This window comes from Elgaria multicarinata, chromosome 4 (genome assembly GCF_023053635.1).
Source record: "Elgaria multicarinata webbii isolate HBS135686 ecotype San Diego chromosome 4, rElgMul1.1.pri, whole genome shotgun sequence".
Lineage (NCBI taxonomy): Eukaryota > Metazoa > Chordata > Lepidosauria > Squamata > Anguidae > Elgaria > Elgaria multicarinata.
The window spans coordinates 18,584,944-18,654,078 of NC_086174.1; the positions used below are offsets into that span (position 1 = coordinate 18,584,944).

The following is a 69,135-nucleotide window of genomic DNA, read 5'->3' on the forward strand; positions in this document are numbered from 1 at the left end:
ATGGCCTAGAAGAAGCTGTTGCTCTGGGTTAATGGAGGTTTGTCATGTCATGTGGAGTGACAAACTAATTAAAATTAACTATGGTTAGTTTCAAACAAGCCAACTTCAAAACATGGTTTATGAAGCTGATCTGTTAAAACTAACCATAGATAGTTACCATAGTTTAGGGTGACCATATGAAAAGGAGGACAGGGCTTCCTTATCTTTAACCATTGTATTGAAAAGGAAATTTCAGCAGGTGCCCTTTGTATATATGGGGAACCTGGTGAAATTTCCTCTGCATCACACCAGTTAAAGCTGCAGGTGCCCTGCCCTCTTTTAAATCTGGTCACTCTAGTATAGCTCCTGCACTTTAACTGTTGTGATGAAGAGGGAAATTCACAGGTTCCCCATATATACAAATGACACCTGCTGAAATTCCCTTTTCTATGCAACTATTAAAGATACAGGAGCCCTGTCCTCCTTTTCATATGGTCACCCTACCATAGTTAATGCTAACCACAATTCTGGATATGAGTAATGCACGGCAAACTATGGTGAGTGGAAGTGAAAGTGGTTAACAAAAAGCACGCACGTGCGAGGAGGACCAGAAAGAGGGAACGCTTGTCTTGAACACTCACTGTGCATTGTGCCTCCTCACACACATCATGCTAATCAATGGTTTAGTGTGATGGGGTAGCACAGCCATTTTATGTATCTTATTGTATTGTATCATTGTTGCTAGTCATTCTGCAATTTACAGCTCAGATAGTATATTTTTATTGTGATTATTAAATAAGTAAATCAATTTACTGAGTAGTAAAAGTCGCACTAATTTGTGTGGGATTTACTTGGAAGTAAGTGATGGAAGGGCTGGATCGGTTCCAGGCATGGCTACCATGTTAGAGAGAAGAGATCTATCTGATCAGCTCCTCATTAAGTACATTTTCTTAATGAGCCCAATATGTTTTCAGTTATCAGCCTTTGTGTGTTCAGCGTCTTAAGCAAACTCTGCAAATGCATAATAAATGGAACGCATCCCGATAAGGGCTCTGTCTGACGGGTGTTTCCCCCACTGCCTTTGTTTGAATTATGAATAAAATGAAAGCACGCGACAAGCAGGAACAGCAATGACAAGGGGAAACGAATTTAGAAAAATAATGCACATCTTCTAGCGGCACCAGACACTGTGTTTCAAGGGGCCCGTCCTAGTTCTTGAGTGGCTGGAGTCATTCATCATTCACCACCAATGGGATTAATCCCAAACACTTGGAAATAAGCGCCATTGACTTCTGGCAAATTGGCTTCTGAACAAAGTGTGCCAAGGAGTGCAGATGAAACTAGCTGAAATCTTAATTGGCCAGTGGCTAAGGAATTTCCCATCAGAACCCCAGGACAGAGAATGTCAATTATCCTAGTGCCTTGTTGCTCATTGGCCAAACATTGGCAACTGGAAGCCAGTTTACTTCTCACTGGGCAATTGGGTGTTTGTTTGTTTGTTTGTTTCATTTACATTCTGCCTTTTTCCCCAAGGAGCCCAAGGTCATGTAGATGGTCTTCTTTTTCTCTATTTCATCCTCATAACAACCCTGTGAGTTGATTAGGCTGAAAGTCACCCACTGAGCATCATGGCTGAGAAGGAACTAGAAGCCGGGTTTCATAAGTCCCAGTCCAACACTCTAGCCACTACGCCAGGGCTGGACAGAAAGAAGATCTCCAGATGTTTTGGACTTCATCTCCCAGCATTCCTGACCATTGGTTAATGCTGACCAAGGCTTCTGGGATTTGAAGTCCAAAACAAGGTCAACCATCTGCCTAACCCTGCACTGCACTGCAGAGGTAGGATAATGCCTTCATATTTCCCTTTTGGAAAACTTGCCTGGGATTTGAGGTTAGAGGAATTGCTCATCTCTTACAATTTGTATGCTTCTCTGTTTAACCTCATAATTGAAAGCTTGTATTTTTTCTTTAGTCAATCCATCTTGGAGGACAATCAAACATGACTTGGGGGCAGTGGAGCAATTTAAGAATTGCCTCACCGGTTCTCCCACGGCACAAGCATAGTAGTGGTGGTGAGTTTCAGACATTTAGCTGGAATTCATATTACCCTTATCTTATCTTTGAATTATGTTTTGTAGTAATTATAGTGAGGTTCTGAGGAAGCTGCAGTGAAACAGGTGTAAAATCCGGAGTCCAGTTAAGTCTTATCTCGCTTGGCAATTCATTGCCAAATATATGAACCTGTTTTTTTGTAACTGTACTCTGTTATATATATTTTTATATGATGTTATGTGTTTCTTCAATTCTTGTTATAATTTCTTTCGTACTCACATTACATCAGTTCTTTTATCCTACTGTCTTGGCTGTTAATCAAATTTAATGTGTGCTGTTTAGCATTTGTCCTTGCCGCATATTTCCCTTAACATCTCTATTAGTAACTGTCCTAGAGACCTTATGTCCATTACAGATTCTAGTCATTATTTCTAAAGTTGCATTTATGCACATAAATTATCCCATGCTTATTTGATGCAAGCCCGTGTCCTCGCTTTTCAACAAAGTGTAAACGGCCACCCTTTCGACATGCCAGCCAGGAAGTGAAGTAAGAGCTTTTATATATATATATCTCCAACAAGAACAGTGCCAGTCACCCCTGACGTGGTTTTTGTTTACTTCCTCTTTCTTCTCTGGGAGGAAAGAGAGAGTATTGCAGGACAAGAGCAGGGGCAGAGAGGCAACGGTAGGGAACCACAATTTTTCCCCCATCTGATGATGCTCAAAGTAGTAACTCTGCTGTAAAATAAGAGAACCACATCAAAGCCTTGCTGCTCTTCCCATGGAGAGAAGAGGGTTAGAGAGCCTTTCACCTGTGTCTTGACAAAAGAAGCTGAACTGCATGATGAAGATGGTGCTCTCATGGCAGGACTTTAGATAACAACAGAGCCCTGTTGTATGTATGTATGCATGTATGTATTATTGCATTTATATCCCGCCTTTTTTCCTCCAAGGCGGCGTACATAATCCTCCTCTCCATTTTATCATCACAAAAACAACCCTGTGAGATGGGTTGGGCTGCCTGAGCACTGAGAGTCTGTGACTGGCCCAAAATCACCCAGGCCATAGCTAGACCTAAGGTTTATCCCAGGATCATCCCGGGTTCGTCCCTGCCTGAGCGCTGGATGCCCTATGTGGCACTTAGATGAACAGGTTTGACCCCAGGACAATCCTGGGATAAACCTTAGGTCTAGCTACGGTCCCAGTGAGCTTCCATGGCTGAGTGGGGACTAGAACCCAGATCTCCCAACTCCCAGTCTGACACTTTAGCCACTACACCACACTGGCTCAGTGTTAGAAGGAGCACAAGGGACACATATAAGCCAGGATGCGTATCAAGGGTAGGCATGATTGGGCACATGCTGAGATCCCACACTCTAGCAGGGGCCCACTGACAATACCAAGTAACAGTTCTGAGCTCTTCACCTGGGGGCTGTCTTCACGGCACTGGGTGGGTTTCCCTCTCCCAGGGTGGCATCAAGTAATCCTGATACCAAGGAGGGAGTGTGGAGTTTCCTATGGCCATCTGAGTACCTCTCACCCTCTTCCTGGTGAAAGGCGATCAATTGCCGGTCACCTTCCATCAGGGATTGGCTCCGGATTGAGCCTGGAGCGACGTCACACAGCGGAACAGACACTGACATTGTTCCAATTGAAAAAGTCAGGATAAGTCCCCAACTTCTTCAATCTGCAGCTTCGTGGGAAAGTCCCGTGATAGCTGGAAAGCTGTACCTGCATCGTATAATTGACGCAGCACAGATCCGCAGCCATCGCAGAGCTTTCCCCGCATATAGACACACACACCCCGAATGGCGATGAAATCAACATTTCTTCATGTATGGGGGAGTTCTTGGAATTAAAACATACTGTCTCCAAAGCTCAATGTTAAGGGAACCCCCATTCATAGTACTTCAGTTTGGGGGCTTGCCAGTTTTTCCACTCGGAGGAGCACATGACACTGAGGACCACATCAACAGTTGGCATGGTGGGGCATTTGCTGAGAGCCCAGAGTCCAGCAGGGGGTCCACTGATAAAGAGCCCCCTGGAGATGCTCCTCTTCAGCATTGCAACCTGCTTCTTCACCTGGCTTGCACATTTTCCCAGATAACGGTGGTGGTGAGAAGGAGAAATAGATACCACTGTCTACTTGCTCCCTGGCTGTCTACCTGCCAAAAAAGCATGCACGTGGTCATAACGATGGCATGAACCTACCTGTAGACTATGTTGATCGTCTAAGGACCTCCTCCAGATGTCTCCTCCAAGGGAGGCTCAGATGGTTGCAGCAATAAAGGGGAGGGACTTCTCAGTGGCAGCCCCCCAATTATGGAATGAACTCTCAGGCAAGACCAGCCTGGCACCGACATTGTTATCTTTTCAGCTACAGGTTAAACTCTTCCTCCACTCCCAGGCATTTAGCAGCATATGATAGAAATGTAACGAATGAATGAATGATGGGATAATGGAGGAGGACCAACAGCAGCTGGTGACAATGGTGATGAGAAGACAGACTCAGTGAAGGAAAGGGCTCATTGGAGATGTCTTGCCCAAGGGCCCCTCCAAAATCTGCGAAAAGTGATGGGAATTATTTGGCATAGCTGCCTCCTGTTAAAAAAAAGTAGTTAGCAGAGAGAGACACACACACACCCAAAAAAGGATAAGTATTTACCAGTCCCACAAGGCTAAAAAGGAGACCACACCTTTCTTTAGGGAAGGAAAGAAAACAGTTTTACTCACAAATATTCTTGCATATAAATACAGGTACAGCATAAGGTTTCATTTAGTTTGTTTAATCCACTCCTGCCATTACACAGGCAGGAGAGAGAGAGAGAGAGAGAGAGAGTGCTTGTGCTTGTGCTTGTGCTTCCAGCCATGGAGGAAGGGTGGGTGGTGGATGGGTAAGGAACAGTAGGAGCAGGAAACTCCTCAAGTTTGCTATGCTCAAAAATCCCATGCATTAATCAACTCACCGCAACAGTGCCACTTTCCTGTAACTTGCAGATGAGGGTGCAATATTCCTTCCCAAAAAAGCTCCCACCCAATAAGACCATTAAGTCCAGAGTCTAAAATCACCTAACTGCACCGCTAGCCATGTACAAAGCCATCCATGTCTGGGAGGAAGCTTCATGCCGCCAGGAGCGGAGCTTAGAGCGGGCATCACTTTGCCCTACATATAGCAGCACTTTCATATTCACTAAAATGTCGAGGATTTCAAAAGGAAAAGAGAATTGAGACCGAAAGGACATGCTAACTGGAATTATGCAGGACATCCATCAGATTAGCAAAGCGGTAACGGAGGCGGGGGGGACGGACGGACATGCCAAGCAGAACAGAACAAAGTGAAAGCATTGCAGATCACAACCATTGCAAGGTCAGAATAAAGTTAATTTCACTACTTATTAAAACAGAGTGGTCGATTCAAGAAAAAAAGAATAGGGGGCAGGAGATGATAGCGTGCGAACTACGGAAGAGTGTAAAGGTTTGCTAATGTGGGCTTTCTGAGCTGCTGCTTCTGTTATGACAGCCCTGCATAGTTTGTGAATAGAAGTGCAAACGCTGCCCTTAGGAGGTTTATGGAGCCCCCCTATTGGGCTGCTGTATGACTAGGGGGGCTGTCTATACACAGGAAAAACCTGTGGATCTGTGCTGCATTGGATAGACTATGCAGGAGCAGCTTTGCAGCCTCCGCAGGGCTTTCCCACAATGCTGCGGTTTGAAAAAGTCGGGGATTTACCCTTTTTCAATTGGAGCGACGTCAATATGACACCCCGCCATCACTTTGGGGCAGTGCCTGGTGAAAGGCGACCAGCGATTGGTCGCCTTCCACCAGGAAGAGGGCAGAGTTGGCTCCGGTATCCACACGGCCGCCTAGAATCCCTGTGCTCCCTCCTTCGCGGCTCTGGGAAATCCCCCAGCAGAGGGAAAGCACAGGGTTTGAAAGGGAGGTGGCCCCAAACCAGTGCCATGAAGACAGCCCCTAGGTTGGCCAGTTACATATTGCAGGGGGGTGGGGGAGAACTCAAAGCTGCACAAAAAAATGCATGTGCTCTTCTACACCATACTGCCCTTATACAAGTCTATGGGGTGACAACACATAAAATACTGTTTACAGTTCTGCTCCCCCCACCTAAAAAACGATATTGTAGAGCTGGAAAACGTGCACAAAAGGGCAACTAAACTGATCAAGGGGTTGGAGCAACTCTCCTAAGACGGAAGGTTACAAGAGCTGGAATGGTTTAGCTTGGGAAAACAGGTGAGTAAGGGACGACATGGTAGAGGCGTACAAAATTATGTGTGGTGTGGAATCAGTGAAACGGATTGGTAGGAAATTCAGGTCGGATAAAAGGAGTACTTCTTCACACAGTACATAATTAAACTTTGCAATTCACTACCACAAGACACAGTGCTGACTACTGAATGAGATGGCTTTCAAAGGGGATTGGACAAATTCGTGGAGGAGAAGTGTTCACACAGTCTGAATGTAACATGTATTGTCGATAAGCATCCACTGTGTTTCATAGGCGCGCTATTCCTAATTATTTGTATATGCAGGCTGTAAGTGACCAGTAACAGATGTGATGAGTTCTGTGTGTGTCGTTAGATAACTATGAGTAATGGAATGTATTCTTAGAAATGAAGGCTGCCGAGAATGGTGTTGGAAGCAGCATGTAGCTTAGTTTAGCAGGGATACCGTCATTTGAGTGTTACTGGTGTCAGTGGCACATCTGGCTACATTGAGAAAAATAGGAATAGTGGTATGACTACCTTAAAACTTAAGATGAGGTCATCCACAAAAGAGTTAGATCTGATTGCCCAGAGAGATCCTGGGAATATGAGAATCCAGGGGCTCTTCCACATGTCGTCCCCAGAGCGCATGTATTCGACCCCAGTGCACCCCGAGAACGAGCGTGCAACTTGCCTGTTAAAGAAACGAGGAAGAGGCGCGAAAGAACCTCTTCCTCCCTCTCCACGCAGCTCGAGGCGAGAGGGGGGAGGGCAGCGGCGGCGGCGGCGGCAGCAGCGCCTGCCTGAGCCTGTTTGCAAAGGCGATTAACACACACACACACACACGGGCCCCATGTGTCCTCTCTCCCTTGACGCTTGGGGAAGCGGGGAGGGGGTGGAGAGAGAGAGGGGAGGGAGGCAGGGAGAGAGATTGCTACCGGCAGCCGCGGGACGCGAGCAGCGCTCGCCTCGCAAAGAGCCTTTCGCCTGGGCTCACCTCGCCGTGCCCCCCACCACACGGTTATCCCGCGTGGTCAACCCTACTGCGCTGTCCCGGGGCTGCGCTGCCCCGGGGCGCCGCTGCCAACTCCCCCCCCTCATCCAATGCTCCCCTTCTCGCCCCGCCTTCTTCAAAAACAGCCCTCCGTCCGGGGCGGAGGAGCAGGAAGCTGGGCGGCGGCGGCGTCTCTTCGTCGTTTTTTTTAAAGGCAAGTTACACGCTCATTCTTGGGGTGCACTGGGGTCAAATACATGTGCTCTGGGGATGACGTGTGGAAGAGCCCCTACACAACCTATTTATCTATGCACTGCAAACTATGTTTGCCAGATTGGTGACTATAAGATCTTAATGAAGACTGCTTTGTTGGTTGAGAGGAATAGAATTTTAATTTTACTATGAATACTCTAGCCACAATTGCTATTATAATTCTAATCATCCTAATTGCATCGTGTGTAATAATGTGTGTTGCTTGTTTCATCATGGCATAGATTTGTTACTCTCTAATGCTGTTTGGGCAATAAATGTATATTTTGTGGTACTACTTTGTGACACCAGGCTTAAGGGAAGTTTCAGGGACCACTACCCATATACTTTAATTCTTGAAGCCCAAAACACTTGGTAAAGATTTGCAAATCTACCACTGAGTGGGGTCTGTCCTTTAAAGCTGTCATTATTTATTTACTTATTATACCTATATAGCTGTGAACAAATAGATTAAAATAATAAAAACACATTAAAATACATTTTCAAAAGAAACAAAGTGCAAATAAAACCTCGGCTGGTCATTCAGGGAACACCTGTACAAGTTTGGGAAACAAGCTAGTCAGATGGAGTGAGAACCAATTACTCATCTCAGAAGGTTATCAATGTCCTGGGGCGGATCCGCACGTCGGCCCCAGAGCGCATTTATGCGACCCCAGGGCACCCCGAAAACGATAGTCTGTACTTGCCTGTAAAAAGAAACGAGGAAGAGACGACGACGACGACGCAGCCAACGCCACCCAGCTTCCTGCTCCCCGGCCAGCTCGGAGAGCTCTTTTTGAAGAAAGCGGGGTAGAGAACTTTTTCCGGTCTCCACCCAGCTCTCCGTCCCAGCTGGGGAGCAGGAAGCTGGGTGCCGTCAGCGTCGGCGGTGTCATCGTCGTCATCTCTTCCTCGTTTCTTATTACAGGCAAGTACAGACTATTGTTTTCGGGGTGCCCTGGGGTCGCATAAATGCGCTCTGGGGCCGACGTGCGGATCCGCCCCTGATGGCTCTATACTACCTCCAGTACTCCCTGATCATAAATACATAAACAACAGTTTACAGGTATTCCAGCATATCAAGGGTGACTAGTCCTCATGCCTATATCTTCCTCCAGTATCAGAGGCAGTATGCCTATGTTATCCCAACTGCTGGGGAACATGGGCAGCAGGATGCTGTTGCACTCATGTCCTGCTTGTGGGTTTCCCATGGGCAGCTGGTTGGACAGAATGCTGGACTAGATGGACCCTTGGTCTGATCTAGAAGGGCTCTTCTGAAGTTCTTAGAGAGAGAGATGAAAATTCAGAAATCATTACTATAAATATCAATACAACACGGCTCAGCAAAGTAAGGAAGACTGGTACCAGGTGAACTGAATACCTTCTACTCCATCTGCTAACCAGGTGCTAGCCCTTGCTGGTCAACTTCAAGGCCCCTCCCTCTCCCTTCTGATGACTCTTTGACTTTAAACCAGACTTGACCTGGGCAGCCCCTCAGAGAGGACATCTTAAAACAGAGGACTGTCCACTGACAGTTCTCTAAAATAGAGGACCGTCCTCTGTAAAGTAGGGCACCCAGCCACCCTATGCATGAGGCCAATGATGCTTGTTCAAGTTGGCAGGTCACAGGTTGTGCAGGTCTGATTGATGAGAACAAAATGCCGGTGTCATTTATATGCATGCAGCCCCTGATGAAATTCCCTCTTCATCACAACAGTTAAAGCTGCAGGTGCCCTGCCCTCTTTTGTATCTAGTCACTCTAGTGTAGCTCCTGCAGCTTTAACTGTTGTGATGAAGAGGGAATTCCACCAGGTGCTGTATGCATACAAATGACACCCCCCTCGTACCCTCCGTTCTTCAAATGTTATGTTGCTCTCCCGCGCAAGAGTTTCTATCTCTCTTGCCCGGCTTCGCCCATTCTCTCTGGCTGCCCCGTTTGCTTGGAATGCTCTTCCAGAGCAACTACATACCATGAGTTCCATTGTAGATTTTAAAACGCATTTGAAAACTCATTTGTTTTCAATAGCTTTTGGTATTTTAGCTTGATTTACTGTTCTTATTACTATGACTTTTCTCTTATTTCTGCTTTGTGAACCCCTTCCCCCCCCCTTCATATGTATTAATGTGATTTTAGATTGTAAGCTTCTAGGCAGGGTATCACTGTTTTATTTGTATATTTTGTACAGCACCAAGTACATCGTTGGTGCTAAATAAATAAATAAATAAATAATGAAACTCCCTTTCCAATGCAACTGTTAAAGATAGAGGAGCCCTGTCGTCTTTTTCATATGGTCACCCTAGTATTATGGGAAAAGAAGAAAGACATCTCCTTATCCACTTGCTCCACCCCATGCTAAAGCACAACAGGCAAAACGCTCAGAAATTCTATCAGGAATGTTACTAATCTCCTATTTCAACTATTCCACTTGACATCACGGAGGCCTGTAGCCAATGGGTTGTGCCTACGTGCCCAGGGTTACTTCCAGATGGACGTCTCCGATCACTACCAATCAAAAGACATTGCACAACTCTTCTGCCTTTTCCTCCTTATTGGGCTTTTTTGTGGAAAGAAAGAAAAAAATGGTGCATGAAGCGATGAAGAAACAGAGGATTGCTACAGGTGGAAGAGGTCATCATCTGGAGCCTCTATAAAAGTCCGTGAGTGTAGCAGGGTAATTGCACAATAAAAAAAAATTGGGCTTCTCTAAATGAACTAATTATATAGCATGCTCGTTTCTGGCCACTCACGGAAGTTTCTGGTTCAATTAAATGATGCTGTAAACAAACAGGACATCTCCAGTGGCTCGCCCAGCCCAGCCCTATTCTGTTGTATAATAGAGAAAAGCTGGAATAAACCCTTACTGGCACGAAATCAACAACGCGTAAAGCTGGCATTGTGCTGTGAAGTTGCCAAGGAAGGACTTTGAATGGAGGGAGAAGAGGGTAAAATGCTTCCTTGCAACAAAGGGAGGCAGATCTGATCCCCATGTGTCTACTCAGAAGTAAGACTCATTATGTTCAATGGGGCTTACTCCCAAGTAAGTCTGAATTGGGTTGTAAACTCACAGCCCAATCGTACTCAGAAGTAAGCCCTGGCTTTCCTGGGGGCTGCAAGGAAACAGATAAAACAAGACTCTCCCACCTTTGCACACATACCAGGGTATGGAGGGAGGCACTCCCTTGATTCAAACAGCCATGTCTGTCATTTAAAAGAGCCTCAGGAAGCAGCAAGTTCTTCCGCCTTGTCACTCCGCTCCTCCTGTGTAATCCAACTCATATCAATTGTGCCAAAAAACTAGGAAGCACAACAGCTCTGGGTAAACAACGGGATTTCCCTTAATGAAGAGATGCCCCTTGTCTGGAAACCACCGCCCCAAGTTGTTGAAAGGAAATAAAACCAATTGCTTTGGCACACGGGGATGCAAGAAATGTCATTTTACTTACACCATTGATCAAAAACATGTTCCTTTAGCAGTTGCAAGTGGTCTGTCTTTTGGCTGGGCCTTTTAAGCCTGCAAGAACACATGATCATAGCAGAATATTTGGGGGTTTCTAGGGTGACCATATGAAAAGGAGGACAGGGCTCCTGTATCTTTAACAGTTGCATAGAAAAGGGAATTTCAGCAGGTGTCATTTGTATATATGGGGAACCTGGTGAAATTCCCTCTTCATCACAACATTTAAAGCTGCAGGAGCTATACTAGAGTGACCAGATTTAAAAGAGGGCAGGGCACCTGCAGCTTTAACTGTTGTGATGAAGAGGGAATTTCACCAGGTTCCCCATATATACAAATGACACCTGCTGAAATTCCCTTTTCTATGCAACTGTTAAAGATACAGGAGCCCTGTCCTCCTTTTCATATGGTCACCCTAGGGGTTTCGCTCTCCACCAATATAAATTATCACCATAATTTTTTTTCTTAAGAACACTGAGAATCAATTTTAAAAGTCTCATCAGCAAACAGCTTATCAAAACACTGCAAGGCAGCATATTAAGCCTTTCGAGATGAGGTTTGGGGTCTCATTTATCTTGGTTAGGTCAACGAACAGTTGTATTTCTCTGCCGATAACCCTGAAAAACTTAATTCTCCTTGGCGCAACTGGTAACTGTGACGTATTGCTATTTTCCCACTTTTCTGGCAGTTTAAAAACTGCTTGGATGGAGCAGCAAAGAATGGTATTGCAGGGGGTGTTGTTATAAAACTGTTGCTCAAACCTGTTAGGAATAATCTAAATCATGACTGGCAGAGAGCTTCAGCCGATGGGCAGTATAAAAATGTAATAAATAATAAATAAAATAAATAATTGGCAGACCATGAGCTGTTCTACATGAGGCTGTTAATCGGCGGCTAATCTGCTTTTCTTTCAGTTTCATGGCAGAATTGAGGACCTAACACTAGAAGTGGAGCCTTTCCTGCTTTTCTGCTACAAAACCTCTAGGTGGCACTGTGGCATAGCGGAATAGCATAAATGCACAAGAGGAAATCACACTTTCTTTTGCTTCGCAATTGTGAACTGCCCAGGGAGCTTCAGCTATTGGGCAGTAGCGAAATGTAATAAATAAATAAATAAATGTCACATTTTCTCTGCTCTAAAAAAATACTTGCCAAAAGTGCTGGTTAGACACAGAAGTGAAACTGGAAGGTCAATAAATGCCTCATACAGAGAAACCCCATGAGTTGGATACAGCCAACAAACCAGTTTCACCTGGCCCATGGCAGCCCTACTCAATTTAAAATAAAAAAAGAAAGTATGTTCAGCCAGCCTTTCCCAACCTGGTGAAAGGTTTGCTCTGAGTTGCAGTCAAACACATCTGCAGGACACCAGGTTGGGGAAGGGTGGTTTCAATAATTGCAAGGGATGTGAAAAAATTATCACATCAGTGTTATATTCCCGAACATTGCAATATTCTGCTATTTTTTGTCATAAGAATCTGTGGGTTCCTTCACACCAGACTTTTATCATGTACTCGTGGTGGGACAGTCACAGATTTTGCAGGTCCTTTTTATAACATTGTCAACCTCTGGTTCCTCTCCCATCATTTTTCAACTTTATCCCACCTTTTTAACTCACGTAAAATGCTGTAATATATATCCCGCCATCAAAAGAGGTGATGTATTTCCAGAATTGCAATTGTCATGCAATATTGCATCGCCATCTACCGGCTGTATAAATGAAACATATGGAGCTTGCCCACACAGGCAAAGCCCACCTACCCACCCCACTCCCAGTAAAAAAGGTGGAGAAGCGCATGTATTGTGATGATCATTATTCTGCGAAAACTCCAGAAGTTGAAGCCCCAGTAAGGGTGCAAGATTTTTGCTTCATGTTAAGAACCTCTGTGCCTGAAAAAGGAGGTTTGCTCCAGATTGGAAAAACCACAGGAGACATCTGCTGTCTTAAAAGTCAAGGGGTAAATGCACTCAGCAGTTGGTTAATTTTGACCTTGCTGCTTAAGCCAGGAAGAATTTGTTAGTCCAGTTCATTCCAAAGCTAACTTTTTAAGCCATTCGACACCCCATCCCAGTTGCAATGTGCCCTTGGAGATAGGATTTTTGCCATTGTTTTGAGTTTTCATAATCAACTGATAGAATTTCTGAGTGTTTTCCCTGTTATGTTTTAGTATGGTGTGGAGCAAATGGATAGGGAGACTTTTTTTCTTCTTTTCCCATAATACTAGGGTGACCACATGAAAAGGAGGACAGGGCCCCTGAATCTTTAACAGTTGTATAGAAAAGAGAATCTCAGCGGGGGGGGGGGATCTACACTACTGCTTTTAAAGCGCTTTAAAGCACTTTAAAGCGCTTTGAAAACGTTTTGAAACCTGTATATGCAATGTATCCTGGGCCCCAACAGTTGTCAAAACTGTTATAAAGCGCTTGAAAGCAGTAGTGTAGATCCCCCCCAGGTGTCATTTGTATGGAAGAGAGGACAGAGCTCCTGTATGTTTAGCAGTTGTATTGAAAAGGGAATTTCAGCAGGTGTCATTTGTATGCACGCAGCAACTGGTGAAATTCCCTCTTTGTCACAACAGTTAAAGCTGCAGGAGCCCTGCCCTCATTTGTATCTGGTCACTCTGGTATAGCTCCTGTAGCCTTACCTGTTGTGATGAAGAAATTCACCAGGTGCTGCCTGCATACAAATGACACCTGCTGAAATTCCCTTTTCAATACAACTGCTAAACATACAGGAGCCCTGTCCGCCTTTCCATATGGGTCACCCTATATAAACTGCACCTAGTCAGCCCAACAGCTAGGACTCTTTTGACCCAAAGAACCTCACATCTTTCCACAAGAGGAATGTTAAGAGAAATGTGTTCCCCGTTCCTCCACCCATAGCCGCCACCTTTATTGTACTCAAAACTGCAAAAAAAACCTCTTACTAACCAATAATTGTTTGTTGGCTCCCTGGCTTTTCTGCCTTTCTCCCCGCCGCCCGCCGCCCTTCTAAAAGGTTGAAAAGCCTTTCTTAAGGTTTAGTTACTGGCAGTAACTAAAATATGCTGGTAGAGCCACTCCCCTTTTGCCTTCATCTGCGCCTCTTTCGCTTTCAGCTCCAGCCACCACTGGAATGCAGCCCCCCTGAAAGCTTCTTCAAAAACAGAATTTGGCACAAAGGCTGAAAGAAGTTCAAGACCACCACCACCACCCCGCGCAGGCTAGCTAGACCAGGATCTACTAGGGTGACCAACTGTCAGGATTTCCCCAGATTTGTCCTGGTTTTTGTTCTTTCCATGGTGTCAGGGGGGATTTTCTATAATGTTCAATAATGTCCTGGAATGACACACCTTCCTCTATAAGGCTGCCATTAGCATGGCAGGAGGGAGTGACATGCTTTCTTGAGGCACATCATTCCCCCACCCCGAGCTCCAATTGAGATCTTAAAGGGGAAAGTGGGTCATTCCTGGACATTATAGAAAAGGCCCCAATTGGAGTGGATGGTGGTGGTGCAGAATGAAATCCTTTCCCCTCCTCCACTCCAATCGGGTTCTTTAAGGTGGCGGGGGAATAACGTACTTTCTGCAGGACTCAGAAAGCTGCTTCCCCACACACACACTAGGTGTCCTCTTTTTTGGTTTCCCAAATATGGTCACCCTAGGATCTACACTACTGCTTATAACGGTTTATAATGGTTATGACAACTTTTCAGGCCCAGGACACAGTTTTCATACTGTTTTAAAAGTGTTATATCCTCCTAAAAGTAAATTCACTCCACACCATGAAAAGATTCAGATACTGATTTCTGCATATCAAGCTTCTCCTAAAGCAAGGGTAGGGTGTGTGTGGTCCTCTAGATGTTGCTAGACTACAGTTCCCAGCATCCCTGATCATTGGCCATTCTGGCTGGGGCTGATAGGAGTTGGAGTCCAACAGCATTTGGATGGCCATGGGTTGTTGTCTCAAAGGGAAAAGAACCGACTGAGGATCTTAGAGTCTGGGCAGGTACACATGGGAGGAGGCATTCCTTCTGATAACCTGAGCCCCAAGCGGTTTAAGGGAGGCATAGCTGGGCACCTGCTGAGGGCCCACAACCAGCAGGGCCCACTGCCAAAAGTCCCCTGGACTTGCTCCTATTCCACATGGCCACCTGCTTGTTCCTCTGCCTCTCAAGCTGGCCCAGACAACAGTGGTTGTGAGAAGGATGAGCAGTGGAGGCCTCTGCCTTCTTACTCCCTGGTTCTCTGCCTCTCAAGCAAGCAACTGGGAGTGAGGAGGAGGAGGAGGAGGAGGAGGAGGAGGAGGAGATGATGATGATGATGATGGGGATGAGAAGGTAGATTCATTCATTGAGGGTGGCAATTGCAACAAAGCATCATGCTCAATATGTAAATAGATTTCCTCTTCTGCACACACACGCCCCAGAAACCACATACTCACAGATCACGTATGTCACAGTAATTCCCTCTACGTGGGTTTTAAAAGACCTTCATAATATATGCAGACAGCATAGGGGTGTTTTTTTTCCCCATTAAGTGCCATTAATTATCATAAGTGATTGCATCGGTGATCTTGAGCATAAAAATAGTAATGTGCTAACATTGCAGAAAGCATTAAGAGGAATATTGTCTCTCCTTCTTTTCGTTAGAGTGAATTCTGCCAGAGTATATCTCTGGAAGAGATGGATGATGATAGCATCCTTGAGAAGCCCGGGTCCCCTGCTTAGCTGGCGTGGGGACACTGTTGGCACCGTGGCGCAGGTGCCCGTGGCAGGAAAGGAGATGGTCCTGGTTAGTGGGGAGGCATTGGGGAGGGCAAGGCCATAGGTGGTCTGAGCGGAACATGGGTGGGAGGGTGCTGTTGCACCATGACCTGCTTGTGGGTCGATAGCTGGTTGGCCACTGTGTGAACAGAGTGCTGGACTAGATGGACCCTTGGTCTGATCCAGCAGGGCTCTTCTTATGTTCTTAATTCTTCCCTCCGGTCCACTCCAGGGCTATAAGGGGTTGCGGCCTGGTCTCCCCTCCCTTGCACACATAGCCATTGCAAGCTCCCCCAAACCACCTTCCCTGTAAATAAAGGTGGTCATTGCTATGGAGTTCAGTCAGCCACCAGTTAACAGGGCTGGGAAGGGATTTTACCTGTGGGGAACGATTGGTGCATCTCACAAGGTTTTTGTCATCTTTATACCAATAGAAGTTGATGTTGTCTGCTAAGCATCCTTTTCAGTGTGGATGTTATTCAGCTGGATCCAAGTCAAGAGGTAAGGAGGTACACACCCTCTTCTTCCCAGCAGGACTGGGGGGTCTGGGCCGAGGTCATAGGGCTGCAGCTCAGGGGCTGGTATGCCAGAACACACACACCCCCAGCAGAGTGGGGAAGGAGAGATGCGAATGGCACATGCTTGGCATAGTCAACTTCATGCTCCACCCTAAGCCTGCCGCCCTCTCTGTGGGGCCTCTCACCACATGGTGTGAACCAGTCAGAGGCAGGCTGATAAATTGGGGACCCAGCAGCCCTTATACATGTCAAATTCTAAGCTGTAACCAATAAAGTTGTGGCCAATTTATAGCCCAACACAGTCTCAGTGTATTGGTTGCTTTTCTCGGGATGGCCACCCAATGAGTATTCCAAGTGCAAACTTCCTTGTCTGTCAGAAAGGCCACCACCTCTAACTTGATGGGACTTTTGTGCAAAGGATCGAGTCCAACCCCCTGCTCAGTACAGGAATCCACCTTAAAGCATACCTGACAGGTGGTTGTCCAGCTGCATCTTGAAGGCCTCTAGTGTGGGAGAGCCCACGACCTCCCTAGGTAACTCGTTCTATTGTCGTACTGCTCTAACAGCCAGGAAGTTCTTCCTGATGTCCAGCCGGAATCTGGCTTCCTGTAACTTGAGCCCATTAGTCCGTGTCCTGCACTCTGAGGGGATGGAGAAGAGATCCTGGCCCTCCTCTGTGTGACAACCTTTCAAGTACTTGAAGAGTGCTATCATGTCTCCCCTCATTCTTCTCTTCTCCAGGCTAAACATGCCCAGTTCTTTCAGGGGGAATCCGCACGTCGTACCGAGACCGTTTCTAAGCGACCCCAGTGCGACGTGAAAGCGATCGTGTAACTTGCCTTTGGAAGAGCCGAAGAGCCGTCGTCCTTGCCGCCGCCGCCGCCACCCACAGACCTCCTCGCCGGCTGGCGAGGAGAGCTCGGCTGAAGAAGGCAGGGTGGAGAGCGGAAGAAGCTCTCCACCCCGCCTTCTTCCCCCGAGCTCTCCGTCCCAGCCAGCGAGGAGGTCTGTGGGTGGCGGCGGCAAGGACGCCAGCTCTTCGGCTCTTCCAAAGGCAAGTTACACGATCGCTTTCACGTCGCACTGGGGTCACTTAGAAGCGGTCTCGGTACGATGTGCGGATTCCCCCTTAGTCTCTCCTCAAAGAGCCTGTTTCCAGATCCTTGATCACCCTCATTGCCCTCCTCTGAACACACTCCAGCTGCACAATGCCTTCTGAGCAGTAGCACTGGGACCCCTCCATAGGGAAACATCCTGAGTCTATAACCCAGTGCAAGATCAAAGCATGAGACATGCGTGATACTAAAATAATTGTTTTAATTTGCAGCTGCACTGATGCTAACTCACCAGGGGCTAACTACTTTGCCTCACCATCTGCAAGCTTCCAGTTGGTTCCACATGTTTCCATAGGGCATATCTGCTCAATTGACTTAAAATGGTTTAACCAATTCAATTGTTCCTCAAGGAATCCAGGAAACTTTCATTTGAGGGTACAGAGTAAAGATCTCAAGCAAACCATTCTCAGCAGCCTCATCAAACTAAAATTCCCAGGATTTGTCGAGATTTAAACTGGTATATTTATTTTATTTTATTATTTATTTTATTACATTTATATACTGCCCCACAGCCGAAACTCTCTGGGCGGTATAAATATTAAACTGATATCAAAGTGATATATGCTTATAGTGTAAACATGCCCTTAGAAGGAAGGAAGTGCTACTTATTCAGAGTCTAGGGTGACCATATGGAAAGGAGGACAGGGCTCCTGTATTTTTAACAGTTGCGTGGAATAGGGAATTTCAGCAGGTGTCATTTGTATGCATGCAGCCCCTGGTGAAATTCCCTCTTCATCACAACAGTTAAAGCTGCAGGAGCCCTGCCCTCTTTTGTATCTGGTCACTCTAGTATTGCTCCTGCACCTAATTCAGAGGATGCTACAACTGAAAAAAGGCTCTTAAGGTCACAGCCTAAGGGCCAATCTCAATGATAGACAAAAAATGCAGCTACTGCCCAAAACAGCCACCAGAAGTTTAGTTTCCTTGTAAAGTCTCCAGGCCTTGACTGTGTTCTGACATTCTACATTCCCCCAACCTTCATTCCAGAACATTGGATAGCTCTGGGTGTAGGGTGGCCATGTGTCTTCTTTTACAGAGGGCAGTCCTCTCTTTCAAGGGCTGCCAGAATACTGTTCTCTGTTTTGAAGGCATCCTCCATTTGAAAGGCGGTCCAGTATGCAGATAAAGAATGATCAGATGGAAGAGCTGGGCCTTGAAGCTGCTCAGCACCAGCAGCTGGGCAGCAGAATGAACAGGCAGCTACATGAGTCCCCTGGTCACAGCCTTCCCCATTATGGCGAATTGTACTGTATTCCTATTTAAATTATAATAATAATGTCTAAATTTGCATCTATACATATAAATTAGCATGTGCAAATTTTATGCCAATTGGCATCTTTTTTTCTTTTTTTTTGCAGTGATGTAGGCCCACTTTTGGGGTGACTCAGAAGTGGCCACCTTAACTGAGCAGGGTGGGTGGGAAAATGTCTTGGCATCAGGCCATGGGTACATACTACTAGATGATACACTAGTGATTGAACTAGATACCAGGGTTGGCTCTGGGTTTAACAGGGTGGGGGTGGCAAAATGCACTCAGGTCCTCTGGAAAAAAATCCAGTTCAGCTAGCAAAAACTAGATTAACAACTGTTACCCAGAGGACCTTCTCTTCTGCTGCTCCCAGACTGTGGAATGGCCTGCCGGAGGAGACTCGTCAACTTAACAGTCTACTAGCATTCAAGAAAGCTATAAAGACTGATCTCTTCTGGCAGGCTTATCCAATGGAATTTTAAGGTGTTTTTAGAATGTTTTTTAGGATGTTTTAACAATGTATATTATGTTTTAATTGAGTATTGTGTATTTTATCGTTTATTGTTGTTCCCCACCTCGATCAAAATGGAATGGTGGGTAAGAAATAAATTTATTATTATTACCGTGTCCCTGGTGTGCCCTTTCCTAAGACCTCAAGGAAGAGTTGTGCTGGCTGAGGTCAAACGACCATCTAGTTCAGCATTCTGGTTGCTGCTAAGATCATCTTCTTGGCTCGCCGCTCTGACCATGTTACTCCACTTCTGAAATCTCTTCATTGGCTTCCAATTCACTTCAGAATCCAATATAAACTTCTCCTGTTAACCTTCAAAGCTTTTCACTGTCTAGCAACTTCCTATCTTTCCTCTCTCATCTCACACTATTGCCCCGCTCGTGCTCTTCGCTCCTCTGATGCCATGTTTCTCGCCTGCCCAAGGGTCTCTACTTCCCTTGCTCGGCTTCGTCCATTTTCTTCTGCTGCCCATTAGGCCTGGAACGCTCTTCCAGAACATTTGAGAACTACAAGTTCAATCGCAGCTTTTAAAGCTCAGCTAAAAACTTTTCTTTTTCCTAAAGCTTTTAAAACTTGATTTTGCTCTGACTTTTATACTGTTAGTTTTACTCTACCCTGTGCCTGTTTGGTGCATTCTCTTCCCCTTCCTATTGTTTTATTATGATTTTATTAGAATGTAAGCCTATGCGGCAGGGTTTTGCTATTTTATTGTTTTACTCTGTACAGCACCATGTACATTGACGGCGCTATATAAATAAATAATAATAATAATAATAATAATAATAATAATAATAATAATAATAAATAATGGTGGCCAACCAGCTGTCTGTGGTAAACCCACAAAGACATGAGTGCAATAGCATGCTCCCTCTCATGTTCCCCAAGAATTGACATTGAGAGCATACTGCCTCTGATAACGGAGATTTTATATCGCCATCATGACTACTAGTAGCCATGGGTTTCTATGTCAGTGAGTGCCGCCCTCCCAGGCTTACCTGGTCAGGGCGGCCCTAGACTAGCTGCCAGCAACTGCCCCCCTAGGCAAACCATGCACTCGGCACACCACCCCCAAACCCCAACGGTTGATTTAGTTTGAGGTTTTTGGTAAACTGGGAAACATTTTGTCCTTATTTTCCATTTAATGTTTTTAAAACATACTTTTTAATTGAAACAGAATCATAATTATTTGGTTTGTCCATCCATCCATCTGTCCAAGATCAGATAAAATAGAGACATGAAATTTTCATTTCTATTTGTATGGTTTTTTTGCTTGAATTTGGCACCCCACTTAACTTGGCACCCTAGGCAACTACCTAGTTCACCAATATGGACGGGCCGCCCCTGTGCCTGGCACTGGCAAGCAATAAAAGTGGTGGGCACCGTAAATCGTCATTTTAATTTCCCATTTTCATTGCACTGTAGTATTGTGGCTTCCCTAACTCAGCCATCTGAGACCAAGGGGGAACCAAGACCGGCATTAAGAGTAAGCCCTGCCGTGGCCCTGAGGCCCTGCCAGCTGCCCAAAGATGCCACGTGGTGGTACCAGATTTGCCAGCTATGAGGATGTTATTTTCACTACCAGCCACATATTGAGTACAGCATCTGGTCCACCCCTTCAAACGTTATAAGTCGGTAAACAGGTGACACGTTCCAGTGCAAATTATTTTTAGCATCGTTGTGAAAGTGCCCTTAGTAATAAAATTAAAATTAAAATTAAACCCCACCGTAATAATTGTAAGTATAGCTGAGTTTTAATTTCACTGCCATAGCTTATTATATAAGAATCCATGAAAACACAGTTAATATGAGCTCTCGTTATCTCACGCTGTTATTAAGCCTCCGCTGGAAATTTAGCAAAAGGAAATCTAATCAGGTTGTTGGGTATCATGCACTGATTAAACTTGTAATTATTTTCATTCTTCACAGACTTAAAAGAATCTGCTTATAGGACATGGAGCGTTTAAAAACCTGCTAAGACATTAACAAAAAAACACCCTTATTAGGGTTTTTTTTTTTTTGCCTGTACTTTTCCATTTTCTTTTCTTTCTTTTTTTTAAAGTAGAGACATTTTTATATGTAAAGTCACCGAGTGATTAGAAATTTAGAATCGCCAAGAGGAAGTATTAGGAAATCTACCGTAAAGACAATACACTGAATTTATGAGTACCCATTAAGGTTAGGAACACCCTCAAAGGATGCACAGATCCTGTGTTTGTTTGTTTATTTAGTACATCCACCTTTCTTCCATTATGGAACTCAAGGTGGCTCCATGCAGTTCCCAGACCTGCTTAGCTTCAGCAACTTGGTGGCCTCTTCTCTTTTCAAAAAACCAAGAAAGATGACAGTTTGCCGCCCATGGTAGTAGAAACTCTGTTATCTTTGGCTTACTAGCCGGCAAGATCACATTACGCCAGTCCTTTTAGAACTTCATTGGCTGCTGGTCCAGGTCCAGGTCCAGGCCCGATTCAAAGTGCTGGTATTGACATTCAAAGCCCTAAACGGTTTGGGGCCAGGTTATTTGAAGGAACGCCTCCTCCCATATGTACCTGCCTGGATCTTAAGATCATCTACAGGGGCCCTTCTCCGTGAGCCCCTGCCAAAGGAAGTGAGACAGGTGGCTACTAGGAGGAGGGCTTTCTCCGCTGTGGCACCCCGGCTGTGGAATGAGCTCCCCAGAGAGGTCCGCCTGGTGCCTACACTGTACTCCTTTCGGCGCCAGCTGAAGACCTTTTTATTCTCAGTATTTTTACACTTAATTTTAACTTAAATTTAAATCTTACTGTTCTAACTCTGTATTTTAATCTTATATCAATTTTGCTGCATGGTTTTATCCTGTTCGTGCTTTTATATACTGTATTTTGTATTTGTGTTTTTAACCTGTTGGTTGTTTTATTATGGTTTTAATTTTTGTGAACCGCCCAGAGAGCTTCGGCTATTGGGTGGTATATAAAAATGTAATAAATAAATTTTAAAAAAACACTACCGCGGGGGAGTGATGTATTTAATCCTTTATCTTTGGGAATTCCTTAGTCAGCCACTACTTTTGAAGCTGGTTCCCTGAATGTGAAATAGCAGTGTAATAGGCCATTGAGTCCCAGTCAAAACGCATCTGGCCAAGACCTTCAAGTTTACGGAGCACCTTTATATTGAATTTTTAACTTTTTGTATATTGTACATTTTGAGTGCTCTTTATATTCTTTATATTCCTTTTTTTTAAAAAAAAATGTAATTTACTTTAACACAAAACTTTGCTATAAATCAACTATTACCTTAACTTTCTTGGTTTTCTTTAGCATATTGTGTTTGGTTAAGGCTAGCACCTGCTTTGTGAGTGACTCTTCTCTTTTCAGCCCATGCCCTGCACCTTTTTTCCTAATGGCCATGCTGGCTCGGAATGATAGAAGTTGGAATCCAACACAGCTAGAGGGCACCTGGTTGGGGAAGGTTGCAACACAGGAAAGCTTACAACCTACTTTGCCCTTCACATCCAGTCCTGTACTAGGGTGACCCTATGGAAAGGAGGACAGGGCTCCTGTATCTTTAACGGTTGTATTGAAAAGGGAATTTCAGCAGGGCAGGATCTAAGCTACTACTTTATAACAGTTTATAACAGTTTTAACAACTGTTTGGGCCCCGGGCACATTGAACATACAGTTTTCAAATTGTTTTCAAAGTGTTATATCCTGCTTGGTGTAGATCTGGCCCAGGTGTCATTTGTATGGGTGACATTCCCTCTTCATCACAACAGTGGGGTGACCATATGAAAAGGAGGACAGGGCTCCTGTATCTTTAACAGTTGTATTGAAAAGGAAATTTCAGCAGGTGTCATTTGTATATATGGGGAACCTGGGGTATTTTCCTCATCATCACAACAGTTAAAGCTGCAGGTGCCCTGCCCTCTTTTAAATCTGGTCACTGTAGTAAAGCTCCTGCACCTTTAACTGTGGTGATGAAGAGGGAATTTCACCAGGTTCCCCATATATACAAATAACACCTGTTGAAATTCCCTTTTCTATGCAACTGTTAAAGATACAGGAGCCCTGTCCTCCTTTTCATATGGTCACCCTACCTGTACTAACCTAGGCAAAATGGAGACTTTTTGAATCAGGAGGCTAGAGAAACACTCAAAATGGCGGGGGATCAGGCGGCCTTGCCAACCAATGCTGATGTCTGACCAGTGAAGCCAGTCTCCTGTATGAAGAGCATAGAGGATCAGGTCATCCCTCAACTATTTAAGGGCATAACCCATCTACTGGAAGCAGGGAGAGACAGAGGTGTAGAGAGATCTCCAATACAAGGACGCCTACCTTGGCTTGAAATCTCTCTTCTGTCAAATGTTATAAGCAGCAGCCAAATGTATTTCCTTAACTTAATTTGCCTTTAAATGTAAAGCTTAAATAATCTCTCTACTCATTACAATGAGCGCGTTCTGCCTCAATCTCCTTTTTATTTCCTCTTATTCACATTATTCTATACCAGGAGCATTTGTAGCATGGGTTTCAGAGACCGCCCAGATAGTAGAAAAAGATCTCATCCCTTGAAGCTAATTTTATTTTGTAAAGACATCAAACTCTGCTATATGACCTTTATCATGGTTAGTTCACCTCTGCCATTAATATATATGAACGTAAGAAGAGCCATGCTTTATTAGACAAACATAAGAATGTAAGACGTGCCATGCTGGATCAGACCGAGGGCCCATGTAGTCCAGCACTCTGTTCACACAGGGGCCAACCAGCTGTCGACCAGGGACCAACAAGGCAGGACATGGTGCAACAGCACCCTCCCATCCATGTTCCCCAGCAATTGGTACACACAGGCTTACTGCCTCGGATATTGGAAGTAGCACATAACCATCAGGGCTAGTAGCCGTTGAAAGTGTTCTCCTCCAGGAATTCATCCAACCCCCTTTTAAAGCCATCCAAACTGGTGGCCATCACTACATCTTGCAGTAGTGAATTCCATAATTTAACTATGTGCTGTGTAAAGTACTTCTTTTTATTTGTCCTGAATATCCCACCAAACAGCTTCATGGGAGGACCCTGGGATCTAGTATTTTGTGAGAGGGAGAAAAATGTCTCCCTAGCCACATTCTCCACACCATGCATAATTTTATGTACGTCTATCGGGTCTCCCCTTTGCCTCCTTTTTTCCAAGCTAAACAATCCCAGTTGTTGTAATCTCCCTTCATAGGGGAGATGCTCCAGTCCCTTGATCATTTGAGTTGCCCTATTCAGTTCTAGTGTGTGTGTGTGTCCAGAATTGTACACCGTATCGCACACACTTCTAAAGTGGATGAACTAAATATAGCCACCATGTTCTTTCAAACATATGAAGCTGTCTTAAACTGAGAGGGCAATGGGTCATCTAGACAGAAACTGCTTACTCCATAGATGAAGAGCCTCATTCAGTGGAGGCTGGTGGCTTTGATTTTGATGGGGCTGTAAATCCGCTCCAGGGTCTTGTCTTGATGAAGGGTTTGCCCCGGGGTGGATTTGGAGTGGCGGCAGCTGCCATTGCAAAGCCATCCGAGGGCAAACCCTGGAAACTCTCCTTAAAACAAGTCAGGCGCTTACCCTGATTTTTTTGTTTTGTTTGCGGAGCTGATGGCGCCCCCCCCCCCGATTGGTCACCATCGACTGGGCTAGACAAGGAAGGGGGCAGACCAAGAGCTCAGGCACTGCAGGTCCCTGTAAATAAATAATTTTAAAAAAATGGGGGAGGAGAGGAACGGGGTAGCCGCCGCCGCTGCTGATGGGCCAAGCACCGGGGAGGGGGAAGGAACATGGCAGCCGGCTCTCTTCCCTCTGACCTCCTCCAGCTGCCCCGCCACTTTTTTAATTTATTTTTTCATTATTATTTTAATCTGTAGATGCAAAGGTTCACATCTACAGATTAAAAAGTGGGGGAGAGGAAGGGGCAGCCAGAGGGAGGTCAGAGGGAAGAGAACCAGCTGTCCCATTCCTCCCTCCTCCTCACTGTTGGCAACTCCACATTGGCTCTCCTTCCCATGCAGATACCAGGAAGGAGTACCAATGCAGGAGGCCCAAGGCCTCGGCAAACGTGCTGCCATCAAGACAAGGGCCAGGTTTCAGTCAAAAGCAGCCAGAGGACCGAAGGAGCTATCCAAGGTACTGAACCCCATCCCCAAAATAGGTTCAGCAACTTGGAATGCTCATTTAGAATTATGGCTGGTTCTAACTAAAACCCGGAGTGGATTAATAGCCCCACTGAAATCACAACCACCAGCCTCCACTGGAACCACTAGCCAGTAGACAGAGCCTTCAGTCCCAGCTCACTGGGAGTTGGAACCTCAGGGGATTACCCAAAATAACTGAGCAATGACTGTGTGTGTGTGTTAATTCACCACAAAATGCTGACTGCTTGTTGGGGAAAGGGAACAGAAAACAGGGTGGTCAGGAAGACATGGAACACCTGGAATGTTGTAAAGGGAGCACTCCACTCTTCAGCTTTTTGTTGCAGCTCTTACTGGTAAATTCTAAAACAAATGTTTAAGTTTTCCAGTATTGTCTCATTCAAAGAAATGAAACCTGGTTGCACTGCTCTGGAACTTACCAAGTGTGTGTATACACTATAGCAGTAGAATGGGCCATAGCTCAGTGTAACGGAGTACAGGCTTTGCATGCAGAAGGTCCCCAGTTCAATCCCCAATTTCTCCAGGTGGGACAAGGAAGGAATTCTGCCTGGAGAGCTGCTGCCAGTCAGTGTCGACAATACTGGGCTAGATGGACCAATGGTCCGACCCAGTATAAGGCAGCTTCCTATGTACTTCTCATAGCAACACTAATGAAAATATAGATTTTATTCTGCTGTTTAAAGCCAAATGTGGATTTTGTTCCTTACTCATCCTTCTCTTTGCCAAGCCTCGAGCCTTTATTTGCAAAATACACCTATAATCACATTACAATGTTATTACACTTTCAGTTCTGATTATAATTTTCCAGCTAAATCAGCCCGGAAGCCTGCAAACTTGCTCACGGAAAAAATTAGCGAGCAATCCCTTTCAAATTCACAATGATACATAGCACTGATATGCTCACTGTTTATGGCTATAGAAAAGGGGAGAAATTAGCGAGACACTTTGCATGGACTCTCCGGTGAACGAATCGACACTTCTGTAGATAACATAATGGAACACGTCCTTAATGCAGGAATACAAATGCCTTCGGAACGTAAATCAGTGTTAATTATGCCTCCATTGATTTCTCAACTGGGAACTTAAAAAGTTTTAATGCCACAGTTAAGAAACTGCCAATAAGATCAGTCTCCTATTCGTGATAAATCTGCATTCTGCCTAGGAGGCGCTTGAAGAATATCAAAATTCTGTAGCAAGAGGAACACACATTTTGCAAGCAGACTATAAGGGAAATACGGGAAGCAGCTTTATACCATCAGAAACTTGCTCCATCTAATCCTGAAGGCTGAGTTCATAATGTAATTACCCAGTTCACATGGAAAAGAGACATGTGAATTGAGATTGTTTTTCAACTAATAGATGATGATGTGAATTTTCCTAATATAGTGATAAGTCCTGTTTTACCAGTTCCTGCTATCAATAAAAGCTGAAGGGTTTTTAATGGCCACTACCTCATTTTCCAGGAAGTGATGGTCCATGCATACGTGGGAATAAAACAAACTGTGTGTATCGGAGAGTGTCTGATTCTTCCACAATCCCTAATACCTATTTCAATGAAATGTAGAACATAATGATGCCATAATACTCCACTTTCCCCTTAGAGTGATGTCAGATCCTATGTTTTATTTCACCAGGGGAAGCACAAGGAGGAGACGCAGGGCTACCCTTTTCATTGGCAGCCATGCATCTCTGGAAATGACTAATTTCTATCCAAGCCTCAGCTCTAAAGGCCTAGGGGAGCTTTGGACTTTTGCTGTCTTAAGAAGGAACCCATCCAGCCACCACCTCCTGCACTGCAAACTTCCTTTTGAAGCAGACGGGTGTTTCAAAAGCTGTTGGTGACATGGCCGTGAGAGGCCTTGCTGTTCCAAAGGAGAAAGAGAGGGAATCCCAAATCCTTCTGGCCACATCAAAGTCCTTTGGCATATCTAAGGTAGCATTTTGTTTGGTATCCCGCTTCGTGTTGGGGGGGGAGGCGCTACCCCTGAGTTACCCACCCACTTGGATGCTGCCATTCATGCCTTGACACCTCCGTAGGGAACAAGCACGAATTAAACAGCCATCTTTTCGGCGCCAGGTCAAGACTTTTCTCTTCTCCCAGGCATTTTTAACAGCATTTTAACAGCATTTAACAACGTTAAGTTTGTTTTTAATGGACCCCACAATTGTTGTTTTTAAATGGATACTGTTGTTTTTATACTGTTTTTATGTGTGTGTGTGTGTGTGTGTTTTTAAATTGTATACTTTTAATGTTTACTATTTTAAAATGTTGTAAACCGCCCAGAGAGCTTCGGCTGTGGGGCGGTATATAAATGTAATTAAATAAATAAATAAATAAATAAATCTTTCTCTAACACCAAGCTGCACTGAACAGGAAGCAATTATCACAGCACAGTCTTTATTGGCTCAGCTGGAGCCAACCGCAATTTGGATTCCCATCTCCCAGAACTGTCTCCCTCTGTAGCAATTCTACCAGCACGTTAAACATTTATGTAACTTTATGAAGAACTGCGGCCTGAACTTGCCCCTTTTCCTGTTCCCGTTTGGGGTTGTTTTTTCTTTTGTCATCGTGTTTACTAGATGATCAGCCTGTGGGAAAGGACCGTGCCTCTCTTATCAGCACTTTATAAGAGGGAGAGAGGCAGAAGCCACAGAGAGGAAAGCCAGTGCTGTGCTTTTCAGCAGGAACAGAAAATGCTACAAATTAGGAAGGAAAAGGGTAGGAAGGAAATGCAGAATACACAGGCGCACAACAGGCTGAAATCATTTGGATTCACCTTAGAAGTGAGTGATCATAGAATAGCATTTTCGTGCTAAAATTCTGCTTGCTCTGGACTATATGATGATTAAGCTTCAAGATTCCCACTCTTCAACAGTGCAATCCCAATTATCAAAAAATTGTCAAAATGCAAGCTTTACAAAGCATTGAAACTTTTTTTTTTAAGTCAACCAGAAAAGGTCATAAATCATTACTGTGATTTCTACACTAAATAAAAAAGCACAAATATTGTTTGAAGAAACCTGGTCAGTTTCAAAATGTGTGACATTCCAAAAGCAATTATACTCAAAACGTCCAGTGCAAAAGACAAATCCATTCATGCTGGGCCGTGTTCTTAATTGTTGCCGTGATTCTGGCCTTGAAGATAAGACCTCTGCGTCGTAATAAGATGAGAGAGGCTATTTCCTTTCCCCCATATCACGTCCTTCAGTGAAACTGTATAAAAATGGATTCGGAGATATTCACAGTCATGCGTTCAGTAGAACTGCACTGGCTCAATTTATGAGTATATGTTACTGCAAATCATTGATTGAAGCCGGGTGGAAATTGCTAGCTTTCTACATATGTCCTATATGTCCTAAATACATGTCTGCATTTTAAAAGTTGCCAATCTTGCTTTGCCCAAGGCAAATTTCTTTATATTTAAGATTTGAATGTGCTGAAAGAGTGTTGAAAATGTGCATGCAGGAGCCCAGTGCATGATTTCACTCGCGATGAGTTTCTCTGCTTCCTGATTTGGTTTATTCATGTCTTAGGAATCACCAGTTCTTGGAGGCATCACTAGTCAGTCAGCATAAGTTCACCATGTCATGCTTGCTAATCTGCACTGTTCCCTTTGGGGACTTCTCCGTGGGCATTTTCCATGCTGTTGTTTGCTGCCATTGGAATCCAAACGGTGCCATAAAACACTATGTCACGGATTAGGAAACAGGGGTGGGGAATGTGTAGCCCTTCAAATGTTGTTGGACTACAACCCCCATCATCCCTAGCCAGCATAGCAAGTGGTGATGGCTGATGAGAATTGCAATCCAACAACATCTGAAGGGCCGCACATTCCCCAATCCCTGCTGTAAACCTTACCAACAGCACTGGCTCACATTGTCCCTGGGATCAATGTGCCCGATTATCATGGCGCTTTGTCTATTCCACCAGCTGTTCTTCCCTCCTGCCTAAGCACAAGGAACTCTGGGACTAGCAGTTGCTGAGTGAGCATGTCACACAGTGGAGTACAAAGAGGGCCGCTCCTACCAATAGACAGAGTGAGGCAGTTGCATCCGGCAGCGGAGGCAAGGGGCTCATCTACACCAAGCAGGATATTCCACTATGAAAGCATTATATAAAAGGCAAGAGCCGCACTACTGCTTTATAGCAATATTGAAGTGCACTGACAACTGTTGGGGCCCATTGACACATACCCTGTACCGCTTTAAAAGAAATATATATTATTTATTACATTTATATAGAGCCCCACAGCCAAAGCTCTCTGAGCGGTTTACAACAGCTAAAAATGGTAAACATTAAAAAGTATACAGAATTTAAAAACCATCAAAAACATAAAAACAACAGTGCCTTCTGGTGGCCTTCTGGTCACTTTAATCGCTTGGTGTAGATGAGTCATGGGCCCCAACAGTTGTCAGTGCATTTCAGTACCACTATAAAGCAGTAGTGTGGCTCCTGCCTGTTATATATCGCTTTCATAGTGGAACATCCTGCTTAGTGTAAATGAACCCTCGGAGGCAGGAAAGTGTCAGTGGAAAGAACTGCCACACAGCTTGCCCTAAGTCAGCCTTCCTCAACCTGGGACGCTCCAGATGTGTTGGACTACAACTCCCAGAATGCCCCAGCCAGCTGGCTGGGGCATTCTGGGAGATGCAATCCAACACATCTGGAGCGCCCCAGGTTGAGGAAGGCTGCAAGCTATCCAGCTGTCTTCAGAGGAAGTGCAGGATGATGTTCCATCCCCAGAGAGCTTCGGCTATTGGGCGGTATAAAAATGTAATAAATAAATAAACAAACAAATAAGTATAAAAGTAAGATTCATCTGCTAGTCTAGTTGGCTTTTGTAGATGGAATGGAAGTGGGCGCCATTTTGTTCTTCACCTATCTTGGGCAGCCCTGGGCATAAAACGTTTTGTCTCTCAAACAACACTCCTAGCTTCCATTCAGGAGAACACCAGGCCGCAGCCAGCAACTTACTGCTCAGAATGTTTCCTGATCTGTTCTGTTTTTGATCGGCTCCAGCAAACCCCACAAACTCCAGGCAACAAGGAAATAAGTTTCCATAAATATCATCATGCTTGAATGAGATTGTTCCCCCCACCCCTCGTAATACTAGAACTCGGGGTCATCCAATGAAGCTGAATGGTAAGAGGTTCAAGAGGGACAGAAGGAATTGTGGGATTCACTTCCAGGAGATGTGGTGATGGCAACTGACGTAGGATACAGTCTTAGGCATGCTTAAGACAGAAAAAAGTCCCACAACTCCAAGCATTCCCCAGGCTGGATGGGGAATGCTGGGAGTTGTAGCACTTTTTTTCTGTCTTAAACATGCATAAGTTTGCACCTTTAGAAGTTTTAAAGGGGAGTTAAACAAATTAATGGAGGACAAGGCTATCAATGGTTATTAGGACTATGTACGTAACTACCTCCCCAATCCGAGAGGCAGCCTGCCTCCGAATACCAGTTCCTACAGGAAAGAATAGTAGGAGGGCGGTGTTATGACCTGTTTGTGGGCTTCCCCAAGGCATTTGATTGGCCGCTGCAGGGAACAGGACGTTGGACTTGCAAGACCTTTGGTCTGGTCTAGTAGAGCTCTTCTTATGTTCTTAGCTCTCTTCCTCCTATCCCTGGCCATTCCTGGCGGCCTTGTGGTCACTTTAATCGCTGGGAGACCCAACGACCTAACACGAGATTGCATGCATGAACTTCAGCTGGCTTGGATGATTGGTTACCACTGTGAAGGACTAGGGGGTTGGGAAGTGCTGTTGAGTTCTGAATTGTACCAGTTTTCCTGTTAGGTGGTAAACTACAGTAGTGATGGGTAGATAAGGATTAGTTTGATATGTTTTATGGCTGGTATCTGGTGGATATGTTTATGACCCGGCTGGCGCCAGGACCCAGCTTGGTATGTGGGAAAGAGTGAGAGTGAGGCTTCCCGAGGGCCGGAGTTTCTCCGAAGTCCCGAGATCAGTTAGAGGCCTCGCACCTGTATGCTACCTCCTAGTTGAGCTAATTGGACCAAGTGTGTGACGAAGATCAAGTACCCTCATTAGGGAGGAGGGGTTGGTACAGCCGGGGAGAAGAGGGATAAAAGAGCTAATTGGATTAGGCTTCAGAATGTCTTCGGCCTGGGGCAATGGACGTCTGAAGCAACCCAGTCGGGGTGCTTGAGGGAAGTTAGAGTTTTGTTATGTTTTAGGGTCTGGTTTTCTAGGACAAGGCTCGCCACTATTTGGCCGGGAGAAGTGGGGGCCTAGTGGTGTGGCTGCATGCTTTTAGATGGACTTGTGGTTAGTATTTCTTAATTCAAATCTACCTCATCCTACCCTTTCCCCTCCCTTTTATTCCCCACCGTTTTTTGTAGGGGTGTGCACGGACCCCCCGCTCCGCTTCACTTGCAGATCCGTGATTTTTGGAGCAGGCCGCTTCGCCCCGCCCCCGCTCCGCTCCGCTCGGGGATCCGGATCGGAGCTCCGTTTTTCCCCCCCCATAGGGTTGCATTGAAAGCTAAAAAATTATACAACTTTTTTTCTGTTCAAGTTAGAAACCTCAAGTTTGGCACCATGACACCTCATGGACGTATACACACGCACGCCAAGTTTCAAGGCAATCCCATCATCCCCTGATTTTTGGGGAATTTTTGAAAATCGGGCACCCCATTCAGACCCCTTGGGATAGCTCCGTCAATTTGCATATTAGAAACCTCAAACTCGGCACCATGATAGCTTATCCATGTGTCCACATGGACGCCCAGACTCAAGGCAATCCCATCATCCCCTGATTTTTGGCGCAGCTTAACTCACCCCAAATTGTCCCATTCTACAACTATGTCAATTTGCATGTTAGAAACCTCAAACTTGGCACCATGATAGCTTATCCATGTGTCCACATGGATGCCAAGTTTCAAGGCAATCCCACCATCCCCTGATTTTTGGGGAATTTATCAGTGTTGCTGATAAAACAACAAGAAGAACTTTTTTAAAAAGGCTATATCTGTCTTTTACCAGTAATAGGGGGATGTGCCTGGGGGAGGGGGAAGCAGCTGCCAATTTGACTGGTCCTAGTGACCAGTCTTTTAAGAAACAACACTGTCAGTTCAACTCATGAAAGACATTGCTCCACCACTAAGAAGTAAACGCTCACTTCGACTCATGATAGGCATTGCTCCACCGGGTTACTCTCTTTGGAAGGCTCTGATGGCCTTCCAGTACAGGAGAGAGTGGGGGCACGTCCACAATGAGATGCCCTAGGGGAGCTCATCCCCTTGCACCACATCTTTTCAGTTGTTCCCCAAAGTTAGGGTGGGTAGCAGTGCTATGTTTCTATCTCTTATTCTTGGTTTAGTATATGATTTCAGGTTGTGTTTGTGCATTTGGTGGGGCTACTGTGTTAAAAAACACTGGGAAAAGTCCGTTCAGATGAAGAAAGAGAAGTTTCCCAGAATCCCAAGTTACCCGTTTTGCCTATCCCCTCCTCCAACTTTGGGATCATCATGACTGGGAGCTGACTCTGCCCCTCAGCCCTTTGAAAAAGGTATTTTTCCCACCGATTTTTTAAAAAATTCTAGCACGTGACCCGCACCACACAGAGAGATGAGAGTAGTCTCAAAATGATCCCCATCCACGACTCTCTGTGCACAAGAATTTTCAGAACGATAGCTTAAAAAACAACCCAGTTATCCCCAATTCTTTTCCTCAATGCAATCCTATGGGCGAAAACTGCCGTTTGACCCGCACTGTCCGTTTGTTTACCCGATTTTTAAAAAATTCTAGCACGCGACCCGCATGACGCAGAGAGCTGAGAGTAGTCTCAAAATGACCCCCATCCACGACTCTCTGAGCACAAGAATTTTCAGAACGATAGCTTCAAAAACAACCCAGTTATCCGCAATTATTTCCCGCAATGCAATCCTATGGGCGAAATGTTTTCAAGATGGCGATCGGAGCGCTCCGCCTGAAATAGGAGCTCCGAAAAATGGCCGCTTCTCTTCGCCTTGCTTCTAGGGGTCCGCGGTCCGCTTCTGCTCCGCCTCTGGGTAAGGCGGAGCAGGCCAATTCGCTACTGCTTCTCCGCTCCTAATCGGAGCGGAGCACATGCCTAGTTTTTTGTATTGTTTCTGTGGCTGCTGTCGACCAAGGCCTTACTTAGTAGTTATTCTCATGTATTAAATTTTTGCTTTGGTCAGCCTGGTGTATTTGTGTGTCTTTATTCCAAAAAACTACCGGTCCTATAGCGTGGGGAGCGGGGAACCCCGGAACGAACCCTTGGGAAGGACTGATTGACTCAGGCTTCCTTTACAACCACCACTACTCCCTGCCCTCCACACACACACACACACACTTACATTTTTAGAGCCAAGAGCTTCTACCAAGTCCAGGGGTCCTTTGTTAACTTTTCTCCAGCACCCAGGGCTAACTGCACTGCATGAAATGCCCTCCGCGCATGCAATTGTTTATAAAAACCAAATGCAGCACTTACACGCAAACACAGGGACACACACACAGAAAATGCATCCAATTCTGGGCACCACATTTCAAGAAGGATGCAGACGAGCTGGAGAGGGTTCAGAGGAGGGCAACAAGGATGATCAGGGGTCTGGAAACAAAGCCCTATGAGGAGAGACTGAAAGAACTGGGCACGTTTAGCCTTAAGAAGGGAAGACTGATGGGAGACGTGACAGCACTCTTCAAGTACTTGAAAAGTTGTCACACAGAGGAGGGCCAGGATCTCTTCTCAATCATCCCAGAATGCAGGACACAGAATAATGGGCTCAAGTTACAGAAAGCCAGATTCCAGCTGGACGTCAGGAAAAACATGTTGACTGTTAGAGCAGTACAACAATGGAACCAATGACCTAGGAAAGTTGTGGGCTCTCCCATCCCAGAGGCATTCAAGATACAGCTGGACAGCCATCTATTAGCTATGCTTTAGGGTGGATTCCTGCATTGAGCAGGGGGTTGGACTAGATGGCTTTATAAGCCCCTTCCAAATCAAATATTCTATGATTCTATAAAAAATATGAGTTAACAGGCAATGTTGGTCAGCACACAGTCATTGTTAACACCACTTTTGTTTTTACATAGTTACATACTTTGTTCATGCAAAGTTTCTTTTCACATCCCGTATTTCAAAACACAAGAATTTCAGCACATTCTTACTGAATGCTCCAATATAGGGTGTGAGTCTTTAGGATTATATCACTGCGGGTATTTCTGAAAGTTTCACCATTCCGCGTCTCCAAAGGCTTTGGAAAAAACGTAGTCCTTTCCTGCAAAGCACAACACACCATCTTTCAGGTAAAACTTCCATCTGTTCTTACTTCGCTGGACCTAGCAAAAAGAAAGAAAGAAAGGTCAGATCTGTTGAAAATGGCTTACAACAACCTTTAAAACCTGCCAGTAAGAAAGTACATAAAGAGGAAAGCTGCTTTCCATTGTAAGTAATGGAAAATAAAGCACTACTTAAAAGCAGAATTTTGTTATCAAAACAAAGAGCACTGGGGCATATCTACACTACGTTCTTGTAGCCAACATGTGAACAAATCAGCATTTGATAGAAGTACATAAATGCCAGAGAGGGAGCTTCTCTACATGAGTGATTTATTGCATGCTCGTGAGGTTTGTGGGTTCTTTACATGATATCATCAACCTCCTGGATGTCTCCTATGCTTTCCCCCCCACACACACACAATCTCGCTTTCATAAAGATCGGTGATAATGAGTACTTATAATTATCATGGGATATCTCATTGTATAAAGCCAGCGTTGTTACAGCCACTAGATAGCACTGTTTCATTGAACATATAGAGTACTACGAGATGGAAAGTTTTCAATTCCATATCACATGGTCACCATCTAAAGAAGCCCATCAAAAACTTGGAAGAAGAAATCCCAGTAAGGATGTGGGGGTTTCTTTAATATAGAAACACCCAGTGTGTTTGGGGTGTAGGTTAAGCGCCCGTTCTCAAAGGATAATGGATCATGTAAATATGTAGCAATATCCCTGCCCTAGGACATGATTATTTTTTAAATGTACATTATATCATTGTAAATTTTATTATTTTATATTGGCGTACGTCTAAAAATGTAAAGTATGAAGGTATCATATTTGTGAACTGATCAGGTGCAGCTACCTGTTTGAGTATTCACTGGTTTCCCTCTGTGTAATGTTTGAATGAAATTGCAACCAAATTTATCTTTCACACTTTTAACAGAATGGGAGAGACTTAAAGGTGTCAGGGCTCCTTTAAGGAGCAAATATTTCCGTACCTTGTCATACTGGCATACAATGATATTATCAGTGTCAAAGACATCTGGTGTCTCCTGCTCACTGACGTCGTCACCAGAATTTAAAGGGTCCTGAAGAAAAAACACAAAGTTCAACGTGCAGTTTTCCAATTGGCATTTAACTATTAATTCTTTTTTTAAAGAACACCTAGCTAACTCCTTCTTAGAAACACATTACCAGGAACACCGAGGGTGGGTATCATGCAAGGCTAGGAACCTGGTGCCTTCCAGATGCTTTGGCCTACAACTCCCATTATCCATGACTACTGGCCACACTGGCTGGGGATTATGGGAGTTGCAGTCCAAAACATCTGGAGGACACCTAGTCACCTATACCAATATAGAGGATGTTTGCAGCTTCTGCATGTCCAATATGAGTGGAACAATCCATAAGGCAGATTTACTGAATTAAAGAGTTGGAAAGGAATTTAGGGCTTTTCTACACGAGGCGTCTATCGTGCACTCAGCATTCCCTACTCACAGTTGTTTAGATGACAGTTTTGCTTCTGTGTCTAACCAGCACTTTTGGCAAGATTTTTTTTTTTTTTTTTTTAGAACGAGGAAAATGTGGAATTTAATTGTGAAAACAAAAGAAAGTGCAATTTCCTCTTGTGCATTTGTGCTATTCCACTATATCACAGTGCCACCTAGAGGTTATGTAGCAGAGAAGCAGGAAAGGAAATGCTTCTCGTGCACTGTTCAGATTTCAGTTCTGTGATGAATCCAAAAGTGGATACAGCCAGTTAACAGCCTCATGTAGAAAAGCTCTTAGAGGTCATCCTGTCCAACCCCCTGTTCAAAGCAAGATGCATCCACAGCATCTCTGACAGAGCACCAACCATCCCCTGAGGTAGCCCGTTGTACCTTTTTAAGCAGGAAAGGTATTTAGGATGGGGCGGGGTGGGTGGGGAGATATCTGTTCAACAGTGCCACTGCTCAACAGCTACATTACAGTGGCTCACAACTACAATGAGGATACAAATTGATGGCACACTAGTGACCTTCCCACAGGCAATGCTTCCCCAGTTAAGCATTAAAACCCATGAAGTTCACACAATATTAGTGCACAGGAAGACAGATGTATTATTTTCCCCAGTTGCGCTCCATGAAATTATTCTCTAACTGCTACGAGACTGTGCGCTACCAGAGTCCCCATGAAGGAACAACTGGCAAAGTTGTTTAAAAACTGCTCCATGGGGTGAGGGAGGTGGTCTTTGTGACAGTCTACTGGTGCTGTACAGATCTCTTCCAGTGTCACAGGACAAACGGCTCACTGTTCAGCTTAAGTTTCTTTGGACATACCCTGAGATAGCATCTTGCCCAAAGATAAGCAGTCCTGCAGATTTGTAATTCCCAGAGCCTGCCTCTCTATATCAATATATATCAGGAGATGAATCAAAGGCCACCCACTGCCATGTCACCTGGAGGACTGTGTCCAGCTCTAGGCTAGGGTGACCATATGAAAAGGAGGACAGGGCTCCTGTATCTTTAACAGCTGCACAGAAAAGGGAATTTCAGCAGGTGCCATTTGTATATATGGGGAACCTGGTGAAATTCCCTCTTCATCACCACAATTAAAGGGCAGGAGCTATACTAGAGTGACGAGATTTAAATGGGGGCAGGGCACGTGCAGCTTTAACTGCTATGATGAAGAGGAATTTTCACCAGGTTCCCCATATATACAAATGACACCTGCAGAAATTTCCTTTTCAATAGAACTGTTAAAGATACAGGAGCCCAGTCCTCCTTTTCATATGGTCACCCTACTCTAGGCACTGCCAATTAAGAAGTTAACTGACAGACTGGATCATGTCCAGAGGAGGGCAATAAAGATGGTGAGGGACCTGGAGACCACGTTCTATGAGGAAAGGTAGAAGGAGTTGGGTATGTTTACCAGGAGAAAAGTTGATCAAGAGATGATGCAATAGCCATCTTCAAGTATCTGAGGGGCTCTCACAGATGGAGCAAATTTGTTCTAAGAACTTAAGAGCTGGATCAGACCAAGGATCCATCTAGTCCAGCACTCTGTTCACACAGTGGCCAAGGAGGACACAGTGCATAGTTAAACTATGGAATTCACTACCACAAGATGTGGTGATGGCCACCAATTTGGATGGCTTTAAAAGGGGGTTGGATAAATTCCTGGAGGAGAAGGCTATCAATGGCTACTAGCCCTGATGGCTAAGTCCAACCTCAACTATCAGAGCCAATAAGCCTGTATACACTAGTTGCTGGGGAACATGGGTGGGAGGGTGCTACTGCACTCATGTCCTGCTTGTGGGTTTCCCTTGGGTAGCTGGTTGGCCACTGTGTGAACAGAGTGCTGGACTAGATGGACCCTTGGTCTGATCCAGCAGGGCTCTTATGTTATGACATGAGCGCAACATGTTCTCTGTTGCTCAAGAGGGCAGGACCCATTCTGAATTACAAGAGAAGGGGATTTCAACTAAGCTTCAGGGAGAATTTCCCAACAGTAAGAGCTCTTCGACAATGGAACAGACTGTTTAGAAAGTGGTGGACTCTCCTTCACCAGAGGTTTTTTAAAGCGGAGGTTGGACCACCAACTATTGCGGATGCTTTTGTAGTGCATTTCCTGCACTGGGTTGGACTAGATGACCTTGGGTAGCCCTTCCTCCAGCTCTACGATTCTGTGTGTAGTTTGAGCCCAAGCCACAGGCAGGAATACAAAATAATTTCCAAAAGGATAAAAGACTTTACCTCCTCAGTGATGTCAACCAAGGGATCATCAGTATCACTAGTGCTGCTAAGAGACTGATTGTCTGAAGTACTGTTTTCACCTTCTTCCTCCTCTTCATCTAGGACTTTCAGATCTTCAGCATCAATGATGCCAATGAGCTCCTCTTCATCTCCATCTCTTGGGCTTCCTATTTCGCCCTTGGGTGAATCATCGCCTGTTCCATCCAGCTGAATGATCTGTGACAGGTCATTGGCCATATCCTTCTGAGACTCCATCTGCACATTGGTGTCTAACTGGAAGGAAGCAGGGTGAGATTGACTTGGTATTGCTGCCTCCTGTTTAAAAGGCAGCTGGCAGAGAAAAACAAGAGGCAGAACAGAATGAGTCTTTACCAGTCCCTCATGCACACAAAAGGAGAGAGAGAGAGAGAGAGAGAGAGAGAGAGAGACCACATATTCCTTTAGTGAAGAAAGAAAACTGCTTTACTCACAAATATTCCTGCACATACAAATGCAGGCACAGTGTAGGGTTTCAGGAATGTTTGTTCAATCCACTTTAGTGTTCCTTTACACAGGCAGGAGCAAGAGAGCAAGACATCTGCACCCCGCAGTGGTGGAAGATGGGGAGGGGAGGAGCAGGAAACTGTAGGCTATAGAGATCCTAAGACTAGCTATGCCCAAAATTTCTATGCATTAACTAGTTAACTGGACACTACCCTTTTCCTGTAACTTGCAGATGAGGATGCAATATTCCCAACAGGAAGGGAGGGAGGGAGGGGAGGACAGACTTGCATAACCTGGCAGACACAGGAGCATTTCTTCACCACACCACTTCTGCAGCCTCAGCCTCATATGAGAGAGGCTCCCAATCCCAATCTGGACATGAGCTCACCGGCAGAAAACATGCATTACAACTCTTGCCCATGTCAGTTTTCCAAGGCCAAACCCAGGAGCAAGGCCGAAGAGGAATTTAAGGATCCTGCTCCCAGATTTCAATCCTGGAAAGTTTACAAAGATAAACGGAATTGCAGTGCAACCGTCGCACAGGCGGGTACTCGTGAGGTAGAGCTTCAGAAAGTAACCCTTTAAAAAAGAGAGAGAGAGAGAGGAAAAAGAAAAGTCTAGGTGCAATCTAACTCTGACAATGGAACCACTGGCCTAGGGAGGTTGTGGGCTCTCCCACACTAGAGGCATTCAAGGGGCAGCTGGACAGCTTTAAGGTGGATTCCTGCATTGAGCAGGGGGGGTGGACTCGATGGCCTTGGAGGCCCCTTCCAACTCTACTATTCTATGACTTTATAATCAACAGGTGCCTGTATGTCCTTTTAACATGGGATGGCCCAAACCCCACAGCTTTGCTTATTCCATGATTCTACACATGCTACGTGTTTAAAATTATATTTGCAAGCTGTCCTGAAGAGCAGACGTAGCGAGGAAAGGAATCTTCTAAGTAAAGGATGGAAAATATGCCCCTGGAATTACCTGTTCAGCAAAGGGCAGGTTGGATTCGTCAGCCAGGAGGGCACCGTCATCCAACTCATTGCCCATAATTATCAGCTCAATTATATCATCAGGATCCAGCGGCTGTTCAAGATTCACAGCCAAATCTCCCCCATCGGACAAGCTGCCTGCCGTCCCTTCCATGGTGTGATCAGCTTCAGGCGTCTTCAAGGCAGGAGTCGCCATTTGGACATTGGCGTTCCGGGGGGGTTCCGGGGAACTAGATGGCCGCTGGCTTACCAGAGTCCCCGTTGCAGCTTTCCCCTGGCTCCCAACAGCCTCCTGCATGACAGCAGCCCCACGCAAGGCCTTCTCTCGCATCCCCATTTGCTCGGATGCAGCAGGCTTCGGGGCCTGCAGGCTTTCCCTTCCGGCTGCTCGAAGAGACAAGGTGTTCGCCTGCACCGCAGACGGAGGCACCAAGGGCTGCCGGCCCAGCTGATGGAATATTTGCTGAACGGGATTCTGGAGGACCGTCCCACCTCCTGAGGCCTGGGTGACCACCATGGGCATGTTGACTTTGTACAGCTGCCCTAAGAAAGAAAGAAAGAAAAAAGAAATTGTGAAGAGAGCTGTCGCTGTCAGTGGCTTGTTGTATAAAATGCTACAGTTGAGGCTTGAGTGGAACTGAAACGTTTCACTTGTGTACATGATTGATTCTATTTGGGAATGATAAAAAAAAAAACAGTCAGCCCCACTTGATAAAACTTTTTTTTTTTTTTTTTGCACATACAAGCCTAGATTTTGGGCCACTGAAGAGGACCTCCTGGTCGAAGCACGTCTGGCCATTAGAAAAAGAACACTTTTTATCAAATCACTGGATGTTCCAATTTAGAAATACAAAATATGTAAAAAATATTGCCAATTTTAATTCTTTTTCTTTGTATTAAATTTTGTACTTTTTATGGTCCTTTGTTTTTATCAGCCGTTTGCATTCTGTGAAGGCTAGTACCTTTTTGTACGTCTGTCAGTGGCCAAACAGAATTGCGAGAATGAGGAGAGCAAGAGATGGCAAAATCTCCACCCTCTGCCCGCCAGTCCATCGTGCAGCCTTGTGCCACCCACCAAGCTCTATCCATCAACAGCCAGTTCAACTTGGGCAGTTCACAGGGAGAGAGAGAGGTGGCTGGTCCCTCCATGGACAGCAAACAAGGAGATGCCCCAAATGGCCATCCTCATTTCTTCTGGCCCATCACCACCCATTGTTGGGGGCCTTCTCAGCTATTAAAAGGCCTCCCCTAAAGCAAAGAGCTTCTTTAAATGAGCGTTTTCTGACACGCTCATTACTGGCCACTCACAGATGTTCGCAGGTCATTCTGAGGACGCCGTCAGCCTCCTGTGCTCCATTTCCCAGTTTTAGCACTAAAAAATACATCTCAGAAAACCCGACTCTTCTGGGATATATCGATATTTGTCACATTTTCCTGCCATGCGCAGGCGAAGTTGCGCCATAAAATGCCCACTGGAAGGCGCTGTCCCATTCAACTGCATTGAGGCTGTACAAGCCACATGGTCGCTGCTGTCTTCCTCGTGCTATTACTGCTCGATTCAAATGTGGAAGAGCCATGGTAAAGGAATGCAATCCCACCCCCCACCCCCGTCTGAAGGAGCTCAAAGTTAGCGTCAGTAAGAGCTTGAAGCTAAACCCCCTTCTGTTTCCTCCTTTTTCCTTGTTTTAATCTTTGTAAACCAGCCAGAGAGCTTTAGCTATGGGGCGGTATATAAACAACAACAACAATAATAATATCCCACCCATTACTGGAATCCAGCACCCTAAAATTTCCCTGAAATGGAATTTGGCCCTGTGGCTGAAAGAGGCTCAACACCTCTTGGCTACATAATCTTCCAGGGCCCCCTCAGCCCAGTAACTGTGATTACAAAGCGCTTCAGTGTCCCTCTAAACCCTGTAACTCTTGATTCGAAGATTTCAGCAAGCAGGACTACCCGGAGCAGACCTGACGACTGACGCCCGGTAACATTCCCTTGGTGTGTTTTAATGGGAGCTGGGATGGGCCAAGAAGAAAGCGATGGCGGAGGGATAGAGATGAACCTTTTGTCCCACGAGGCCAAGGTGAGGGGACGAGTGGGTGTATACAGGGAGTCAGTCTGTGCTGGAACTGGATCTGAAAAGGAGGCAGAGAGATGACTTTGCTCTCTGCAAGGAACCCTACGGCACCGAGGTCCCCAACATGGGTGTCCCAGGGCACCATGTACCGGCTGACACCTCTTTTGAACATAGCAAAGAACATGACAGCCTATGCGACTCACCTGTTGCTCCATGGATCATGACCCCCTGCCCTTTAGAATTTTCAAGCGGTTTATTTATTTATTTATTTATTTATTATCCCACCCTTTTTCTTCTAAGTAACCTAAGGCGGTGTACATGACCAGCCTCCTCTCCATTTTTTCCTCATAACAACAACCTTGTGAGGAAGGCTGGGCTGAGAGTCTGTGACTGGCCCAAAGTCACCCAGTGGGCTTCCGTGGTCGAGTGAGGACTAGAACTTGGGGGGGATCTACACTATTGCTTTTAAAGCACTTTGAAAACGTTTTGAAACCTGTATATGCAGTGTGTCCTGGGCCCCAACAGTTGTCAAAACTGTTATAAAGTGCTTTAAAGCAGTAGTGTAGATCCCCAGCTGGATCGCCCAACTCCCAGTCCAACACTTTAGCCACTACACCACATTGGCTCTGATGGCTGGGGAAAGCTGAGAGTTGTAGGGTTTTTTCTGTCTAAACCTGCATAGGATTGCGCCCTTAGCTTCCTTGATATCTTGTAAGATTTCACCATGTTCTTCAACGCCCTTGAAGGACACCAACTACCTTCTCCTTAAAGACAGGGTGTCTTTTCCTTCTCTGGATGTCTTCTCTTATCTGTCCCCTTGTGTTGTGCTGCTGGATCAACAGCCGCAGGAGAATTTGGAAGCTGGAAGTTCGAAACTATTCAAATTGACTAGGTCAGAGTTGGCTTCCAGCATGCAAGCTTCTTTAATTAAAATCCCAGGAGCCTCATAACGCTACAGTGCTGTCATTATTATTATTTTTCCTCCTCCAATTTCCAATCTCCTCTCGGGGCATTTCTCTCCACAACAAACAAACTGCTTGAATTGTGGTTGGCTCTCCACAGGGAACACTGGGAATTGTAGTTCTCGGAAGGTGGGGTAGGGGACGTATTAGAAAGGATTCAGCAAATTGCAATTTCCAAAATTCTTTAGGCAGAAGCCGTGACAACTGATCTTGTATAATACCAGATATGTTTGTAATACAGAACTGCCTTTAAGCTGTCAACACCTAAACACCACTATTCCAAATTGCAAAAATCTCGCAGTCTTCCCCACTTCCCACTCCATAGAAGATGCTCACAGCAGTGTCTCTAAGCATTACCAGAGGTTGTCTGCAGAGTCACTCCAGCAGGTATTTGGATAGGATAGGCGAGGCCTGAAGGCAGAGTAAGGATTGCAGCACCAGCTCTGGAAGTGCCCTAGAGTAAAAGGAAAGTCATGTTAGACTCTATGGACTCCTCTAAATGAGCGATTTATTACATGCTCCTGATTGGCCACTCACAGAAGTTTGTAGGTCCATTACACAATGTCATTAATGACCGAGACGTCTCCTGTGCTATCCCCTGGAAATCCCACTATTAAAAGAACCACTTTTAATGAGGTAATATCTGGGGGAAAGTAGGATCTTCCACCACTAGTTGGCACTGTCTCAATGGAAGTGAACAGAGCACACTTAGAAGGAAAAGTATTCAATTCAAACCATGTGATCACCCCTCTCCGTCCGCGTAATGCAGCCCATAAGAATCGCACAAAAGAAGCAGGAAGCACAACACCCTGGTAAGGCAATGTGATTTCTTTTTAATGTAGAAGCACTCTAGGCCCAGTGTTGCATTTACTACGTGCAGAGCTGTCCAAAACCTGCACCATTAAAAGCTAAATTCTGAAATCCCTAACATTTCCCATTAAAAAGCCCAGGTAACAGGTGATTTTTTATTTTATTGATGATGATGATGATGATGATGATGATGATGATGATGATGATATTGTGTTTTATCATATTGTGAACCACCCAGAGAGCTTTGGCTATTGGGCGGAATAGAAAAGTAATAAATGAATGAATGATGAGAAGCAGTGGTGGAGTGATACTTTTTGAAGTGCAAACACTCATCATGACAGTCTTCATAGCCACACCCCCAAGGAGCGTCCAACAATACAAGCAGCAATGCTGATCCATCTCAACAAAACAGTTTTCATCACCATCCGGAGCAGGTCTTTTGTACAGCTAATGGGTCTTACTTGTCCATTCAAGACCCAGCCACCCCAAAATACTGTGCATTACAACAGCGAACAAGATATTGTTGCTGGGAAAACTAATTCCACCATGCAAAATACAAAAACCAATTCTGGCCTGCTGTAGTGATCCCAAGACCCCCTGCCGGTACGAGACAATAAAGATATCTGATGTGTAATCTACAAAGCTTTATTCAACAAACATCTCTTCTCAGCTGAAAGGTGTGTGAATGCCTGGAGCTATGCTCTAAGCTTAACCTGACTAACAAAGCTAAGCAGTTGCCTTCAACTCAAGGACTGTTCCCAGGATTCCAACAGACACTTTTCGTCAGGAAGAGTCTTTCTTGAGGAGCCTCTCGCAAGCCACTACCCAGCGAGAACACTTCCCACCTTCTCTCAACACTTCCCACCACCTCCCAACTCCGCCAACTTGACCCTGCGGTGGACTCTGAGATCTGTCAACTCTGATGTACCCTCCCCATCAGACAGAGGATGAGTTCCCAGGAGGTTTCCCAGGCTGGTCCATCTGCATTCTCACAGATAAGCTGCTGGGAAGATTCATCCTTGACTCTTGGATAATTGATTCCTGTGTTGGCTGGTAAATTTCTGGTCCTTCTTCTCCAGATTCTGAGTCTGATTGACCACATTGCAACCCTTTCCCCCACACTAGGGAGAACAGGCCTGATCCTGACACTCAATTACACTGGTTGCCTCTATGTTTCTGAGCCCGATTCAAGGTGCTGGTTTTGACCTATAAAGCCTTACTCGGCTCAGGACCACAGTACTTGATGAACTGACCCATACACTCTGCTCAGCATTTAAGGCTCTCCTCCGGGTGCCTCCTCCGAGGAAGGCTTGGGGAGTGGCAACAAGGGAGAGGGCCTTCTTGGTGGTAAGCCCCCAATTATGGAATGATCTTCCCAACGAGGCACACATTGCACCAACATTGTTATCTTTTCAACACCACGTTAAAACCACCCTCTTCTCGCAGGCACTTGGCAGCATATAATGAGTTTAATTAGGTCCTGGATTGTCTTTTGGTTGACTGCTTATAAATTGTTTTTAGATACGTTGTCGCTGTGTGTGCTGTCTGTTTATATGTATTAATGTAAATCAGTGATTCCCAAAGTGGGCAGTAGGGAATCCTTGGGGGGGATTGCATAGGGGGCGTTAAGAGGCATGGGGGTGGCAGGGAGGCACTTAGAGACAAAGGGGCAGCAGGGAGGTGCTCGAGGGGGTCTTTTCCAAGAAGCGCCTCTCCAGAAGGTCTTAAAACCCAGAGACATTTTTATGGGAGACGGTAGTTTGGTCCCAAGCCATATAATCCACACATGTATTAATACCATTTAAGAAGAGTCCTTTTAACGGTGAATTGAAATGTTTCAAAAGCACCAAAACGCTAATGAAGAGACATACCCTGCTTGGTGTGCCCCGCCATGCCGGCTGCAAAACAGAGGCATTCGGCCCTCCCTCAGCAAGCCTGCGGTGGGTGCTTCCCATTTAAAGGGGCAAAGTTTAAGAAATTGTACCAGGAGTTTTGGTTACAGAAGGAAATTTCTGATTGCTATCCTGCACTATAGAGAGTAGTTCAGAAGCTCCTGGTTGAATTTCCAACATCATATTTGGTGGAATGTGGTTTTAGTGTGGTCTGCCTACTTCTCTCCAAGCAAAGAAATCGACTCCAGATTACTAAACATGGTGATTTAAGACTCATGTTAAGTGACTCTAAATCGGACATTGGGAAACTGGTATCACTTCATCAAACCCATCCATCACATTAAGAATTTACAGAATACCCTGTTTCCCCGAAAGTAAGACATCCCCCGAAAGTAAGACCTACTTCCAGTTTTGCCTCTCGCTGTAATATAAGGCATCCCCCCGAAAATAAGACCTTTTTTTTTGTTCAACAATAAATGTGTACCGTATTCTTCTTCATGGAAAAATAAGACATCCCCTGAAAATAAGACCTAGCGCATCTTTTGGAGCAAAAATTAATATAAGACACTGTCTTATTTTCAGGGAAACGGGGTAGTGAGGTACTCTACCCTAATTACTAAATGTGATATCTAATATTCTTGCTAAATGACTATCAGACTTTGAAAAGATGATATCACTGGATCAAGTCCATCAATTATGTTTAATTGAATAAACTAAAAATTATAATTGGATTTTGAGTAAATATTCAATTAATTGTTACTGTTTTGAATTTTATTGTTATTATCTTCCTTAGTGGGTCGTTGAAAATCGCTATTCTGAATAATGATTTTTATAGGGTAGGGTAGGGGGCACTGGGCCTGAGTTTGTGGAACCAAGGGGCCGTTTACCTGAAAAAGTTTGAAAACCACTGATGTAAATGTTTTTACACTGCGTATAATGTATTCTAAAATAATTTTTAATCTTTGTGAAACTCCCAGAGAGCTCTGACTATTTGGCAGTATAAAAATCTTGATGTTATTAATATAATGATTGTGTTTAGTATCGCAGACAAAAATAGCACAATGATCACCGTATTCCAAATCAATATTAAACTCTTTTAAACTGACTATAATTACTGGTTTGATTGGCATTGGCATTTTGCAAAGGTATTTATAATTACTGAAGATTGTTGAGCAGGCAAATTTTTTGATACAGATTTTTTTAAAAAAAACTTAGATTTTTGCTTTCCATAAGGTAATACAAAAGCGACATACCAGTTCAGCAGCTGCTGTTGATGTAGGAGCAGTAAACTGACGAATTCCTCTTCCAGCAGCAAAACCTAAAGAAATATTGTTTAAATAAAAGGTGAAAAGGACATATTTTTTAAAAAAAATCACTTAAATGTAGATTCTCCCACTGTGTCCATACATAGCCATTGGGCACCTGCAACGCTCACTAAACGGTTCCGACAAACATCAGAATCGTGTGCTTAGCCTCAAATGAGGAAGCCGCAACAAATGTTGTGTTTGTTCAATGTTTCAGCAAGTCTGTGCACCTCTTTGACGGGGGTGGGGGATATATCTATGTGCTGCTGCTTCGTCTCTGTTTCCCCCACCAAACCCTGCAGCATCGTCACTGCAGGGCAGGAACGCTAAATCTAGACGGCAGGAGGGAGCATGAGCTATCCAGCGGCCATCCTGCTTTTCTCACACACACACACCCGCCCAATGCCCTGCATTCCAAGGCTTACCCTGCACTCAGAACTGTGCCTAGGAATACCCCCAAACCAAAGCCCCCACAGACAGAAGGGATAAACAACATGGTGGCATTGGAGCAATCGGAAAAGCAGGGCACTGCGAAAAAGCGCAATTCTGAAGGTGAAATCCCGATATTGCTGCGAGTTGGTGGCTGCATCATTTAAACAACGCAGCGCAACCGTGCAGCCACAACGGGGTTAACAGAGCGTATAGACACCCCGAGATCTCTCCTTGGAACTGTACTTCAGTCAGAATTTTGTGATCAAAGAACCTTGGGCAGCTGCACACTAGAGTGACATGTTTGCCACTATGAAGCAGAGCGGCCTGAAGACCCATCAGCCTCAGTGGAATTTATGCACGCTCGCCAAAGCTCCTTCCGCCTGATTTGTAGGGATCCCCCCTCTCCCCTCCCTGCCAATACCACAGCTCATGCCATTTAGCAAGATCTCCTGACTCCCTGTGTAGCATTTTCAGGGGGCTTCAGGAGTTGCCATGGGAAGGAGGGAACAAGGACATCTCCTTTCACCAGCACACTTGTCCCATGCTGGCTGGGGAATGCTGGGAGTTGTAGGACTTTTTCTTGTCTAAACATGCATAACACTGTGCCCTTAAACACCTGTGTACGCAGGTCTGGGGAAGCCTGATCCAATCTGGTGTTCAAACATGCGTGTTGTGAATACATTATCATTCACGCTGTTCATATTTACTGGAAGAAACGTCGATCAACCTTAGCCAGGTTGGTCAATGGTGGAGTCCGATAGGAACTGTAGGCCAAATACCTGAACATTATTTATTTATTTATTATATTTATATACCGCCCCCCACAGCTGAAGCTCTCTGGGCGGTTTACAACAGTTAAAATGGTAAACATTAAAAAGTATACAAAATGTAAAAACCATCAAAAACATAAGAACAGTATAAAAACAACATTCAAATGCTGCCACCCCTGTTTTATGGTGACTGGGGAATGTGCTCTTGGAAGTTTGCCAACTGAGCAAGAAAAAAAGAATATTTGACCCTTCCACTTAGACTTTTGACCAATAACCAAGGGACAAGAGCATTTGAAGGCTGCTGCTTTTAAACTCTATGGCTTTGTTGAGAAGACACCTTTAACCATGGCAAATGGGGCCTTTTGCCTTATTCACCATGATTAAAGCTGTGGTTTAACATGTCTTCTGAACAGGGCCTATGTCTTTGGTCAGACTTCCCCAACCTGTTGCCCAGCAAGTGTGTTGGACTACGAGTGCCATAATCCCCACCTAAGACAGCCTTCCCATCTTGGTGCCCTCCAAGTGTGTTGGACTATGAGTGCCATAATCTGGACACAACTGGAGGGCATCGGGATGGGGAAAGGCTGTCTTAGGTGAACACACATTTTGCATGGGACTCCAGTACAAGGCTCACCAGGACCTGCTGAGCTGCATCATTTGACTTGATTTATTTATTTATTTATTTATTTATTTATTTATTACATTTCTATACCGCCCAATAGCCGGAGCTCTCTGGGCTGTTCACAAAAATTAAAAACATTCAAAGTATAAAACAACAGTACAAAATCATACTATAAAATACAATATAAAAGCTCAACCAGATAAAAACAGCAGCAATGCAAAATTACAAATTTAAAACACCAACTTAAAAATTATTTATAGGCTGTTAAAATGCTGGGAGAATAAAAAGGTCTTCACCTAGCATCTAAAAGCATATAATGTAGGTGCCAAGCGAACCTCCTTAGGGAGCTCATTCCACAGCCGGGGTGCCACAGCAGAGAAGGCCCTCCTCCTGGTAGCCACCTGCCTCACTTTCTTTGGCAGGGGCTCACGGAGAAGGACCCCTGAGGATGACTATCTGAGGTAGGTAGATATGGGAGGAGGCGTTCCTTCAGATAGCCTGGCCCCAAGCCGTTTAGGGCTTTAAATGTTAATACCAGCACTTTGAATCGGGCCCGGACCTGGACTGGCAGCCAATGAAGCTGGAAAAGGACTGGCGTGATGTGATCTCGTCGGCCAGTCCCTGTTAGTAACCGTGCTGCCCTGTTTTGTATCAGTTGAAGTTTCCAGACCGTTTTCAAAGGCAGCCCCATGTATAACGCATTGCAGTAATCCAAACAAGAGGTTATCAGAGCATGGATAACTGTAGCTAGGCTATCTCTGTCCAGATAAGGGTGCAATTGGTATATCAGCCTAAGCTGATCAAAGGTGCTCTTTGCCACTAAGTTCACTTGTGCCTCAAGTGACAGTTCTGTATCCAAGAGCACCCCCAAACTACGGACCCGATCCTTTAGGGAGAGTGCAACCCCATCCAGGACAGGGCAAACATCACCTTGTCGGATAGATGAACCACCCACTAACAGTACCTCCATCTTGTCTGGATTGAGTTTCAGTTTATTAGCCCTCATCCAGTCCATTACCGTGCCCAGGCACTGGTTCAGAACAGTCACTGCCTCACCTGGGTTTGATGAAAAGGAAAGGTAGAGCTGCGTATCATCCACATATTGATGACACCTCAGTCCACATCTCTGGATAACCTCCTCCAGCGGCTTCATGTATATGTTAAACAGCATAGGGGATAAGATAGAGCCCTGTGGAACCCCGTGGCTTAGGAGCCACGGCGCAGAGCAATAATCCCCCAGCACCACCTTCTGGAATCGGCCATCCAAGTAGGAGCGGAACCACTGCAACGCAGTACCCTATCCCCTGCCCCAAAAAGCTTTGCATGGAGGACACAGCCAACCACTTTTAAAAAATATTACTTAAAGAGGTGGTGGTGGGGAAATCCCTTGCCCTTAGCTGTAGCTACCAACCATGGATTGCTACACAGGGAAAAATGCAGGACTGAAGCACCTACATTCCCAACAAATTACAAAAGGAAAGCAGAGATTTCTCAGTGCTCCCAGATTCCATCTGCTATCACTTCATCTAAACCAGAGTTGAATTCTTAGCAGTGGCTCTTCCTGTCTCAGGCAGAGGAGGGTTTTTTTCCCCATCACTTGCCGCCTGTTCTTTTAAAGCAGAAATGCCAGGGATTGAACCTGGGTCACGCTGCACACAAGGTATGTGCTCTATCACTAAAGTAGGGTGCTTCCCGCTCAATATTTATAGTGACCTTAACAAAAACAGTTATATAGTGATGGTCCCTCCCCGCTGTACATTCCCTGCTGAGAGAAACCAGTGATCGACCTGTTGATGTCTGCAGGGGTTGGTTGCAGTTGGGAGACAGGTGCAACATGAACTGCGGCAAAATGTGACTGTGCTGGAAGAAGCCTTCTGTTGCTTTGGACTGCATCACTTTTGCTTCCCAGCGCTGCGAGGAAACACACACATGAAAAGAAGCCATCCAGTTTAAGCCAGCTGAGTTTTCTGCTCCCCAACAAGATCTTACATAACCCGATGGATGGATATGGATATAGATATATAGAATTGGGCTATCTCTACTGTTGTGAATGGGCCTATCCCTGTGATGATGCTGAAAGAACAGGTTGACATGCAATCAGGGGCTTAATGGAAGGGCTACATTTTCCTTGGTGGGAAGTTTACTGGCAGGATAGAATCTTGGTCCAATCCTCCAGAGGGTGTGGATGGAAAAATAAAAGAATTATCAGTCTCCGTTTGGGTACAGAGGCAGAGATTGGAGGTCTTCCCATAGCCATCAGCTAAACACGTGGGTTATGGCCTTGTGGGTTTGTATTAGTTGCTTTTGGGGCATCTGATACAGAATTAGTAGTTGCACTGCCTGCTTATAAAAGTCTGCTTGCTTCTCCTATGATCTGCTGGCAAGCTTGTGAATAAATATTATGCTGACACTGCAAGACTTGTGTTCCCTCTGTGTGTGTGTCTCATACCTGTAGGAAACAAAAAACCTAGTCGAACTATCCCCAGACTTGTCACTGCTTAAGCACTTAGCAATATAACCATCCCAATAGAGCTAGGGGACATCTACACGGGCGCTTTACCCAGGGGTAGCTTCGGAGTGGCGGCAGGTGAGTTACATGACACAGCCGCCACTCTAAAGGGACCCAGGGGCAAAGCCCCAAAGCTTAGAGCCAGGCTCCATGCCTCTGTGGAGGCTTTTTAAGGGGGGAATTAAAGGGGGAGGGGGCAGATTGGGGGGAGAGGAACAAGAGAGGAGGGGCGCAGATGCTCCGAGGTGCCTCGGGTGAGCAGGCACGGCGGCGGCGGCGTCTGTAAACCCGCAACTGAGCTCCTTCCCATATAGATGCTGGAAGGAGCGTGAATGCAGCTGCACCCTGGTTCGCTCTGCCAAGCGCAGCAATACCGCCATCATATAGACAACGGCCTGAATTGATGGGTGCAGGAAGTTCGCATGGCAATTGTGTGAAAGAGCATCAAAATATAAATTCAACACAAAATGTATCAGTGGATGCAAAACCTGGGAAGCTGAATTTAAATATTTTCAGACATGACTCGTTTATAGACTCTCTTCCACCCACAACCCACATGGAAAGATGCTGTCAGTCACCAAACGTGGACTAAACCAGAGTTCCACAACCTGGTGCCCTAAGTGAGAGGAGAGAAAGAGACAGCAGAAATGCAAAGCAAAACCATTCAACAAACCCGCTTCAGCTCTTTCAGGACTTGTTCGTCGACGCCTTCTTCCACAAAGACATCCTGGACGCATTCGATCACGTCGTCAATAACTGATTTGTAGAATTTAGGCTGTGCAGCACATGAATTGTAGAGCAAAAAGTTAAGAGAAGAGCTGTCAATCTGTGCTGCGACTCCGTGGGAGAACAGAAGGCATATTGGGTGCAGATTCGAGCATCTTGGGAAGCTCAGGTTTTTCTCTTCAAAGTCACCAAGTGTCTGGCCCCTATGCCTGAACAGTTGTGTTTCAACGTTGGTGGGCAATGACGGCTGAAATCTTGGAAGCCAGAAGGACTGCTTGTGGGACTAAAGGAGCAGCATCCAACGGTGACATTCCACAAACTCAAACCGCACCAGTGGTGCTCTGCCAAAATTTTCCATTGCACAAGCGGCTGCCTATTGCGCTTGTGCAAGCAGTTGCATTAACTGGTTACACAAGCGGAAACTGCAACGGGTTGCACAACCACTTGCACAAACCTAAGTTTAGCTGGATTCTTCTCTTCCGCATAGTGCAGAACCTAGTTTCCGCTAGCACATTATCATTTGCGGAATGGCACAGTGGATACTGCCCAAGATACCCAACTCTGCAATATTTAGTTAGGTGATTACAGTGCAATCCTAGACATACACAGTCACTCAGAAGTAACAATCCTATACTCGATCCAGAGGGAGAGGCAGGTAATAAATAAAATTAATTATTATTATTATTATTCTGCAGGCATGGGAAAACTGTGGTCCTCCAAATGTTCTGGACTACATCCCAATCATCACTCACTATTGGCTAGGCTGGCTAGGGCCAATAGGAGTGATAGGCCAAAACATCTGGATGACCCCAAGTTATCCATCCCTTCTCTACATACATAGTACTCAAGACGTAAGTTCTGCTATGTTCAGCCTTAGTTCAACAAGCAAACCACCACCCCACACACACTACATACAAAAAGCCCAATTAAACCAGTGACCACACTTCCTCAACCCTAGCTTCCTACAGAGGAAAGATTTGCCCTTCTTCCGGCAAAGTACACAGGGGATCAGACTTTAGATGAACCTCTAGGGGAAACTACAGATATGGGACAGCCACCAAGAGCATCTCTCTGCATGCCCTCGTTGTTCAAACGTGACTCACAATTAGTACAGTTGGGGCGGTGCTCGCAGGCTGTAATCCCACCCCCGTTGATTTGGGAGTAGGCCCAACTGCACTCAATGGGACTTACTGTGAAGTAGACATTACAGGGTTGCACTGTCCATTGATCTTAACTATTTTGGAGGAACAAAAGGAGGGAAGAAGGTTTCAGAAAGCAAAATGCACACCTACAATTATTTTTGCCCAGAAGACAACAGGGAGTCAGTGCAGATACTGGGGTACTCGCATAACATGTTCCTTGGACCCAGCCCAGCTGAGAGGTGTCCGCTGCGTTCTGCACAATTTTAGCTGTTCCTGTATCTCCGTTTTCCAGTGTGGTGGGGCATGTCTAAACGAAGGGTTGCCCCGGGGTGGCTTCGCAGTAACAGCACGTCATCTACATGACACAGCCGCCATTGCGAAGCCATCCGAGGGCAAACCCTGGAAACTTTGCTCCAAAAAAGTCAGGCACTTACCCCAACTACTTTGGCAGCAGAGCCCATGGCCTGCAAAAAAAAAAAAATGGGGGGAGGAGAGGAACAGTGCAGTTCCTCCCCCCCACCTTTTTAAAGAATTTTATTATCTGTATCTCCGCAGCTGCGCAGATACAGATAATAAAAAGAAAAGGGGGGAACGGGCAGCCAGAGGGAGGAGAAGTGGTTCGCCCCAAGTCCCTGTCCCCTCTTCCTCACGTCCTCCCTCTGGCAGCCCATTCCTTCCCCCCCAATTCCTTTTATTTTTAACAGCTGTATCTGCACAGCTGCGGAGATACAGATTTTTTTTTAATGGGGGAAGAACGGCCCCATTCCTCTCCTCCCCCCTGCTTGGTTTTTTTTTTTTTTCTTACTTTTAAACACTGGGAAAGGTTGCACTTGTGTTCCTTCCCATGCAGATGTCAGGAAGGAACACAAGTGCAGGCGGAAGGCGCCTTGCAGTGCCAAAGTGCCGCCCTAAAGACCAAGGCCTGGACCAGTCAGGATGACAACAGCAGCAGGAAGCTCTTAAAAAACTAAAATTTCTAAACAGACAGGGCAGAAACCTGGAAAAAAATAGCTTCATTCTCGTAAGTCTTATTAAAGTGGGCTCCCTCTCTCAGAATAGATAAGACTAGGATTGCACCATAAAAGCCACCTCGTTGAAGACTGCCAGGAGTTGTAGGCCATTTTTCTATCCAAACATGTGTAGGATTGCACCTTAATGGAATTAAATTGGCCACATAGCCTACCAATTCAGAGAGTGTTCTTTTTTTTCATCAAGGTTATCTCTTTAACTAAAAAAAAAAGTCTTTTAAGCTCTTTCCCACCTTTATTTCAGTACAAACTATCCAGCCCCATGTTTTCTCATCTGCTACACTACTAGGACAAACGGTATCCGTTTCTTACTCTAGTTAAGGAAAATGCCATAGGAGGGTTCAGATGCTGTATGGGTCACTGCAGCACTTACTTCTAGGCATGTGCAGACCCAACCCTATAGCTGAAGAGGATTTTACCAAGGGAGCTGCAGCTTATCTACAGCAGCATTGTGGGGAAGGGAAGATTACCCCAGCGTGGCATGGAGAACATAAGAAGAGCCCAGCTGGAGCATAGAATCATAGAATAGCAGAGTTGGAAAGGGCCTACAAGGCCATCGAGTCCAACCCCCTGCTCAATGCAGGAATCCACCCTAAAGCATCCCTGACAGATGCTTGTCCAGCTGCCTCTTGAAGGCCTCTAGTGTGGGAGAGGCCACAACCTCCCTAGGTAACTGATTCCATTGTCGTACTGCTCTAACAGTCAGGAAGTTTTTCCTGATGTCCAGCTGGAATCTGGCTTCCTTTAACTTGAGCCCGTTATTCCGTGTCCTGCACTCTGGGAGGATCAAGAAGAGATCCTGGCCCTCCTCTGTGTGACAACCTTTTAAGTATTTGAAGAGTGCTATCATGTCTCCCCTCAATCTTCTCTTCTCCAGGTTAAACATGCCCAGTTCTTTCAGTCTCTCTTCAGGTTCTCTGGCCTGCCATCCCGTTTCCTATAGCAGCCAGACAGATGCTTCAGAGATGCAGGTAAGTGAGGCACAAAGGTAATCCTACCTACTTTAAACTGGCATTCAAAAATACACTGCCCCTAAACACGGAGGCTCGGTTAAGCTACCATAGCTAATAGGCATTGCCTCTCCACACCTGGAATGTGAGTTATTATAACTAACAGTTTGGCTAAAGCAGCTGATGCTGTGTCGAAAATTTCCCCCACTTTTTTTTTTTAAAAAAACCCCCACTGTCGTTCAATTTGATATAAAAGAAGTGTGACTGAGTGTTCTGTCTTTCATTGTGTAATCATCCCTCCATCGGCCTGCAAAGCTCCCCGACTTCCCAAATTTCAATTACAGCCCAGGGGAAGACATAGGGTGACCATATGGAAAGGAGAACAGGGCTCCTGTATCTTTAACAGTTGTATTGAAAAGGGAATTTCAGCAAGTGTCGTTTGTATGCAGGCAGCACCTGGTGAAATTCCCTCTTCATCACAACAGTTAAAGCTGCAGGAGTATAGCTAGAGTGACCAGATACAAAAGAGGGCAGGGCTCCTGCAGCTTTAACTGTTGTGACGAAGAGGGAATTTCACCAGGTGCTGCCTGATACAAATGACACCTGCTGAAATTCCCCTTTCAATACAACTGTTAAAGATACAGGAGCCCTGTCCTCCTTTCCATATGGTCACCCTAATCATGAGGTAATTCCTCCCACAGGGCTTTTTCAAGGAAGGAAGCACAGGAAACCTGGGAGGCTGCAGAGCAATAGAAAGATGTAATAAATGTAACAGAAAGAAAACACACACCACACCTCCGTGAGATTAGATAAGCCCCAAAACACCACAGAAATAGTGAAAGAACACCCTGAGAATGAGGCAGAACTATGGAAGCCTCTTTCATGGGGGAAGGAAAATTTTAGGAAATCGGAGCACAACATTAGTTCCACCTCTTCCCTGAAGTTGCCCAAAACATTGCCTCTTCTCACCACTATGTTTTGCTGGATACATACTGGGGGCCAGTCTGCCGACATAGTTGATGCTGTTGCCAACTGCAGTGGCAGAGGGCACCTACGTAACCCAAAAACTTTTAGGATAAAAGAGAAAGAAGCCTTGACAACGCCAAGCCCTATGGGTGTGAAACTTCTGTTGAGGATTTCTGCTGCCCCTGGAGAAATTCAGTGAAATCACCCTCCCCATTTCTCTGCCCCCAAATAGGGGGCGGGGAGGGTTTTGAGAGGCTGTAAAAGTAGCCTTCCCCAACCTGGGGCCCTCGGATGCCTTGGATAGCAACACCCATAATGCTTGGAGTTATTGTCCAACACATCTGAAAGACTCAGCTCTATCTACACCCAGCAGGATAGGACACTTTGAAAACGGTTTGAAAACTGTATATGAAGTGTGTCCCGAGCCCCCAACAGTTTTCAGTACCGTTATAAACCGTTTTGAAGCAGTAGCGCAGATCCTGCGTTTCTCTAAAGCTTTTCAAAGCTACATTTTGTGGCAGTGAATTCCGTAGGCTAACTACACAGTGCCACAATGTAACGCAAACAAAGCCCCGGAGGAGAAAGCTGCAGCCCTGGCTCTTTTAATCCCAACCTCTCCGGACACAAACGCGGGTCGTGCGTTGTCTACACTCCTTAAAATGTAGATTTACTCTTCGGATTAAATAACCAAGAATTATTATTTTTTAAAGTATCCCGGAGTAACCCCGCCTGCCTCTTCTTAGGTCTGCTCCAGCTAGGCTGGTCTTTAATCCTCCTCCTCCCCGCCCCAGCCCTCACCACTGGGTTGCCCCGAGCCATGGCTTCTCTCTTCTCCTGCGCGGTTCTGGCCTCCATTCCACGCTCCGTGCAGGGCTTAAGCCGCCGCGGATTCTAACGCCCGTCCTCGCGCGCCTCCTGGCGGTTCCCGAGGCAACTACCGCGCCTGGCGCTTTCCAGCGCTTGTTCAGCGAGGTACGCGGATGGACGAGTCTGTCCACAAAACGGCATCTGACGGGGGTGGGGGAGATCAGCCCCCCTCGGCAAAAAAAAACACCCCGAAAGCGGAGGTTCATTTGGGATAAGAGGGCGGCGGCGAGGCTCAGCCTCAGCACCTGTTGGCAATATCAAAGCTCGTCCCAAGATCATCTGAACTGGGTAGCCTCCGAACATGTGCAGAGTGCGTTCTTCATATTACAATGATCGCAGGGGTGAATCACACGCAACTCCCTATCTGGGAAGTGGGAGAGGTTCCCCAAACCCACGTCCAGCCCAGCCCATTTTCCGTTTTTGAATTAAGCTAGGGTGACCATATGAAAAGGAGGACAGGGCTCCTGTATCTTTAACAGTTGCATAGAAGGGAATTTCAGCAGGTGTCATTGGTATATATGGAGAACCTGGTGACATTCCCTCTTCATCACAGCAGTGAAAGCTGCAGGAGCTATACTACAGTGACCAGATTTAAAAGAGGGCAGGGCACCTGCAGCTTTAACTGTTGTGATGAAGAGGAAATTTCCCCAGGTTCCCCATATATACAAATGATACCTGCTGAAATTCCCTTCTATGCAACTGTAAAAGATACAGGAGCCTAGGGTGACCATATGAAAAGGAGGACAGGGCTCCTGTATCTTTAACAGTTGCATAGAAAAGGGAATGTCAGCAGGTGTCATTTGTATGTATGCAGCACCTGGAGAAATTTTCTCATCATCACAACAGTTAAAGTGCAGGAGCTATAGTAGAGTGACCAGATTTAAAAGAGGGCAGGGCACCTGTAGCTTTAACTGTTGTGATGAAGAGGAAATTTCCCCAGATTCCCCATATATACAAATGACACCTGGTGAAATTCTCTTTTCAATACAACTGTTAAAGATACAAGAGCCCTGTCCTCGTTTTCATATGGTCACCCTACAGGAGCCCTGTCCTCCTTTTCATATGGTCACCCTAATTAAGCCAGAGGGGCACCATCTTTCAAGTTGCAGAGTTGGGCGTGCCTGCACAGGATCGGTCTGTTTGTTGCCCATACGAAACTCCTGGAATCTTGGCTGTGGTTAGACATAAAATATGGTGGGGGAAGTGGAACAGGTCGCCTTAAATTCTTTCTCCAAATAAGTGTGCATAGGGTTATAGCTTGTTTCTCAGGAATAAGTCCTAACATGTTTAACACAGCTTAACCGCCCCGCGCGTGTATTTATATTTATTTAAATCAGGGATAGGCAAGCAGGTGCCCTCCAGAGCTTCTGGACTACAACTCTCATAAGCCCTAGACAGCATGGCAATGTCAGGGAATTATGGGACTAATAAATCCATAAAACCTGGACAGCAAATAGATTGCCTTCTCCCAATTTAAAGCATTTTCAAAATTGCTTTAGAGGGCTGCACACCCTCACAAAGCCAGGCGCAAACAAGAGCGGTGGTAAGAAACAAAAGATGGAATTGCCACATTAGTGAGAACGCAGAATACTTGGGAAAGACTGCTCTAAAACACATCTTGCCTGAACGCTTGTACAGAACCAGCAAGGCGCTGCAAGTCCAAAGGAAGGGCGTTGCACAATTTTGGGTGCCACCACTGAGAATGCCTTAATTCTTGAGAACACCAGCTTGGCCACTCTTAACAGCTGTATTTAAAAAGGCCACCCTGACACAGATCTTAACATGCATTTAGGACTGCATGGGTGCAGTTGGTAAGTGTGCTAAGGATTGCAGCCCTGGGGTTCAACCCTAAGTGAGTCTTTACTCAGAAGTAAACCCCAATGAATTCAATGGGATTTACTCCCCACTAGGGGCACTGCAGCCCTCTTTAAACTCCTGGTTTTGCTACCCAGGGTGCGGTGGCGGGTGTTCTCAGCCAAGCCCTGGATAAGGTGAGTTATAAAAAGACCTCCAGGACTCCTTCAGCTATGATTGCCAACTTATTGATTGGTCCCATTGCCCGTGCCTTTAACACAGCCTGATCCAGGAATTACACAGTAAAAGCTTCACCTGCTAAAATTCCAGTTTGTCTCTTAAAGTCAAAGCTGGGCTGGAGGTGGGGGGGGGGGGGGCAGGTTAGCGTAGAGACTCTGCTATCATCAAAGCCAGCAAAATACATGCCTCCCTTGGCAAGAGGTTTTAACCAGGGTGGGGTGAACGGGTCATGATATTTTAATGAGGCAAAGGAGAGAAAAGCTTTACTTAAGGTGACCATATGAAAAGGAGGAAAGGGCTCCTGTATCTTTAACAGTTCTGTTGAAAAGGGAATTTCAGCAGGTGTCATTTGTATATATGAGGAACCTGGTGAAATTTCTTCTTCATCACAACAGTTAAAGCTGCAGGTGTCCTGCCCTCTTTTAAATCTGGTCACTCTAGGATAGCTCCTGAAGCTTTAACTGTTGCGATGAAGAGGGAATTTCACCAGGTTCTCCATATATACCAATGACCCCTGCTGAAATTCCCTTCTCTATGCAACTGTTAAAGATATAGGAGCCCTGTCCTCCTTTTCATATGGTCACCCTACTTTACTGTTGGGGTGACCTGGTACCAAGAAGAGGGTTCCTCTACCTTGTTGTGTAGAAGAGAGAATTTTGGGAAGTGTTGCTTCTCTCACTCATGAGCTGCTATGCTTGGTACGTAGGCCTTTTTTCTATCTAAACATGCAGAGGACTTCAGCCTTAAATAAATAAAAAAAGCAGTAAATGATAGGCAGATAAAATCAAACCAATCAATACCAAATCAGTAAGGGAGAGGTGGACATTGTATTGTAGAGCTGGAAAAAGTGCAGAAAAGGACAACTAAAATGATCAAGGCGCTGGAGCGTCTCCGCTACAGGGAAGGTGACTACAGCTAGGATTGTTTAGCTTGGGGGAAAGGAGGCTAAGGGGAGACATGATAGAAATGTTCAGATTAGGCATTGTGTGGAAAATGTGGATAAGGAGACATTTTTTCTCCCCCTTTAGTAACTAGAATCCATTGAGGTTATCATGAAGCTTTTGGGTGGGAGATTAAGGACAGATAAACGGAAGGACTTCTTCATACAACACAGAGCTAAACTATGAATTTGCTATCACAAGACGTAGTGAAGACCACCAATCTGGATGGCTTTAAAACAGGATTGGACAAATTCCTGGGGCCTGTCTTGACGAGGGGTTTGCCCCAGGGTGGATTCAGAGTGGCGACAGGTCATCTATATGAAGTAGCTGCCGTTCTGATGCCATCCAGGGGCAAACCTCCTAAATTCCACTCCGAAAGAGCCCGACACTTAGTCCGACTTTTGTGGCCATGGAGGCATGCCACAGCCGATGGCAACTACTGATTGGTCGCCATCAGCTGGAGGTTGGCGCGACGCGCGTGTCCCACTCTTCCTCCCCCTCTAGCTGCCCTGTTCCTTCCATACCCCTTATTTTATCTATAGATGCAATCTATAGATAAAACTGGGGTGGGGAGAAGGAACCCGGCAGCCAGAGGGAGGTCAGAGGAAGGAGAGCCAGTTCGCGTCCCTGTCTTCCTCCTCCTCTTGCTGCCCTGTTCCTCCTGCCTCCCCGGTGCTTGGCAGCAACTCTGCACTTGCACTCCTTCTGGTGCAAACCAGTGGGGAAAATAGGTGTGATGGAGCCCAAAGATTTTAAACAGCAAAATTAAATGATGTCCTCTCAATCATCCCAGAGTGCAGGACACGGAATAACAGGCTCAAGTTACAGGAAGTCAGATTCCGCCTGGACATCAGAAAAAACTTCCTGACTGTTAGAGCAGTACAAAAATGGAACCAGTGACCTAGGGAGGTGGTGGGCTCTCCCACGTTAGAGGCATTCAAGAGGCAGCAGGACAGCCATCTGTCAGGGATGCTTTAGGGTGGATTCCTGCATTGAGCAGGGGGTTGGACTCGATGGCCTTTTAGTCTCCTTCCAACTTTACTATTCCATGATTCTATGACTAGGATGCTAAAATGCTGGGAAAATAAAAAGGGTTTTACCTGGCACCGAAAAGAGTACAACATAGGTGCCAGGTGAACCTGTATAGGGAGCTCATTCCACAGCTGGGGTGCCAAAGCAGAAAAGGCCCTCTTCCTGGCAGGGACTTCTTTGGCAGGGCTCATGGAGAAGGACCCCTAAATATGATTGTAGGGTCCGGGCAGGTACATATGGGAGGAGGCGATCCCTCAGATAACCTGGCCCCAAGCTGTTTAGGGCTTTGAATGTTAATACCAGCACTTTGAATTGGGCCCGGACCTGGACTGGCAGCCGGTTCAGCTGGAGAAGTACTGGCGGTATGTGGAATAATTGGCCAGTCCCCGTTAACGATCTTGCTGCCCTGTTTTGGAGCAGCTAAAGTTTCCTCACCATTTTTCAAAGGCAGCCCCACATGTAACGCATTGCAGTAATCCAGACGAGAGGTTATCAGAGCATGGATAACTGTAGCTAGGCTATCTCTGTCCAGATAAGGGCGCAGTTGGTATATCAGCCTAAGCTGATGAAAGGTGCTCCTGGCCACTGAGTCCACCTGCGCGTCAAGTGACAGAAATAGAGACGATGATGGCTATCTGGAGCTTCCATGTTCAAGGGCAGAATTACATTTAATGGGGACTAACCACATGGGGGTGGGGGGCACTGCCTTTGATCTCTGTTTGGGGGCTTCCGAAGACATCTGGCTGGCACAGCCTTTTGGTTCGAGCCAACAGAGCTCACGTTATGCCCTTAGTAAGAAGTGAAATACATTTGCACGGTCAGCCTGCGCTATCGGGTCTTATTAGAAAGAAGCAATCAGGGTTTGTTTGTTTTTTTAAAAAAGATGGCAATCTCTTTACTTGGCCTATCACAATAGCATTTCCCTTACACTATGGGTTGTGTGAATCTCAAATCTAGCTCTTCTTTGCCACAGTAGGTGCAATAGCGCCATCTGCCTGCTGTGGCACGGGCGACGCTTATCTTCTGGGCAAAGCATCAGCCCAGTGCTCAGTTGTAGATTTCAGCTGAATTATGCAGCCCTTTTTTAAAAAAAAAAGGGGGTTTTAATGAAAAACTCTGACAGTCCCGTAATTACACGACCAGGCTACCGCTGCCACCTATAAGCAGCGGCGTCCATAATAATATGGTAAAACAGAAACCTCCCAAATGAGACAAAGAGGAAAGGCAATTTTCTCCTAAAGCCGTTCTGCATTGCAACCAAATATGCTTAATGACACTGTCAATGTGCTGAATTCGATGGCACGGGCTTATTTAGTGGTGCGTCCTCTTCACCGGTGCGAGGGAGTTCTGCATGTAGAGCTATTGAAACCCACTTGAAAAGCTCTGGGGTCGTTAGGATGTCCTCTGCAGGAGCCGTCAGGGTGCAAAGAGGGACCCACAGACCGTCAGAAGGATACCTTTTCTTCCAAACGAGCATTTTGTGCATGGTGGAAATGTAATACAATTGCAAGGAGCCGCACTGATGGGATCTTGCAAATCCCCATATGGAGCAAAAAGTGTTTTGGCAGTCAGCACGCTGAGGAAATGGTTGGCCTGCTGTTTCAAGCTCTGGGAGGCCTCCTGTCCCCAGTGCACCATTTTGGAGCTTGGTTTTCGAGCTCCGAGCATTTCTGGGTGCGACTGATCATCTGGATCCTTTTTCGTTTAGCTTCCCACCTGATTTTGCAACAGAATCTGCTTGGGTCACCCTGGTGCGCCTGGCACTTTGCAGAGTGCAAGAAGACAGGTTCCTATCCAAAGAAGCATTGAGCAGGGGGTTGGACTCGATGGCCTTGTAGGCCCCTTCCAACTCTGCTATTCTATGATTCTAAGCCTTTAAAAAAAAAGGTTATCTTTTTAAAGCAGAGGTGGGTAACTTGCGGCCCTCCAAATATTTTGACCTACAACTCCCATCAGGCCTAACCTGCATAGCTAAAGCTTCTAAAAAGCAGTATTGGTGGCAACCTCATGCAATAGTCTAGCATGAAAGATGCTTGCCAGATCTGAGAGTATCTTCAGACGAGTGTTTTATCGCTCGCTCGGAACTGGCCACTCACGGATCTTCATGGGTCATTTTAAAGACGCAGCAATCCTCCTGCACGTCTCCTGCTTCTTTTGTGGTGTTTTGCGCTACAAAATAAGACCTGGAAAATCCATTTCTTCTTGCCTCTGACGATAATTGGCGCCATTTCCTGCTGTGTGCAGGAGAAGCTGCACTATAAAAACGCCCACTGAATGGGCCACATGGTCGCTACTTGCTTCCTCTTTCTTCCCTGTGAGAAGAAAGAGAAAGCTGCTCGTCCCTATTGCGGGACAGAAGCAGGAGGCAAATTGACAGTAGAGAAACATGATTTTTCCCCATCTGAAAATGCTCTGGATCTGTTAAAGGCGCTGCACAAAGAATTTTATTTTATTTTTTAAGCTTTGGGTACTTTGGGTAACGCAATTGCACAATAAAAGCCTCATCAGGATCAAGCAATCGTGTTACCCCATTCACAAGGAGGTCCAGACAATGCCTCCTTTGATTTGTAGCCCTCTCCTGTTTTCTCCACTGCTGCTTCTGTCTTTTTTCTTAAAAGAAAAAGAAGTCTGTAAAAGGAAGAAAAGACTGAACAGTTGCAAAATGCCTTGTGATTGTCAGCTCTAGGACCTCTCCATCTGCACCACCAAAGCACAGAACGGCCATACAGCACATGCAGGAGCACTGCCTTATGCACCCATGTGCTTCAGTGCCAGGTCCAAGATTTGGGGGGGCTTCAAGAATGCCCCCCTCACTGGGCATTCAAAACTAGGAAGAGGCAGAACACGCAAATCTAGAATGCACTGAGCTGGAAAAAGTGCAGAAAAGTGCAACTAAAATTATCAAGGGACTGGAGTATCTCCCCAATGAGAGAAAGTTACAACAGCTGGGATTGTTTAGCTTGGCGGGGTGGGGAGGCTAAGGGGAGATATGATAGCTGTGTACAAAATTATGCATGGTGTGAGGGAATGTGGAAAGACATTTTTCTCCTATTATTATTATTATTATTATTATTATTATTATTATTATTATTATAATTATTATCTGCCCCATAGCCGAAGCTCTCTGGGCAATTTACAAAAAATGATACTCCTCCCATTTTTCTCCTTCTCTCATAATACTGTCATCCCATGAAACTGATTGGTGGGAGATTCAGGACAGATAAAAGAAAGTACTTCTTCAAATAGCACATAGTTAAACTATGGAATTCACTACCACGAGATAGTGATGGCTACCAATATGGCTGGCTTTAAAAGGGGGTTGGATAAATTCTTAGAGAAGACTATCAATGGCTACTAGTCCTGGTGGCTATGTGCTACCACCAGTGTCAGAGGAAGCAAGCTGGACTATCTGCCCCACACACTTAGATCCAGCACTTAGGTCCTTTGGGAAGAATTTACTACAGTGAGCCAAAACTAGGCTGACAACTGTTACTCAGAGGACCGTCTCTTCTGCAGCTCCCAGACTGTGGAATGGCCTGCTGGGAAAGATTCACCAACTGAATAGTCTTTACGAATTCAAGAAGGCGATAAAGACTGATCTCTTCTGTCAGGCTTACCCAGTCGAATTTTAAGATATTTGACTGTTATTTTAATATTTCAATAGTTTTACATGTTTTAATCATTTTTATGTATTTTATGATATTTGTATCTATGTATTTTATGATAGTTGTTCCCCGCCTCAATCCAGAGGGAGAAGTGGGTAAGAAATTTTAGTAGTAGTAGTAGTAGTAGATTATATACCAGTTGCTAGGGAACATGGGTGGGAGGATGCTGTTGCACCTGTGTCGTTTATGCATTCTTGGTCAACAGTTGGTTGGCCACTGTGTGGACAGAGTACTGGACTAGATGGACGTTTGGTCTGATCCAGCATGGCACTTAGGTTCTTATGATACACTAAGTCGTTATGTATGAGACTTTTATGGTGAGCTAGTAATTCCTCATTCATGGTAGCTTATGGATCCTTTACATGATGTCATCATCCTCCAGGTCCTCTCCCGTGCTTTGCAACAATAATAGTGTGTGTGTTTTTCCTAACAAGGGAAGTCTGGTGTTTTTCTGAATGGCCCTATAGAAGCCTCGTGTATTTGCGCAATTCTGCTACACCACAGCATCACCTAGTGGCTGTGTAATGGAACATATAGAAAGGCAGAGAAAGAAACCCCCAGACAAAAGCACGTGAAAAGGAGCCAGTCTTAATCCTCCAAAGAATCCAGAAGCAGAGGCCTCAGTAAAGGTACAGGTTGATGGCGCTAATAAGGCAGGATAGACTTTGTCTGTCTCAGAGCCACAGACTCACCAACTTCTATACCCAGCAAACTCCAGATACAGGCACACTCAGTGAGAAAAATGGGGGATTACCTCAATTCAAAATGGAGGTAGGGCAGTGCCTCAAAATAGTTTGAGAAAGCGAGAGAATGGTAAAGCTAGATCATGGGTCACTGGTTTGGGCTAACTCAATCATTAGCATTTTTAAAATTGTCCTTTACCTAACCACGAAGCTGAGCTTAAAAGGGGGAAGCTTTAGACACTGATGATGTACAGAGCTATTTATACTCTTTACTGTGCTTGATAGCTAATGATGATTTATATTTAATGTCAGATTTTACCACAAAAAAACAGAGATTTGACTTCTTTTGAGAGCTGTTATCCTTTATATATGTAGCTAATGCCCTCTTCTGTTTTAAACAAGTATTGCTAAAAAAAAAAAGCAGAATGTTGGCAAAACCCTATTACATAATCAGTTTGGACTTAAACCTTACAAACAGGCTTGTCTATGGCCTGGTTCAGACAACACGCTAAACCATTCTGCTTAACCACAAAATGGTTAAGGGAATCCTTAACTACCAAGAGAAGGGTATACAACACCCACCGCCACTCCCTGTATCTTTGCAAACTACACCAACTGCCGTTTTGCAGGAGAGTTAGATAACTGCAATGTGCTCTATGTGGGACGGCCTTTGAAGGCGGTTCAGAAGCTGCAGCTTGTGCAAAATGCAGCAGCCAGTTTGATAGCAGCTTTTGATGAAGTTTTTAATCAAGTCCTCGCCTTTTCTTCTTGCTGATGGTTTAAATGTTTTAGAGGTATGTGCATGTGTGTGCGCTGTCAGTCTGAATGTTAGTACATCTCTTCTCGATCCTCCCAGAGTGCAGGACACGGAATAACGGGCTCAAGTTAAAGGAAGCCAGATTCCAGCTGGACATCAGGAAAAACTTCCTGTTAGAGCAGTACGACAATGGAATCAGTTACCTAGGGAGGTTGTGGGCTCTCCCACACTAGAGGCCTTCAAGAGGCAGCTGGACAACCATCTGTCAGGGATGCTTTAGGGTGGATTCCTGCATTGAGCAGGGGGTTGGACTCGATGGCCTTGTAGGCCCCTTCCAACTCTGCTATTCTATGATTCTATAAAAGTTTTAACATTTTGTATAATGTATTTTCAGTGGGTTTTAATCTTTGTAAACTGCCCAGTGGGCCTCATATTAAGACTTTCTCCACACCATGCATAATTTTCCACACCTCTATCATGTCTCATTATGATAGATGAGTACAAAATTATGCGCGGTGTGGAGAAAGTGGACAGGGAGACATTTCTCTCATATATCAGAACCCAGGATCCTCTCATGAAGCTGACTGGTGGGAGATTCTTCACATGGCACATAGTTAAACTACAGAATTCACTCCCACAAGATGGCCATCAATTTGGATGGCTTTAAAAGGGGGAATGAACAAGTGGTCAAGGGTCTGGAAACAAAGCCCTATGAGGAGAGACTGAAAGAACTGGGCATGTTTAGCTTGGAAATGCGAAGACTAAGGGGAGACATGATAGCACTCTTCAAGTACCTGAAAGGTTGTCACACAGAGGAGGGACAGGATCTCTTCTCAATCATCCTAGAGTGCAGGACATGGAATAATGGGCTCAAGTTAAAGGAAGCCAGATTCCAGCTGGACATCAGGAAAAATGGAACCTTCTCAAACTGGGGAGAGGCAACGAGTGGGGTACCGCAGGGCTCAGTCCTGGGCCCAGTGCTCTTCAACATTTTTATTAATGATTTGGACGAGGAGGTGCAGGGAACGCTGATCAAATTTGCAGATGACACAAAATTGGGTGGGATAGCTAATACCCTGGAAGACAGAAACAAACTTCAAAGTGATCTTGATAGGCTGGAGTGCTGGGCTGAAAACAACAGGATGAAATTTAATAGGGATAAATGCCAAGTTCTACATTTAGGGAATAGAAACCAAATGCACAGTTACAAGATGGGGGACACTTGGCTCAGCAATACTACAAACGAGAAAGATCTTGGAATTGTTGTAGATCACAAGCTGAATATGAGGCAACAGTGCGATAGGGCTGCAAGAAAGGCCATATTTTGGGCTGCATTAATAGAAGTATAGCTTCCAAATCACGTGAGGTACTGGTTCCTCTCTATTCGGCCCTGGTTAGGCCTCATCTAGAGTATTGCGTCCAGTTCTGGGCTCCACAATTCAAGAAGGACGCAGACAAGCTGGAGCGTGTTCAGAAGAGGGCAACCAGGATGATCAGGGGTCTGGAAACAAAGCCCTATGAAGAGAGATTGAAAGAACTGGGCATGTTTAGCCTGGAGAAGAGAAGATTGAGGGGAGACATGATAGCACAATTCAAATACTTAAAAGGTTGTCACACAGAGGAGGGCCAGGATCTCTTCTCGATCATCCCAGAGTACAGGACACGGAATAACGGGCTCAAGTTAAAGGAAGCCAGATTCCGGCTGGACATCAGGAAAAACTTCCTGACTGTTAGAGCAGTACGACAATGGAATCAGTTACCTAGGGAGGTTGTGGGCTATCCCACACTAGAGGCATTCAAGAGGCAGCTGGATAAGCATCTGTCAGGGATGCTTTAGGGTGGATTCCTGCATTGAGCAGGGCGTTGGACTCGATGGCCTTGTAGGCCCCTTCCAACTCTGCTGTTCTATGATTCTATGAAATGCCCTGACTATTAGAGCAGTACGAGAGCAGAACCAATGACATAGGGAGGTTGTGGGCTCTCCCACACTAGACACCTTCAAGAGGCAGCTGGACAACCATGTGTCAGGGATGCTTTAAGGTGGATTCCTGCATTGAGCAGGGGGTTGGACTCAATGGCCTTATAGGCCCCTTCCAACTCTACTATTCTGATTCCTGTAGGTGAAGGCTATCAATGGCTACTAGTCTTGATGGCTATATGCTATCTCTAGTATCAGAGACAGTGTCCAGGTCTTTAGTCACCCTGTCTCCCATTTCCTCTAGTCATTTGGATGAGTAGAAATCCCGCACAAGGGATTGCCATTGTGCCCGTGTGGTTTGCAGGTGTCGGATGCACTGATCCAGCCCGCCCAGCAGCCACACGGTTCTCCAGGTGGGAAGTTCCTCTAGCTTAATTTTCAATTCATTCGGCCTTTTTATCTTTTGTCTTCTCGTAATCCTGAGTTTACATACTGAAGCCTGTCAGTATCATACAGAATGCAGTGCGACAATAAGCCAGAACAGAAAGATTATAGTCTTTATATAGGGGTGAATAAAAACATGCAATCATGCAATTGCCGATGTCAGTTACAGGCATTCATTGTGCCAGCTCTTTTTCAATCAGCAGGCAGGAAGTGTTCCGCAATTGCTGCATCAACAAATAATGGCAGGTTCGATTTTGATAAGCCCAGATGGTAGAACTTAATGGAAACTGAAATATTGAGCTTTAAATTTTAGATGAAGCTGGAGATGGTCCCAAGTTCCCCACTTGATCCAGATGTGCAGATACAGAAGCAGTGTTGGCTTATTTAGCTCCTGTCCACCCGCACCAGTCCCGAGAATCCCAATGGACTCTTCTCCTAGAAGGTATGAAGCGGGAACGTTAGCTTATTTATTTCAAACTAAATTGTCCCATTTTTCTGTTATCAGCCCCAAGGTGGCTTACAAGTGAAAATGGTTAACAATAAAATCCACAGGATGAAAACAAAATATAAAATCCAGCTTATTGTTTAGCTGTTTATAGGCTACCCTATAAAACAGTTCTCTGGGCAGTTTACAACATTAAAAACAAGAACAAGTTAAAGTAATCAGGACTGCAATAATAATGCAGCAACAAACAAAAAAAACATAAGATGGGGCAAATTTGTTTTCCGTTGCACCAAAGGGGAGGACACAAACCAAACACATTCAAATTATACAAGAAAGAGGATTTCAATTAAACATTAGGAAGAACTTTCCGGCAATATAAGTGGTTCCACGATGGAGCAGACTGCCTTGGAAGGTGGGTGGGTGGGTCTCTTCCATTACAAGTTTTT

The 69,135-nt window shown here is 45.3% G+C and overlaps 1 protein-coding gene across 1 annotated transcript; it reads right to left on the reverse strand.

Moving 5' to 3' along the window:
* Positions 1-34,432: 34,432 nt before the first annotated feature.
* Positions 34,433-56,725, reverse strand: GTF2A1L (general transcription factor IIA subunit 1 like). The gene is made up of 9 exons (XM_063124742.1): positions 56,702-56,725; positions 51,765-51,866; positions 50,340-50,493; positions 46,708-46,772; positions 43,110-43,206; positions 39,708-40,258; positions 38,247-38,519; positions 35,511-35,600; positions 34,433-34,571 (listed from the first exon to the last, which is right to left on the reverse strand). The coding sequence occupies exons 1-9, from the start codon at positions 56,720-56,722 to the stop codon at positions 34,464-34,466; spliced, it is 1,461 nt and encodes a 486-aa protein (XP_062980812.1). The 5' UTR covers positions 56,723-56,725; the 3' UTR covers positions 34,433-34,463.
* Between the last annotated feature and the right edge of the window lie 12,410 nt (positions 56,726-69,135).

What these genes read in the sequence shown, in the direction of transcription:
- GTF2A1L (XM_063124742.1), bottom strand. Translation starts at nt 56,722, where the DNA reads ATGGCTCGGGGCAACCCAGTG. An exon ending in TCCTGAAAGAGCTGAAGCGG is followed by an intron (nt 50,494 to 51,764) that starts GTTTGTTGAATG and finishes GTTTCCTCGCAG; the next exon opens with CGCTGGGAAGCAAAAGTGAT. An exon ending in TGGTTGACATCACTGAGGAG is followed by an intron (nt 35,601 to 38,246) that starts GTAAAGTCTTTT and finishes TTTTTTCTTCAG; the next exon opens with GACCCTTTAAATTCTGGTGA.